Genomic DNA, 72,089 nt, shown 5'->3' on the forward strand with positions numbered 1-72,089 from the left:
GGGCCGGCGGGGGGAAGCAGTGTTTCTGCCCACCGGCCCAGCAGGAAACAGGGCCTTTACATTGACACCGACTCCAAACGGAGCCGGCGCCAATGTGGCAGTGCGGCGGGTGCAGCAGCACCCATCGCACATTTCACTGCCCGTAATTCAAGCAGTGAAATGCACGACGGGGCTGTGCATGGGGGCCCCTGAACTGCCCATCCCAAGTACATGGGCAGTGCAGGGGCCCCCAGGGGGGCCCGAGTCTCACATTCTGCCAGCCTTTCTCTGGTGGTGTAAATCGCCAGGAAAAGGCTGGCAGAATAGGACTCATAATCCAGAGGGCAGCACTGCTTGCAGCAGTGCCTTGTCGGATCTGAAACGCCACCACCGCCAGGCTGCCTAGTGGCAGAAGCCTGGCGGTGGTGGCGTTTCTGCCGTGGTGTTTTTGTCACGGTCATAATAGGGCGTGCAGATCGCCACTACCACGGAGGTCCGCCCGCCACCATGAGTGTAGCGGCACATGCACCACCAGATTCATGATGAGGGCCTATGTGTTTTCTGAACTTTGATGCTCAATCCTGATGCTTTGCTGACCAAACTGATGTCCTGATGATGGGGACTGTCACAGCTTGCTGACCCAAACTGAGGATAGGTATATCTACTGAAGAGATTGTTTGCTATGTCTATTTGCTTTTCTTTCTAGGTACCAACCGCGCCATTATGATAGAGCCATAGTTAGATGTTTTCCAAAGTTGTGTTGACTAAATTGTTTTGCATGAAGCCGAACATGCTGATGCTAATCTGGTGTTAGTTAAGGATCCTCACTAATGAAAGTTCACTATAGGGAGTAACAATCAATGTATTTTCTTTGCTGAATCTAAATGTATTTAATATAATTTGCACAGTTGTCCTTGTTATTAATTTGCACTGTAACTTTAGAATGTGTAGTGGCTTAAGCTTTGATTAGATTACGCTTCTTTCATCGCTTTGGACAGCCAGTGCTGTTTCTATGTTTAGCATTTGATTTGAAATCTTATGTGACATTAGCATTGTTAATATAGGGAAATAAATATTCTAACTTTTACCCAAAGGTGTGGTTATTCATGACTGAAAGGTCATGGGGTGTGATTTTTACTGACTCCTATTGATTACTAATGCCATTGATGGTCATTGATTATTAAGGTTGTTGATTATTGATCCATGTGGTGGGAACATCTTAATTGCGAGTCAAAAGGTTCATCGACCTATTCGCGTCCCCTTGTAAGTTCACTTATTAAGGTCAGACGTGCCAACAGCAGTCACATGTGCAGTTATTTTGGAAGGACTCCATGAGAAGGCCTGTCACCTCCTCAATCTTTGGCACGACTGGCTGCACATTCGGTTCAGTCTTTGGGAAGCTATGACTCAATTCATACCTCTCTCAAGTCCTTACCTAGAGATGTGTGTAACATGCGTAATTTTCTCTATCATAATTACACAGAAGTTCCACAAAATTGCGTGAAATTGTGTTTAATTATGCAAGGAGCATGATCCATCATTTAGCACCATTTTCTTGGTGAAAAATGCAGCCTTCTTGTCCAAAATGAACCCAGTGATGCAAGGCTGGCTTTATCAACCATGGTGCCCGGTGCTGCAATCTTTTGTGGTGCCTCCCCCCATCCTCCCTTGACCTTCTCCTCGGACTCCCTAAATGCCATCCAGCAAAAGTGTCCCATATCTTTCCATAGCTCCATACTCACTCACATACATTTCATGTGTTTTAAATCACTCATAAATGCTCGCTTTACTAGTCCAGGTGGCTATCCACATAAAATACGACTCTGTTCCTTGCAGCAGGTATATTAAACCTATGAGGTACTTTATGGCGAGTCAAAGCTGCCACAGGACAAAACTTGATCTCTCTCTCTTTTTTTAAAAGTTTTAAAGAGAAAGTTTATTGAAGATTCATACAATATACAAAAGATATAAACACATTTGATAGCAAGCGAGAAATAAAACACTAACAGTTCAATTTCCTAAGAAGTACAAAAATGAGGAGCCCAATAAATATATTAATACTTTAAATCACAAATATATATACATATATTAAATATATCAGTAGAAAGAGTTATAAAAAGTAGGATTTAGTACAATAGAAAAGTAAATAGAAATATACAAAAGATATAAACACATTTGATAGCAAGAGAGAAATAAAACAATAACAGTTCAATTTCCTAAGAGGTACAATAATGAGAAGCCCAATAAATATATTAAAACTTTAAATCACAAATATATATACATATATTAAATATATTATTAGAAAGAGTTTTAAAAAGAAGGATTTAGTACAATAGAAAAGTAAAGAGAAACAAATCATGGCTGTTTATAAACATCCTCATTTTGTTGGAGTGTAGTTATTATAATCAAAATTAACATGAAATGTTTGAAAATTCATGAGTAATGATGCTGCATAGAAAATGTATTAATGTATTTTAACCTATGGGTGTGAAATGTGCCGACAGGGAGTGGCCATCAATGTATACAATGATTAACTAAATTGACTAATAATTAATTATTGATGTACTAATGTGTGGTTTTGTATTAGTATTAGCAGTTATATGTTAAGATTTGCTAAAATTAATTACTAGGCCTCAGTTAGCATGAGTCGGGGCCTATCTGCCGGTCTCATATTAAATGTGTTTTTCTAACGTGCAATGTGCTGACTTGCTGAAGGACATGTAGCTGTACTTTCCCAGAAGCTAGAAGATGTGTGTAATCATAGTAAATTCTTCCCCATGAGACCCAACTTGCTCAAGGAGACATTCTTGCTGAATGCAACAGTGTAAACTTGCAACAGGTACAAGGTCGCCTGAACTGGTAAAGACAATGGGACTAGTGACTGAGCCTGCGAGAATAAAAGTTTGTACCTGACATTCTACCCGTTGGAGACGTCAATTACAGGAGCCAATGAACTATGTGAGAACTGTACTAAAGTGAAAATCCTAGTGAGGTGACAAACCAATTATTGGTTGGAGATAATGATGCACCAAAATTTGCCCAATTGGAAATTAGGAGACTGTACAACAAGATTAATATAACTCCGTGTCACAAGAAGAAATCAGCCATTACTGGACTTTTGCCACTGTCCTCACCTGTTGTTCAAGAAACATTTTGTTTTTTACTATTCAAACCATCCTTACCCTTGTCTTGCATGATTCATACTTTTCCTCCTTATGAGGGAAGTGTTCCTTATTACCTGTCTTGCTGAACTTTGCTGTGTTTCCTGGCTGATGGCGAATTAACTGATGTCCTGAGGACGAAGACTGACTCTATGTGCTGACCCATTATGGAGGGTAACTATATGATGATGAAATTGTAATTGTCTGTTTGCCTTTTCTTCCAAGGTACCAACTGCTTCCTTTTGATAGAGCCCATAGCCAGATGTTTTCTAGATTTGTGTTGCTAAATTGTTTTGCATGAAGCCCAACATGCCAATGCTAATTTGAGCTTGTTAAGGGGTTCACTAAACGGACGCAAATAGACAAATGACTGAATCGATGCTTTGTTGAATAATGCGCTAATGATACTCTGCTACAGTTAATCCATGTTGACGTCGTGCTTTGTTCTAATGTTTATGATCTTTGCTTTGATGAAATCTTATTCGAGTTGCCATATTGTGACAGTGCTAATGTGTTTTCTGGTATTGAGACTAATACATTTGCTAGTAGAGTGTTGTAGGAGGCTGGCCTGGTTTGTAGTGGGTACCAAGGGGTACTTACACTCTGCACCAGGTCCAGTTATCCCTTATTAGTGTAGAAGAGGTGTTTCTAGCAGTTTAGGCTGATAGAAGGTAGCTATAGCTGAGCAGCTTAGGCTGAACTAGGAGACATGCAAAGCTCCTACTATACCACTGGTGTCATATGCACAATATCATAAGAAAACACAATACACAGATATACTAAAAATAACGGTACTTTATTTTTATGACAATATGCCAAAATTATCTCAGTGAGTACCCTCAGTATGAGGATAGCAAATATACACAAGATATATGTACACAATACCAAAAATGTGCAGTAATAGCAAAAGGAAGTAATGCAAGCAGTGTATAGTTACAATAGATTGCAATAGGAGCACATAGGCATAGGGGCAACACAAACCATATGCTCCAAAAGTGGAATGCGAATAACGTATGGACCCCAAACCTATGTGAGCTTGTAGAGGGTCGCTGGGACTGTAAGAAAACAGTGAGGGTTAGAAAAATAGCCCACCCCAAGACCCTGAAAAGTAGGGGTAAAGTGCACCTATATTCCCCAGAGAGCACAGAAGTCGTGATAGGGGAATTCTGCAAGGAAGACCAACACCAGCAATGCAACCAAAGTGGATTTCCAGACGAGAGTGCCTGTGGAACAAGGGGACCAAGTCCAAGAGTCGCGACAAAGTCGAGATTGGGCAGATGCCCAAGAAATGCCAGCTGAGGGTTCAAAGAAGCTGCCACTGGATGGTAGAAGCTGTGGATTCTGCAAGAACAAAGAGGGCTAGAAACTTCCTCTTTGGAGGATGGATGTCACACGTCGTGAAGAAGCTTGCATAGGTGTTCCCACGCAGAAAGACTGCAAACAAGCCTTGCTAGCTGCCAGGGTTGCGGTTAGGGTTTTTGGATGCTGCTGTGGCCCAGGAGGGACCAGGATGTTGCCAATTGCGTGAGGAGACAGAGGGGGCACCCAGCAAGATAGGGAGCCCTCACAGAAGCAGGCAGCACCCACAGAAGTGCAGGAACAGGCACTATGAAGAGGAGTGAACCGGAGCTCACCTGAAGTCACAAAAGGAGATCCCACGATGCCGGAGGACAACTCAGGAGGTTGTGCACTGCAGGTTAGAGTGTCGGGGACCCAGGCTTGGCTGTGCATGAAGGAAATCCTGGAAGAGTGCACAGGAGCCGGAGCAGCTGCAAATCATGCTGTACCCAGCAATGCAGTCTAGCGTGGGTAGGCAAGGACTTACCTCCACCAAACTTGGACTGAAGAGTCACTGGACTGTGGGAGTCACTTGGACAGAGTTGCTGAGTTCCAGGGACCACGCTTGTTGTGCTGAGAGGGGACCCAGAGGACCAGTGATGCAGTTCTTTTGGTGCCTGCGGTTGCAGGGGGAGGATTCCGTCGTCCCACTGGAGATTTCTTCGGAGCTTCTAGTGCAGAGAGGAGGCAGGCTACCCCCACAGCATGCACCATCAGGAAAACAGTTGAGAAGGCGGCAGGATCAGCGATACAAGGTTGCAGCAGTCATCTTTGCTACTTTGTTGCGGTTTTGCAGGCGTCCTGAGCAGTCAGCGGTCGATTCCTTGGCAGAAGGTGAAGAGAGAGATGCAGAGGAACTCTGATGAGCTCTTGCATTCGGTATCTAAAGAATTCCCCAAGGCAGAGACCCTAAATAGCCAGAAAAGGAGGTTTGGCTACCTAGGAAGGAGTATAGGCTAGCAACACAGGTAAGAGCCTATCAGAAGGAGTCTCTGACGTCAACTGCTGGCACTGGCCACTCAGAGCAGTCCAGTGTGCCAGCAGCACCTCTGTTTCCAAGATGACAGAGGTCTGGAGCACACTGGAGGAGCTCTGGGCACCTCCCCTGGGAGGTGCAGGTCAGGGGAGTGGTCACTCCCCTTTCCTTTGTCCAGTTTCGCGCCAGAGCAGGGCTGGGGATCCCTGAACCGGTGTAGACTGGCTTATGCAGAGATGGGCACCATCTGTGCCCATCAAAGCATTTCCAGAAGCTGGGGGAGGCTACTCTTCCCCAGCCCTGACACCTTTTTCCAAAGGGAGAGGGTGTAACACCCTCTCTCTGAGGAAGTCCTTTGTTCTGCCTTCCTGGGCCAAGCCTGGCTGGACCCCAGGAGGGCAGAAACCTGTCTGAGGGGTTGGCAGCAGCAGCAGCTGCAGTGAAACCCCGGGAAAGGCAGTTTGGCAGTACCCGGGTCTGTGCTAGAGACTCGGGGATCATGGAATTGTCTCCCCAATGCCAGAATGGCATTGGGGTGACAATTCCATGATCTTAGACATGTTACATGGCCATGTTCTGAGTTACCATTGTGACGCTATACATAGGTAGTGACCTATGTATAGTGCACGTGTGTAATGGTGTCCCCGCACTCACAAAGTCTGGGGAATTTGCCCTGAACAATGTGGGGGCACCTTTGCTAGTGCCAGGGTGCCCACACACTAAGTAACTTAGCACCCAACCTTTACCAGGTAAAGGTTAGACATATAGGTGATTTATAAGTTACTTAAGTGCAGTGGTAAATGGCTGTGAAATAACGTGGACGTTATTTCACTCAGGCTGCAGTGGCAGGCCTGTGTAAGAATTGTCAGAGCTCCCTATGGGTGGCAAAAGAAATGCTGCAGCCCATAGGGATCTCCTGGAACCCCAATACCCTGGGTACCTCAGTACCATATACTAGGGAATTATAAGGGTGTTCCAGTATGCCAATGTGAATTGGTGAAATTGGTCACTAGCCTGTTAGTGACAATTTGAAAAGCAGAGAGAGCATAACCACTGAGGTTCTGGTTAGCAGAGCCTCAGTGAGACAGTTAGTCATCACACAGGGAACACATACAGGGCACACTTATGAGCACTGGGGCCCTGGCTGGCAGGGTCCCAGTGACACATACACTAAAACAACATATATACAGTGAAATATGGGGGTAACATGCCAGGCAAGATGGTACTTTCCTACAAGTGTAATAAATAGGGAATAAAATCTCATAAATCTTACAAAATTTGGCGTGGTTACTTATGACTGAAATGTCATGGGCTGTCTTGTTTTTCTTAATGTCATTAACAAATTTGATTGATTTGCTGTTGTGAATATTGATGAGGTTATCGATCTATTGATTGACATGTTTATTAGTTATCTCGTCTTAAGGAGTCTCCAATCAGGGTCAAAAGATTAATTGGCCTAAAACGAGTGCCAGATTAAGTAAATTACCTAAAACGTGACGCGTTAACAGTTCTGGTAGCAGAGGACGGTTTAGGCCCTTTGGGGCCCTAGGACGAGGGACCATTGTTTTAGAAGTGTTTTCGAAATAATGCAAATTGGAGAGATGATGTGCCCCTAAGTCCCAAATGACTTACCCGTAATCTCGGAGCTTGCCGAAGTGAGTTGGGTATGTTCTCGGCGTTCGAGTGATAGGTATGCGTGATGTAGAATTTGCGCTTGCTCAGCTTGTGCATATCACAGGTGAATTGTTAAGGTTTGTGAGAATTTAGACCAGGTAATGTTTTAGTAGGAGTGGGCGTACTCCACAGTATGAGAGTAGGGAAGTCGGCGTGAGTGTGGCACTTTGTGCTCAAAAATTGTCCATGTGGTTGTTGGTGATGTACGGACCCGGCGTGGTCTAAGACTCGGGAGTATATTGATAAGTGTATGAGACACTTGGGCCCATATTTATACTTTTTGACGCTAAACTGCGCTAACGCAGTTTAGCGTCAAAAAGTTTTGCGCCGTCTAACGCCATTCTGAAGCGCCATGCGGGCGCCGTATTTATGGAATGGCGTTAGACGGCGCAATCAGACCGGCGCTGCCTGGTTTGCGTGGGAAAAAACCACGTACACCAGACAGCGCCGGCGTAGGGGGAAAATGGCGCATGGGCGTCTTAAAATGGGGCAAGTCAGGTTACGTCGAAAAAATCGTCTTAACCCGACTTGCGCCATTTTTTAACGACGCCCATCCCCCATCAACATGACTCCTATCATTGTAAAGATAGGAGTCATGCCCCCTTGCCCAATGGCCATGCCCAGGGGACTTCTGTCCCCTGGGCATGGTCATTGGGCATAGTGGCATGTAGGGGGGCACAAATCAGGCCCCCCTATGCCACAAAATATTATTAAAAAAAAAAAAAAAAATACTTACCTGAACTTACCTGAATGTCCCTGGGGTGGGTCCCTCCAGCCTTGGGTGTCCTCCTGGGGTGGGCAAGGGTGGCAGGGGGGGTCCCTGGGGGCAGGGGAGGGCACTCTGGGCTCATTTTGAGCCCACTTGTCCCTTAACGCCATGCCTGACCCAGGCGTTAAAAAGCGGCGCAAATGCGCCGTTTTTAGCCACGCCAACTCCCGGGCGTCTCTTTTGCCCGGGAGTATAAATACCACGTAAAGGCCTGGGAGTCATTTTTTAGACGGGAACGCCTCCCTTGCATATCATTAACGCAAGGAAGGGGTTCACGCTAAAAAATGACGCACATTCCGGGAACTTTGGCGCTATTCGCCTCTAACGCCATAGTATAAATATGGCGTTAGTTGGCGTTAGTTTTGCGTCGAAATTGCGTCAAAAAAAACGACGCAATTTCGGCGCAAACGGAGTATAAATATGGCCCTTGGTTTGTGTTGTAATTTGCGTGGTTTAATAGGTCAATCGGGCGTGGTTGACGAGTCAAGTTTGAGTCAAAGTGTGTGAGTGAAACCTTCGATGGAGATTTGGTAAGTTCTAAAGTGCACTAGGACGAACCATTGACAAGTCGAGAGTGAAATGTGCAGGTCATATTTTGCTTGCGAGTGCGGGATCTGAAAAGGAGAGAGTAGCGGCAGAGGCTTCAAGTGAAATCATTGTAAAGTTCTGAAGCGATTGTGTTACCCTTCCTGTAGTAAACCGGCAAATTTGAGTTTTTTTTGTTGAAGTGCTCGCAATATATTGCATTCGTTTTGTGTGGATCTAGAGTGAGGAAGACAAGCCGCAAGACTTTGTCAGCCGCAGTGTGTGTGAGTGTGACGTCATTAGAGCCGCGCTGGGATAGATCAGTTAGTAAGAAGGGTCGCGCACGGATTGGCAGCCGTCCGTGAGAGGCAATTGGTTGAGAAGTAGGCGAAGAGTGTTCTGGGAACTAAAGTCACTTCCTGATTAGATTCTAAATAAAAGACGCACAAAAAAATGACGTTTTTCAAGGCTTTAAAGAGCGCTTTGAGGGGAGATGTGTACATTACAGCGAGTGTGGGGGAGCCTACACCGCCAGAGGATACTCCGGCCTATGCCTTAATGGAGGAGAAGGGACTCGCGCCATGTCTTTGGCTAAAGCAATGGTACAAATTGACAGAGAAAGATGGGTGTTTGGTGTTTCCAGAGAATGGAACCTTTAACATAGGGGTTCTAGAGAATTTGCGGAAAGCGTTAAATGCCTCTGAGACCAGCTCAGTTTGAGGCGTTAGCGATTTGGGAATTAATGGCCATACGACAGAGGCAACAGAAATTCGAGAGGAGAATGAGGAAAGTGGAAAAAACTCTAGCGGAATCTAGATGGGATAGCGAGACCAGGATGTGGAGTAGGGAAATAATAGATGGAGTTAGGATGTTTCTGGCAATAACTCAGGAGGCTGAAACACAGGGAAGAAAGGCCACTTGTAAAGCAGACAAGGGCTCTAGTAAGCAACAGGAGACTCAGAAGTCTTGGGTAGATGCAGATGATTCCGATGATGATGAGTTTCTCAATCAGTTGTTACATGATCGACCACCACCATATGCCATAAATGACAATAGACCGAGTACTAGTGCAGGTCCTGTAAGTTCGACACAGAATCAGGGGACCGCGAATGCAGCACAGGCAAAACATTTTACCACATCAGCTCCGATACAGAATGGTGCTGGTATATCCACTGCACCCGAGACACAGATACAGTTGCAGCTACCACCAGTTCAGAGGCTCTACCCTGATGTCCCAGTATTAGAGACGACTACGAATTTGATGGTGCCGCCTTATCCAGCATACACGAGCTCACAGTTAGTGCAGATTAAGCCAACTCCACATTTGCTGCCCCAGCCGCAGCAATAGGTGGTTCCGAATTATACTTCGGTCACAGGACCGTAATCAGTTACAGCACCTATAATGAATCAAGCTGTGGGAGTCAATGCCCCACAGGGATTGGGAAATGGACAGACACCAGCTGCTATATCTTTGCCAATCACTGTTGGTCCGCCGGTACCACTGTACACGCAGGCGAAGCCTAGTGTGTGTGGTGATAAGAGGAGGGTTCACAGAAAGGTCCCAAGGGATGACACCGGGAGAACAGACAGCGGAGAGGTCTAGATCCTTATTGGACTTCAGTCCGATTGGGGTCCGTTAGAAACCATGAGACAAGCAGGCTTGGGCCTACTGACTCCACAGGTACTGAGTGCAAATACGTCACAAACTCCGATGGTGCCAGCTGGAAATATCTCATTGCAAGGTTTGACAGCGCAACAATTGAACGAATGGCTAGAAAAGCTTAACACTCCACAGACTATTCCTGCAACAGCAGAGCGGTCACAAAGAGAGGAATACCTGAATTTTGTGAGGTTGGGGGTGGAAGCAGCTGAGCTAGTTGAAGGGAGCATGGGAGTGAACAGATTAGAGTCATACACTGAAGCAGAATTGAGATATTTGTGCCCTAAGATAACCAAAGAAGTGAGTAAGGTACACCAGAGGTTTGCAAACCTAGCAGACAAATATGGCATAGACTTAGACAATACTAAGCATCTGAAGAGGAGTTATAGGTTAGACTTCGAACCTAAAGATTTTGATCATATGAGTTTTACTGGGATGAAGACACACCTTAAAGAGATACTACAGAGTGCGCAAGTTTGGGGAGCTTTAGAGAAGTCAGAAGGCAGATGGGCGAAGAAGAGAGATAAGAGGAAAAGTGACTGCCTGGAACAGCAGCAGGTGAAAGCTGTGCCAGACACAGGAACCATAAATATGTAACCGATGAGAGAAACAGCTGGAGGGGTTCTAGTTCATGTACCGTGGTCTAGAGGTGACATTTTCTCATTCACAAATGACTACCCCAGGTTGAGGGAAAAGCCGATAGAATGGCATCAGCAAATGGATAGGTTTGTGAAGCTTGCGAAATGTCTTTGGGAAGACTTGAATACCCTGTTTGAGATTATAGTTCCAGCTGATTTGTGGCTTGAGTGCAAGAGAAGTGTGGATTGGCTGACAATGGAACCGGCAAGGGACAGGGTTACAGGAGCACCGTCTCCTGAGGTGATGAAATACTACTATAAGGTGATTGAGTTCTTGAAGCAGAAGGTTCGCCGCAGAATATTGATTGGCAGAAAATTGATCGAACAGCACAAGAAGGCAAAGAGTCGATACATGCTTACTATGAGAGGTTGTTAAAGGTGTTCAAACACTACAGTGGCATAGAGGTCATAGAACCGAAAGACATGAATCACCTTGTGTTCAGATTCGTTAAAGGACTGAGGCCAGAGATTAGTCAGATGATTAAGAATCATTTGATCTGTTGGCAAGAGAAGCCGATTGATGAGGTGTTGCATATGCAAAATACTGTAGGGATGAGATTGAGTTGAAGCAGAGAAAGCTGAAAGAGAAGGTGATGCAAATACAAGCGGCTCAAGCAGGGATGCAGGGGAACGGAGTACAGTAGAAGATGCAGCAACCGCAAGGAAACTGAATGTTTCAGCCGCAAACGAGAGGCAGAGGTCAGGGAGGTTTTGTGAACCGTGGTCCAGATTTGAATACTGTTGTGGTTCAAAATGACGTGCAAGGGATGAAAAAGATGTCCCCATGCCACGCGTGCGGGGGCGTGGGACACTGGAAGCGGGAGTGACCGATGATGGTGCACGTTGGCGTTGTTCAACAAAGCAATGATGTAGGTGCGTTCCAAAATGTGAGGGGTCCAAGAATGTTCACAGTGGCCGATTTGCCAACCGAATTGCAGGGGACAGTCACTGAGAAAGTGTGGGATTTCACAGGAAAAGAAGTGGGACTGATAAAAGGAGTAGAACCAGTCAAAGTAGATGGGAAGCCAAATGCTGTGTTTCCCCAGGTACCACAGTACCACATGGCAAAAGATGTCCTTATACAGGTGATGCAGATAATTGCGGATTTTTTAAAGCAAGGGGTCCTAAAAGAAGTGATGAGCAGCCCGTGTAATTCACCAATAATGGGACTGAGAAAGCCTTGTGGGAAAGTTCGAATTGTCCAAGTTCTGAGAAAAATTCATGATATAGTGGTAAAATGTTGCCCAATAGTGCCAAATCCAGCCGTGATCATGTTCCAGGTTCCATGCGATGCAGAGTGGTTCACAGTCGTGGACTTGTCTCAAGCGTTCTTTTCTGTGCATCTTCATGAGGATAGCCAATTTCTCTTCAGTTTCAAATTCTTGGACAAGGTTTACAGTTGGTGTCGAATTCCTCAAGGGTTTTTTAGAATCGCCCACCATCTTCAATCAGATATTGAAGAAGGATTTGGAATCATTGGAACTGCCTTTTAATTCGACTCTAGTACAGTACATTGATGATTTGTTGATTGCATCCAAAACGAAAGATGACTGCAGGTATGATACTATTGCCTTACTGAATCATTTGGGAAAGAACGGACATAAAGTTCCCCAAAGAAGCTGCATTACTGCCAGAAAGAAGTGAAGTACTTAGGCTATCTGATTGAGAAGGGGTCAAGGAGAATATCCAAAGAAAGAGTGACAGCGATATTGCAAATGAGTCCCCCGACATCCAAGAGAGACGTTAGGATGTTTTTGGGAATGGTGGGCTACTGCCGCCAGTGCATTCCAAACTTCTCAATTATCTCTAAGCCTTTGGTGAGGTTGACAGTCAAGGAGGTTAAGGATGGCCCGGATACCCTAACTATGTCTGAGAAAGAGATGAGGGCATTCATTGAGCTGAGGGAATGTATGTGCAGGGCTCCAGCTTTAGGTATGCCTGACTACACAAAGCCTTTTGTCCTGTTTTGTCATGAACGTGATGCTTGTTCTTTGTCTGTCCTGACACAGGTCCATGGAGGTGCAAACCGCCCAGTAGCATATTTTTCAGCCACTTTGGACCCAGTCACAGCAGCCTTACCGGGTTGTCTGCATGCAGTTGCAGCAGTTGGTCAAAGCCTTACTTAATGTGAAGGTATAGTGATGGGACATCCCTTAATAGTAATGGTCCCACACTCAGTCGAAATACTACTCACCCGAAACAAGACGCAACATTTGACAAATGCCCGCCTGACAAAATATGAAACGATTATATTGGGGTCACCTAATGTGTCATTAAAACGTTGTACTGTGTTAAACCCAGCCACTTTGCTTCCTAATGGAAATACAGATGTTGATGATGCCAAAGAGGTAGAACATGATTGTCTTGAGGTAACAGAACTGTGCACCAAACCGAGCCCCGACATTAAAGATACCCAATTAGAAGATAATGATTACATTATCTTTGTTGATTGTTCATGCCTGAGAGACTCAGTAGGAGTACTGAGAGCCGGATACGCTGTGTGTACAATCCCTGGGATCCTGGAAGCATCTTGGCTCGAAAGAGTGTACTCTGCTCAAGTGGCTGAATTAGTTGCTCTTACTAGGGCATGCCATGCCGCCGACAAATTGAAAGTCACTATCTATACTGATAGCAGATACAGATTTGGAATTGTCCATGATTTTGGCCAGTTGTGGTCACAGAGGGTTTCATGACCTCTTCTGGTTCTCCAGTGAAAAATGGTGAAACAATTAAGGAGTTGTTGCACGCGATTCAGTTACCTCTTGAAATTGCCATGGTGAAATGCAGCGCTCATGTGAAATCACAAGACTTTGGGCAGTATTTATACTTTTTGGCGCACAACTGCGCCAACGCAGTTGTGCGTCAAAAAATTTAACGCCGGCTAACGCCATTTCAAAGCGCCATGCGGGCGCCTTATTTATGGAATGACGTTAGCCGGCGGAGCTGCCTGGTGTGCGTAAAAAAAATGACTTACACCAGGCAGTGCCGGCGTAGGGGAAAATGGAGCTTGGGCGCCAAAAAATGGGGCAAGTCAGGCTGAGGCAAAATTTTCGCCTCAACCCGATTTGCGCCATTTTTTTGACTCCCAACCCCCATTGAAATGACTCCTGTCTTAGCAAAGACAGGAGTCATGCCCCCTTACCCAATGGCCATGCCCAGGGGACTTATGTCCCCTGGGCATGGTCATTGGGCATAGTGGCATGTAGGGGGGCACAAATCAGGCCCCCCTATGCCACAACAACAACAACAAAAAATACTTACCTGAACTTACCTTAAGTTCCCTGGGATGGGTCCCTCCATCCTTGGGCGTCCTCCTGGGGTGGGCAAGGGTGGCAGGGGGTGTCCCTGGGGGCATGGGAGGGCACCTCTGGGCTCCTTCCGAGCCCACAGGTCCCTTAACGCCTGCCCTGACCAGGCGTTAAAAAATGGCGCTAAAGCGGCTGGACGTCATTTTTTTTGACCCGCCCACTCCCGGGCGTCATTTTTGCCCGGGAGTGTAAGGGCCGTATTTATACTTTTTGGCGCACAACTGCGCCAACGCAGTTGTGCCTCAAAAAATTTAACGCCGGCTAACGCCATTCCAAAATCGCCATGAGGGCGCCGTATTTATGGAATGACATTAGCCGGCGGAGCTGCCTGGTGTGCGTAAAAAAAAATGACTTACACCAGGCAGCGCCGGCGTAGGGGAAAATGGAGCTTGGGCGCCAAAAAATGGGGCAAGTCAGGCTTAGGCAAAATTTTCGCCTCAACCCGATTAGCGCCATTTTTTTTTACTCCCAACCCCCATTGAAATGACTCCTGTCTTGGCAAAGACAGGAGTCATGCCCCCTTGCCCAATGGCCATGCCCAGGGGACTTCTGTCCCCTGGGCATGGTCATTGGGCATAGTGGCATGTAGGGGGGCACAGATCAGGCACCCCTATGCCACAAAAAAAAAAAATACTTACCTGAACTTACCTTAAGTTCCCTGGGATGGGTCCCTCCATCCTTGGGTGTCCTCCTGGGGTGGGCAAGGGTGGCAGGGGGTGTCCCTGGGGGCATGAGAGGGCACCTCTGGGCTCCTTCAGAGCCCACAGGTCCCTTAACGCCTGCCCTGACCAGGCGTTAAAAAATGACGCTAAAACGGCTGGACGTCATTTTTTTTGACCCGCCCACTCCCGGGTGTCATTTTTGCCCGGGAGTGTAAATACGGCGCACATGTCTCGGAGTCATTTTTTAGACGGGAACGCCTACCTTGCATATCATTAACGCAAGGTAGGTGTCCACGCTAAATAATGACGCAAACTCCAAGATCTTTGGCGCTAGACGGGTCTAACGCCAAAGTATAAATATGGAGTTAGTTTTGCATCGGAATTGCGTAAAAAAAAACGACGCAATTCCGGCGCAAACAGAGTATAAATATGCCCCTAAATACAGCGCACATGCCTCGGAGTAATTTTTTAGACGGGAACGCCTACCTTGCATATCATTAACGCAAGGTAGGTGTCCACGCTAAAAAATGAAGCAAACTCCAAGATCTTTGGCGCTAGACGGGTCTAACGCCAAAGTATAAATATGGAGTTAGTTTTGCGTTAAAAAAAACGACGCAATTCCGGCGCAAACAGAGTATAAATATGCCCCTTTGTGTCAATGGGGAACAGATATGCAGATCAAGTCTCAAGGTTTTGTGCATTGAATTGTATATTGTTCAAAGATCAGTGGGAATTGTTACCTGAAACTGAAAATGAGACATGCACAGGCTATGATTTGAGGGTGGTTGACACGATGGAAGAGTTAAAATTGTTGCAGGGACGTGCCAGCAGAGAAATGCAAAATGCAATGTGTACAAACACCAGATGATTTGTTGGTTTCAGATGAGGAGAAAATGGTTTCTCTTTCACAGTTTGTAAGGTTTTACCATGGTCAAGCACATATTGGGAGAGACGCCATGATCAGGTTGTTCAAAATCGATTGGTTCAATCCAAAATTCAGGCAAGCTGCAGAAGTAATCTGTCACAGGTGCATCATCTGTCAGCATATGAATGCAGGGAAAGGGACTGTGGTGAATTTGAGCCACATTGGGAGAGCAGGAGGTCCATTTAGCAGAATGCAAGCGGATTTTATTGAGATGCCTGTGTGTGGAGGTCTGAGGTATGTGTTGGTGATTGTGTGAATCTTTAGTCATTGGATTGAAGATTACCCTACACGTATGAATGACATTCTCACAGTAGCGAAGTTGCTGCTTAGGGAATTGATACCACGTTTCGGGTTTCTGATCTCTTTAGAATCAGATAGAGGAAGCCACTTCAACAATGAGGTGGTTAAGCTCTTGTGTGCAGCATTGAACACTGAACAGAAGCTGCATTGTAGCTACCGTCCTGAAGCCTCAGGACTAGTGGAGCAGATGAATGGTACCTTGAAGTCGAGAATGGCGAAAATGTGCACAGCTACAAATTTGAAATGGCCAGATGCATTGCCCTTAGTGCTAATGTCAATGAGAAATACACCCAACACGAAAACAGGACTGTCACCTCATGACATTCTCATGGGCCAAACTATGAGATTGCCCGCAGCGCCTGCAAATGCTCTTGTGAATGTCACAGATGATATGGTGTTGGACTACTGCAAGGGTCTGGCTGACGTGGTCCGCTCTTTCTCTCACCAGGTGGAAGCAACCACACTACCACCGATAAATGATCCCGGTCACAATCTGAAAGCCGGTGACTGGGTTGTTGTCAAGAAACACGTGAGGAAGTCGTGTTTGGAGCCACGTTGGAAGGGGCCGTATCAAGTGATACTGACAACTACTACTGCTGTGAAATGTGCGGGAATCCCAAACTGGATCCATGCCAGTCACACAAAGAAGGTGACATGTCCAACTGATGAGGAAATCGAGTTGTCGAAAATAACAGCTGCAGAAAAGGAAGTCTCAGGTCCGGAGAGTAATCAAAGGGGAACTGAGACTGAAGGAGAGCCCGTTGAGGATGGTTTGGTCACACAAACAGCAAACAAGATCCAGAAGGGTGACAGTGAGCCTATCTCAACTGAGGCACCAGGAGGACCAACCCAAAGAGAGGTTCTCCCAGAAGCAGACGGATACGGGTTTGAGGTTGAACCCCTGACAGACCCAGAAGACGAAGGAGTTGAGGCAGAAGACAGTGAAAGTGTTCAGACTCCTCCTGAGCCACTTGCAGGTCCAGCAAGAGAAAACACCATAGCACAAGAGGAGGGCATTGAACAGCAACCTGAAAAGCCAACCAGTAAAAGGACACTGAGAGGAGATAAGCGGCCAAAGCCACAAGCTGAAAAAGGGAAAGTGGTCATCAATGAAACAATAGAGGAAGAGGTCGATGCCACAAGGAAAGAAGATCTGAGTGAAGAAGAATTGCAGGGTGACCGCAAGTTGAAAAGAAAGAGAATGGCAAACAGAAGATATGCAGGTCCTGAATGGGCTTGTGCAATGTCAGCCGAGTTGCAACAAGAGTTCTTGGCTTTCTGTTTTGATTGTGAAGTTCCAGGTCAATATTATGGTACCTGAAGTTGGCTACAAATAAAAGAGACTGTGTTAAGTTGAAATTGAATAAAGGAAAACCTGCGAGAAGAGATTGATAAATTACCGGATGTGGCACTGTTAACCTGAATTGACTTTTGAAAAATCGATTGTGACAAGCTGCTAACTGGATTGACAAAAAGACCCTGGGAGTGAATGAGAAAGCTGTAAATACTTGCTGTTTTACTGATTTAGTGTTCTCTTATGTGCCTATCATAGAAGATTTGAATAGTGTAGCTAAGTATTATGCTATAAAGCTGATTAAGGGATTCTTTGAGCCTAGAATGACAATTAGTACTTCATATGCGCACTGCAATAATTTGACATGTTTGCTTACATCTGTAGAAAAGAGCTTTCTAGATCACACTGAAGATCGAAGGAGGGTTTTAAAGGGGAAATTAGAAAAGGGCTTGCAGCAACGATCATTTCTTAGTAATAGCAATAATGGGATTAGGGAACAAGGGAAGCTGGCTTCAGATGCGAAACATGTAGGTAGGCTTTGCATTACGCGACCAAAATCATACTACGACAATGTATTTGTAGGAACGAGTGAGTGTAAGCATGTGTTTTTGTTTCAGAATAAATGGACTTTCATGCTAAATGGAATGGATCAAGCGATCCCAGGGGTTTATTACATTTGTGGACTTAGTGCTTATTACCGTCTTCCAAAGGGATGGTATGGGACATGTTATTTGGGAATAGTTTTCCCAAAGATCTATCAACTAGATGATTTAAAGAAATTTCCGAAAGTGACAGAATTACTTTGTGCTAGACAAAAGAGAGAAACTGCTGCTGGTGTAGTAGGAGACATATTTGGAGCAATAATTCCTTCAGTGGGAGTTGTTTTGAACTCCATGAAGATTCTAAAGTTGTCTACTATTGTGGATAACATGCTGACAAACTTCACAGGAGCTATACTCCTGATGGATACTGAACTTGCAGCAGAGAGGGCTATGACTCTTCAAAACAGGCTTGCTTTAGACATTCTTTTAGCGAAAAGCGGCGGAGTCTGTAAGGTGCTTAATGAGCATCACTGTTAATGTGCCTATATACCTGACAATAGTAATGAGATTAGACGTATGCTTACTAACCTAACAAGAGATAGTGCAGATTTGAAGGAACTGAAAGAACCAGGAGTCTGGGAAAAGGTTGGAGAGGGATTTGCGCGTGTGGGAAGTTGGTTTAGTAGTCTTTGGCATGGGTTCTTGGAAAAATTAATACAGGGAATAGTAATTGTTTTGGCTTGTTATGGTTATTGAGCAAAATTTGCGAAAGGGGTAAAGAAAAATTGGCAAAACATTAAGCGAGGAGGGAAGAAAAGAAAAGGGAGAAAATGTTCAGGGCAAAATATGAAAAGGCAAAACAAAAGGAAGAAATTGAGATGAAAGACATGAAAAGGTGAAGGGGTTGTTAAAGAATGGGTTTGTGTGATGACAAATGTCATCAAAGGAGGAATTGTTGGAGTGTAGTTATTATAATCAAAATTAAGATGAAATGTTTGAAAATTAATGAGTAATGATGCTGCATAGAAAATGTATTAATGTATTTTAACCTATGTGAAATGTGCCCACGGGGAGTGGACACCAATGTATACGATGATTAACGAAATTGACTAATAATGAATAATTGATGTACTAATGTCTGGTTTTGTATTAGTATTAGCATTAGGAGTTATATGTTAGGATTTGCTAAAATTGGTTACTGGGCCTTAGTTAGCATGAGTCGGGCCTAGTTGCTGGTCTCATATTAAATGTGTTTTTCTAACGTGCAATGTACTGACTTGCTGAAGGACATGTAGCTGTACTTTTCCAGAAGCTAGATGTGTGTAATCGTAGTAAATTTGTTCTCATGAGACCCGACTTGCTCAAGGAGACATTCTTGCTGAATGCAACAGTGTAAACTTGCAACAGGTACAAGGTCGCCTGAACTGGTAAAGACAATGGGACTACTGACTGAGCCTGCAAGAATAAAAGTTTGTACCTGTCATTCTACCCGTTGGAGACGTCAATTACAGGAGCCAATGAACTACGTGAGAACTGTACTAAAGTGAAAATCCTAGTGAGGTGACAAACCAATTATTGGTTGGAGATAATGATGCACCAAAATTTGCCCAATTGAAAATTAGGAGACTGTACAACAAGATTAATTTAACACCGTGTCACAAGGAGAAATCAGCCATTACCAGACTTTTGCCCCTGCCCTTACCTGTTGTCAGAGAAACGTTTTGTCTTTTACTATTCAAACCATCCTTACCCTTGTCTTGCCTGATTAATACTTTTCCTCCTTATGAGGGAAGTGTTCCTTATTACCTGTCTTGCTGAACTTTGCTGTGTTTCCTGGCTGATGGTGAATCAACTGATGTCCTGAGGATGAAGACTGACTCTGTATGCTGACTCATTATGGAGGGTAACTACATGATGATGAAATTGTAATTGTCTGTTTGCCTTTTCTTTCTATGTACCAACTGCTTCCTTTTGATAGAGCCCGTAGCCAGATGTTTTCTAAATTTGTGTTGCTAAATTGTTTTGCATGAAGCCCAACATGCCAATGCTAATTCGAGCTAGTTAAGGGGTTCACTAAACGGACGTAAATAGACAAATGGCTGAATTGATGCTTTGTTGAATAATGCGCTAATGATACTCTGCTACAGTTAATCCATGTTGACGTTGTGCTTTGTTCTAATGTTTATGATCTTTGCTTTGATGAAATCTTATTCGAGTTGCCACATTGTGACAGTGCTAATGTGTTTTCTGGTATTGAGACTAATAAATTTGCTAGTAGAGTGTAATAAATAGGGAATAAAATATCATAAATCTTACAAAATTTGGCGTGGTTACTTATGACTGAAAGGTCATGGGCTGTCTTGTTTTTCTTAATGTCATTAACTAATTTGATTGATTTGCTGTTGTGAAAATTGATGAGGTTATCGATCTATTGATTGCCATTTTGATTAGTTATCTCTTCTTAAGGAGTCTCCAATCAGGGTCAAAAGATTCATTGGCCTAAAACAAGTCCCAGATTAAGTAAATTACCTAAAACGAGACGCGTTATCACTAGGGAAATTATTACACGAAGAATAAGCCAAAGAGTTTAGGTAATTCGGTAAACATAACATGTTTCTTTTAATACCCAGGGATACAGGGTAAACATAAGCACTATCCAACCGATGGTTTTAACATACACCATACCACCAAGCCTGAAAGGATAATTGAGAGGAGTCCTTCCAAGTTTTCAAAATTTGTTGAAAAGCAACAGCCAACAATAAATCTAAAATTACAATAGACCTTTTTGGGAAATGTAACCAGTCAGTGGCTAGGTTGCCTAAAAATATATTTGCAAAAGTTAAGGAAATTTGAGTCTTAAAAATAGTATTAATTTGATTCCACACTTGAACCCAAAATTGAAAAGTATGTGGACACTCAAAGAGCATGTGTTTAAGATCTGAAACTGGCTTATTACAAGACCAACAAGAGGGTGAGGGGTTAAAATCACTTTATGTAAAGATGAAGGTGTAATTAATAACCTATTATATATAAAGAATAAAGTTTGAATTGCATAAGGTGCTCTTGAGGTCTTTCGTATTTTAATCCACACTTTATTCAATAAAGAAGGTGACAGTGAAATAGACAAATCTTTCTCCCATTGTATTTCTATTGCTAATTTAGGTCTATCTTCAGGAAGAGCTGTAATTGATAAATACTAGACGTTGAAGCAGATTGTAATAACAGGTTCTTAATTGGAGAAGGACGGACCAATGGTGTTTGCTGAACTGGAAAAGATTGATAAGAAGTATTTACAATATTTATTAGAGCATCATATTTCTTATTAAAAGAGGATGGAAACGAAAAAAGAAATTGTGCTTGTTCAAAAGAAAGAGAGGAATCATTGTCAAAGAGTTGATGAACCCATCTTAACCCCTTCAAATGCCACAATTTCCAGTAGATGGTTTTATTATTCAACTTGATGAGTTTGTTTTACCAGATTGACTAATTCAGAAATTGCCCCTTGTCTCCATTGTATGAAGCAAATATAGGTTGCAGAATTCTGCATACATTTTGTTTAAATCAGGAGGGAGATATATGATGTTTTTTTTGACAAAGTTAATACTTCTGGAAACGTGAAAGGAACAACGGAAGACTTTTCAACTTCAACCCATAAAGGTAAAAAAGCAGAGACATCTTCAGTCAATAAACAGGAAGCCTGCTTAAGAGAAAAAGTCATATGATAAGAACAAAGATTCAGAAAATAACACCTCCATGAATTTTAGGTCGCATCAATTTTTGGAGAGACATTCTGGATCTCTTATTATTCTATAAGAATTTAGTTAAAATAGAGTTCAACCTTTTAAACTAATTATTTGGAATATTAATTGGAATATTTTATAAATAAAAGAGAATGATAGGAAGTAACATCATCTTTAGAGAATCTAATCTACCCCACCAGGATAAAAATAAAGGTTTCCACTTAGATATAAGAGAATCAAGGCTAGAAAATAATTGGAAACAATCACAAGAAATTGTATCTTGAAATGAAGGTTTAAACCAAAAACCAAGATATTTAGTTTTATCATTGTTCCAGTAAAAATTGGAAGATTTAAAGTCACCCAGAAGGCACAATTTATTTAAAGGAAGAATTTCGTACTTGTCCTTATTTAATTTATACCCTGAAATGGAAGCAAAATGTTCTACATCAGAAAGAAAAGAAAGAAGTGAAGATTTCGGATTTGACATAAAAGTAAGTTACCATAAGCCAAAAATTGTATCTGTCCTACCCCAAACTGGAAACCATGTAAATTTGGATTAGCCTTAAATTTCAATTCAATAACCATTTAGATAAATAGCAGCCTTAGGAGAGGAATATAGTAATAGGGATAAGATTTATAAATGTAGTTCTAAAGTCAAACCATGAAAGCGTGGACAAAAATAAAGGACCAGTTAACACGATCAAAAGCTTTTTCAGCATCAAGAGCAATTGCAGAAAGTGAATCCTTATACATCACAGATTTACTTAAAATGTTAAAAAATAAGCTTGTGTTATCTGATAATAAATGTCCTTTAATAAAGCCAGACTGTTCTTTAACAATTAACTTAGGGAGAATCAATTCTAAGCGCATAGCGATAATTTTAGCAAAAATTTCATAATCTAAGTTCACTAGAGATATGTGTCTATAATTCTTACAAAACTTTGGCTCTTTGTTATCTTTCGGTATAAGAACAATTAAAGCCTCCTGAAAAGACCCTCCAGAAGACTTGGCATTAAAAAAATAAGTAAAAAAGATAAAATAATCTTGGAACTAATAAATTAGAAAAATGCAAATAGAATTCAATAGTAAAGCCATCTGGGCCAGGAGCTTTACACTTTTTAATAAGATTTAGTGCATTTAGGATGTCTTTAAGAGAAATATCATTATCGAGAGTAGTAAACTCAAAAGAGGGAAGTACAGGTGGATTAATGGTAGACAAGTATTCCCCAATAAGCTCCTGCGTGGGAAGAGAATCAGGGGTGTATAACTATGTGAAGAAATGAACAAATTTATCCAAGATATCTTCATTCTTGTGTAATAAAAGGCGAGAAGAGTTATAAATAGATTCTATCTTTGTTCTATCTTTTTTAATGTTAAGATAATTTGCTAAAGGTTTTCCTGATTTATCTTGGCCCCCATAATACTTAGCACTGGACTTAAGAAGATAAGAATTAGCAATATCAGTTGAGTTTTTATTAAAAGTGAATTTAGCTTAAAGTAATTCCTTAAAACAACTTTCAGATTTGGAAGAGTAATACAGGTTTTCTAGCTGTTTAAAACGATCCATTAAGTTGAATAACTTTTTATTAGCCGTTTTCCTTTTATTGGCAACATAAGAAATAATAAAATCCCTAGAGGCTGCTTTGAATGTATCCCATATAATCTGAACAGATAGCTGGGGGGTATCGTTTTCTACAAAGAATTGAGTAGCAAACTTCTCAAAAAGCTGAGTAAAATTAGCATCAATAAGCAATTGGTTATTAAATCTCCATCTATTACTTGGCCCTTTATATGGGATAATATCAAGATCCAAACTCACTGGAGCATGATCTGATATTAATATGGAACCAATTTCCGAACTCAAAACATGTTGTACGAGATGCTGTGAGACAAATTAATAATCAATCCTCGATTGGGAAGAATGCACTGGAGAAAAAAAGAGAATTCCTGTAATGTGGGGTTACACAATCTCCAAACATCTGCAAATGCTCTTTGTTTAATCTTGGAGGTAAACTGTGAAAATATGGTGGATGGTACAAATCTAGAGTTAGATTTATGATCAAGAAAAGGATCCATCACCATATTGCAATCTCCTTCAAAAATGTAATATTTATCTGAAAGAGTCGTCAACTTAGCTAATATTTAATTCCAAAAGGATTTATCAGGTTGGGTAGGAGCATAAACATTAAATATAGTTAAAGGTACTTTATTAATATTCATTGAGACTATAACCCATCTAACCTGCTCATCAGAATCCTGAGAAAAATCAGAAATATTCAAAGTTTTATGACAGAGTATAGTAACCCCATTTCTTTTCCCTATACCTGGAGAGGCAAAAACATGACCCACCCATTGTCTTTTACGTTTGGCCACCTCAACACTTGTTATATGAGTCTCTTGCAACAGGGCAATATCAGCTTTCAATTTTAAAATATGAGTTAAATCTCTTTGACGTTTTATTGGGGATCCCAAACCTTTAACATTCCATGAAAGAAATGTAATTGCGATTTAATATAAAGAATAAGTAATATGATCATGAGATTAATGCATATAAACCACACATTAATGTGAAGAAATTGAACCAAAATAAAATACTTAATGTACAGAAAGTGAAAAATAGAATTATAAACATGAGAAAAAAGAAAAGAAAAGAAAAGAAAAGAAAGAAAAGTAATAGGAGATGAAGTTAAAGAAACAAAGAAAATATAATATAGAAGAAAACATGAAAACTACAGAAAGAACACTGAACGAATAATAAAAACATACCTATGAGACAAAAACAACGTGAGAGTAGTGAAACCAGAAAGGGAGGATGACGCAATCTTCACTCCATAACCGCGGACACAGAAGGGAAGGGAGATCTGACCACACAGGTTGCAACCACAAAAAATGGGCACATTGAATGCATAAAGATCTAAAAGGAGAAAAACAAAGGAAACATTCAAATTCCTTAAATAATCAAACACGTTTAAGATTACAATGGACCAACAAAGGGCACATCCAATAAACAAGAGCAGGATAAGAAAAAATAAACTAATATAATAGTCAAGTCTCTGATATCTTGTGTCCATTATTTCACCTTTACAAGAAACAAGAAACCGTTGAAGTAACATTGGGTCCTCATATGTTTTCGTTTTATTATTGTGAGCCACGTTGAACAAGCACAGATGGAAAAGACCATACCGAGCACTAAGCGACTTCAATGCCGGACACATATCTAGAAATTTCTTCCGTTTGTCTGCCGTCGACGTAGCATAGTCCTGAGCAAAAAAGAGATTGGAACCTGACCACGTGATCCGACCTTTAGTTCTTGCTGCTCTGAGAACCATTAGCAAGTCTGTATATTCCAAAAAATAAAGTATTATTCCTCTCGGTTTCTTAGACGTCAAAGCCAATGTGAAGGATGACCAAGTCTATGCGCTCTTTGTATATTCAAAACAGGAGAAGTAGGGAGGTCCAGAATCTTGGGCAGAAATGCCTGAAAAAAAGATCAAGAGTCTGAACCTTCAATTCCTTCAAGTAGACCATAAATACATAGATTATTCCTGTGGCTCCGATTTTCTTTATCCACTGCATGCTTTTTCAACATAGTAACTTCAGATTGTAAAGATTGAATCGATGTAACTGAATCCTCAAGCGCTTCCACTCTTCGTTCCACACAAGAGACTCTGTTCTCAACAAGGGACCATTTTTTGTCCAATATTTGTAGTTGTTTATTTGTATCTTCAATCGAAGGTTTAAGCACCCTTATTTCCACAAGAAGTAACTCCATAGATAGGGTATCTACAACTTTAATAGGAGATGGAGGATCCTTTTTAGCTCTCTTATTTGTGGACATCGAGACCGTCACTGGAAGCTTGGACGAAACTTTATTAATAAGAGCAGGAGGAGAAACAGGTGTTGAAGGTGTAACATCAAGAGAAGTAGCTCCTTTACTTTCCAAATTTGATAAAAGAGCAAAAGAGTTTGACAAAGGAATAATATCAGAACTTTTATTGCTCTGCACTTTGTTAGTAGTCAATTGAAGGTTCCTAGATCTGCCCATAAGCAAAAATATATAATTCTGCCCAAATAGTCATAAAATATATACTCTATAAAATAAGAGCTCACCTCAGAGAAGAGAATAGAACCAAAAACAAAATAAAGCTGGACAAAATCCTCCAAAAGGCAAGGCACGGTGAGCAGAGAGTGTAAAACCATATACTTGTAGGTCAAAAAATGTAAAAGGAATCTTTCAAGCAGCGAAGCATACTTGAAAAAGGAAATTGTGAGGTAAAAATAAGAAACAAAATGGCAGCCGCAATGAAATTCCACACACGACCACGATAAAAATCAACAAAGAGGGCTTAAAAGTACCTCTGAAATCCTGTTAAGAGGTACACTGCATTCCAGGCATGTTCCCCCACCTCTTCTCTAGTGCAGGGACATAAAAAGTGGCCACGGGCATCTGCCGGCTCTCCCAACTCCCACTGCTATCACAGAGCTTCACAGAAGGCGGCCATCTTCAAATGGCACCAAGCCATGCCCCCTTGATCTCTCTCTCTAACAGGAACATTGATCACTAGAGGTGGCTTGACATTTTTATTGCTACCTGAAAGATGGACACACAAGGAACTTCTAAATCATAAGTTAATGCTAAACACAGCGCCCCCTCTGAGGTCAGTGTGGCCACACAAGTCGCATCCTCCCTGAAGCCAACCCTAAGATGATGCATTTAGGTTAAGAAAATATCGCTAAAATGAACAGTAAATGAACAGCAGCAGCCAGCATCTGCTCGTGCACTCATTTAGTCATAGTTCCTGTACTCCCAGAGTAAGATTTTTGGTGCAAATTATTCTTAATTGCTCAACTGGGTATAATCACATATTTAAGACACTTCGCATCAGAGGAGTTATACGGAATGACCGCAACTACTCTGATTAGCCCGGCATTATTAACAGGTTGCCCAGGCCCATCCTTAACCACTAGCTTGTCCTATACCCATGGGAGACAGTCCATGGTAAGGAGACCTTTTTGGTGGTAGCCACCCAACCACACTCCTTCATTACCTTTATCATAAAGCGTGTGTGGTGTTTGGCTATTTGCTGCTACATAGTAACGCCTGTTGTTTGCAGGACCACGGTGAAGTGTTGAATAAACTAGGCTCTATAGATATTATCATTGCAATGCTGGCAGTGAGGTTAACTGGGCTCTATTATATGAAAGAACAGCAGAGATACACTTACTGAAGAGCCAACCCATATTGCAGGCAGCAGCCCACTAGAACAAAACTCTGTGGAAGGAAATGCATTGGAATGTTCTTAATCTCTTGGCCCTGACTACAGCTAAAGCCTAATTCCATTCCATGTAACCACCTTCTTTTACCGCAAACAGGATATCAAATCATGGGTAACTGCATGTGATCTGTTACTCATGTGCAAATGTCATATGACACACTATTTGCCCATAGGCTCATGGTAGGTGAAACCGGATGAGGTTAAGGTTGGGAAATTGCATGAAACTCCAATTTGTGCATGGAACCCATAGTACGAAATTCAGCTGTACGCACTCATGGAAGCATTCCAAGGGGATACAAATCATAACTTTGTGCTCTTTTCCTAAACGATTTGTCAAAAAGTTATATTTAAAGTGCCTGCTCTTTATCACATCATTGTAGTAGTCATGTTTAGGAATTTTAAATGATGTATGCAGTGGCGGCTGCTGCAACCTCGGGGTGTGGGGAGGACAGGATGGGCACAGGGAAAATGAAACAATAAATAAAAGTACCTGTCCCAAAGCTGCCGGCCACCTCATTCCTCTTGTTCCTGCTGCACATGGTGTCCCAGTAGACTCTGGGACAACAACACAGGCTCCCCGCACAATCCTGGTGCTGCTCTCATGCTATGCCGAGTATGAGAGCAGAGTCAGGGTTGGTCTGAGTGGCATGGTATTCCTCTCAGACACTGCATGGGAGTCTGTGCTGTTTCTCCATCCCGGCTATGTAATGTAGCTGGGTTGGAGAAACCTAAGTGCTCATGTCTGTTTTGGTGGCCTAAGATGGCCTACCAAACTAACATGGCGCTTTTTTTTTCAAACATAATTTTTATTGCATTTAATCATCCTTGAAAACACAGAACAAGTACCATTCGTTGAGTTAACTGACATTCAGGCAAGTTTCTATACAAGTCAAACAAACAGTGTCTTTGCTTACAACATGGATTCCCCAACCATATCCATCCCCAGCCCTCTCTTTCCCTGCCTCCCAACCATTCCCAGTGTCCTTAATTGACCAGCCAACTTCTAAAGGTGGTAACACATTGTGTCACATAGTTCTATCAGGTTTACTAGTCACATCCCCCGCCTAACTCAAGACACAGCTCTCAAACTTCCCCATCACCTACACGAAATGAAATGGAACTGTCAGGGGAGTGAGCAGCCGGGGCCTTCAGGCTAGCCAACAGGGCTTCCTAAGCCCTTGCATTATGAATCATGCATTGCCCTCTCCTCACTTCTTGAAACATTACTCTGCCTTCACATTCAGCCCATTGAACCAATGCAGTTCTTCAGTTACGTAGTTGAGGAGCAGAGGCTGCCTTCCAGCACATAGTAATTTCACTCTTGGTTAACACCAGGGCTAAATCAACAAATCAAGTGCAAAATGTATGCTTATGTGGGCGGGGAAAGCCTCCCAGCAAACACACCACAGGGGTAAAGAATATTGATCTCTCAGTGACTTCGTTCACACAGTCGAGAACATCTCTCCAATAATCTCACAGCTCAGGAAGGTCCCACACCATGTGGAACATATCAACCCCTCTCTCCCCACATCGGGGGAAATGTCCGTCTCCTGCAATAAATATTCTCCTGTTTTTGCCTGGTGTAAGAAATGCACTATGCAAAAAATAATAGTTGATAAGCTTAAATCGTACATTGCAGGAGATTGTATACGTATTGGTTAGGATGGAAGACCGAACCTGCGATCTCGGGTCCGCATAAAGAAACTTGGTCCATTGGATAAAGCCCCTCCCTAGCCCCATCCTGTCAAATACCTGATAGAGATAGTCCCATTGAAGACCGTCAAACGTTTTGTCAATATCTACAGCGATCACAGCAGCCTGGTCATCTGGAGTGCTCACAGTATCCATTAAGGAGAGTAGTCTATGTACATTAAGATCCATATTCCTAGTGGGGATAAACCCGTTCTGGTCTGAGTGAATAAGTGTGGTCACATGGGGGTGGAGACACAAGGTAAGAACCCCTGCTCAGGAGTTTGTAATCCATGTTTAGCATCAGACTGGCCGGTAGGCCTGCACATCAAGAGGAGGAGATCGACCCTGTTTAATCAGAGGCATCACCAGAGCCTCCCTTGCAGTGGCAGGAAGATGCCCCACCTCCCTCTCTGTTGTGTATAATTCCTCTAATCTAGAGACCAAGTCCTCAATATAATCTGCATAAAATCCCCAGCACTTTCCCTCGGGCCATGGTCCTGATGGCTGCCCTGATCTCACGCATCGTTATAGGTCCCCCCAGAGTCAGCATCCTCTGCTTCCAACCCGGTCAATATCACCGAGCCCATGAAAGCATCTAAGGTTTCCCATTGAAGCTCAGGTGGGAGAGCATACAGGGTGGTATAATAGTCCTCAAATCTTTTGTTATTTGCTGTTTGCCTAGAATGATGCCACCCTTGGATGTTTCAATCTCTAGTATTGGGGTAGTCCCAGTATTCCGATTAGCCAACCATGCCAAGAGCGCACCCGCCTTATCTCTCTTGGCATGAGCCCTCGTAAGATATTCAGCATAATCAAAACAACAAAGCTTCTCCAGGTCGGCCGTCAGGCGCTCTTTTGTTTCCAGCAATTGAGAATGTAATTTCTTATTGCTGGGGCGGGCTTTCTCAATCCCTCTTAAGAGTTTTTTGTGGTCCTCTAGGTCATGCAGGAGGGAACAACGCACCTTCACAACTTTAGAAATGCATTTACCCTGGATCACAGCCTTGAAGGCCTCCCATTCATTAAGAAAAGAAGAGGAGGAACCAGTATTATTCACAAAGCAATCACAAATAGCTTCCCCAATAGCATGCTTAAACCCTGGGTCCTCCAGTGCCTCAATCCACAACTGCCAGTCCGGGATTCGGGGACATTCTCTATGCCAATTTAGCATGAGTTAGACTGGATTGTGGTCAGACGCCATACGGCACAAATATTCCACATGATACATTGATCTGTGCACCTCCAGTGAACAGAGAAACGCATCTAGCCGCACATGAAGGTTGAATGCCAGAGAGAAGAATGAGTTGTCCATGGTAGTAGGGTTAGGGCGTCTCCAAGAGTCAAATAACTCCCACTGAGTTTGCCATTTCTGAAATGTCTGTACCATTTGCCGCACCAGAGAGTCCCTGAGGGGTGAGTGGGATCTATCAAGAGTGGGGTCGGTGATACTATTATAATCCCCTCCTAAAAGTATAGGTTGTGTTAAGTATGGGGTCATAACCCGGGACAGGTTCTCGTAAAAAACATCCTGATCCGATTTGGGGGCATATCTCCCCACCATCATTAAGTCACGGCCCCAAGTCAGCCAGAAATCAGTACATACCTCCCATTAGGGTCTATCAGTTCCTCTGTTTTCTGAAATGGGACCCCAAGTCTGACCGAGATCAGAACCCATCTGGAGAATGTGGAGTAGGTAGTGGCATATATTTAGCCCCACCATCTCTACTGCAGGGCATCCCTCTCATGCACCGCAAGGTGGGTCTCTTGTAAGAGAGCTATATGAGCACCTCTCCGCCTTAAATATGTGTGTATCTTGTACCTTTTTGCCATGCTGTTTTAGCCCGTAACATCTCAGCTGATACTGTAGAGTTATAAGTCATGGGGGCTGTCATAAGAGCTCTCAGAATGTTAGCTCTGGAAGTTTCGTCTGGAGAGCAGGAATTCGTGCAGGGTGACTCGGAGGGCGGTCCTGCACGTATGCAGCAGTAATAGAGGCAGGAAAAGGTCGCAACAAAAACTCATGCAACAAATAACCACATTTCCACAACAATACCCCAACCCCAGGACCAAAGTGGCAACACCCCCATCCAAACAATCAAACCAAAAAGTCACAGTTACGCTCACATAGCACATACTTCGAAACCCACAAAAGTTAGGGGGGTGGGACCGTCCATCCTCAGGAGCTCCTTGGCTCATCCCACACAATCCAGGATATACAGTAGGAAACAATAAAACCCCAGAAGGTTTGCTATACCCCAACTGTTATCAGACCAGAATATTAAGACTGCCACTTTTCTGTCCAGTGTTTCCATGCTCCTGAACCGCCTCTCTCCCGTGATGCACGCAGAACTCTTACATCAGATCATCCGCTGTGTGCGGTGTAACCTGTGGAAGGAAAACATCTGAGCTGCACGAGGACAAAGATACATGATCCGGGTCAGAGTTCACCTGCTCCTCACCCCCTAAGTCCAAGGTCAGCACAGAGCCAGCGCTCTGTGTGCTGGTGTCTGCTCACTCACCTCACCCCATGTCAGTACGTGTCCCACAGCTCCTCACAGCACATTTTTTGGCAGACCCTCTGTTTCTCAGGGCAGGCAGAAACCAGAACAGCGTTGTTCGATGTATAGGCCACAGCGGGCTGGCAATCAATCGGCAGCCACCCGCCCACCCACCTCATCACTCCAGAGTGTGCTGCTTTGCTTGCTGGGCCCATCAGTTACATGGCCCAGAGAGCTGGCATCTTGATATCAACGTGGTCTGCTCAGAGAGCCGCTGCCCCAGGGAGTCTCTTTCACACATTAGTGGTGAAGATGGCAGTGTTCCAGGCTGCCTGTTGTTTCCACTGATTACCTCCGGCAGCGGCATGAGTAAAGGGCAGTTGGGGTGATCAGGACGGCCTGGACAGGGGAGCGCCGACGGGGAGCTCCACCAGTACACGTCCTACACCATCGGCAGTTGGTCACGCCCCCTTAACATGCCACTTAAGTGCACTCACTCCACCCTTTCTCTCTCCTCCCATGGCTCAGCCCCACCCCTCCATCCACACGCTGGCTCAGCTGAGCCAGCAGCTGAAAAATAAAACAAATATCGCAAAGTGGTCCTGACCGCCACAATACGACCCTGGCGGTTCGACTACCAGGGAACCTGGCTATCTCAAATTAAACACATTTAATGTAAAACAGTACAAAGCACTACCACACTACGACAAATTATATGATGGAAATATCAGCTTGGGAGCAATGAAACATAAAATAGTCATGTGAACACTTATTGTTATGAACCTTGAATGTCCTCATTTAAATAATTTTTTCCTGGAACCTCAAAAGATTAGATTGTGTGTGTATGTGCAAATGTGAGTCTGCTGCTGAATGTTGTAAGCCAGAGAGGGTAGCAACAAATTTTTCATTCTGCATATACTAAAGCTAGACAGCTGGTCACAGGTGGAGGAGCAAAAGACATGACAGTGAATGAGACACTACATTAGGGCTTACACCATAAAATATATTGACTTTCTTCCCTGGGTCTAAACTTATGGCCTCATGACGAGTCTGACAGTCCGAAACCCTAACTACCAGATCCGTGGGGAGGAGACTGTTGTGAGGCTGGTGGGCTCCTCTCCGGCCCCATTACAAGGCTTCCACTGGTCATTCTGGTGGAAACCTCTGAACTCAGGGGTTTCCGCTGATCAGCCCAATGGAATCCATGTGGCGGTATTGGCCTCAGCTCGACACAGAGAGTGCTCACAGCATCCTCAGAGTACACACTGTCTGCCATAGCAGACAAGGGTGCTGGGTGGGGGGAGCCTGCACTGCCCATGGCATGATCATGGGGAGTGCAGGGGCCCCTCTGGGGCCCCTAACACTGGCTTTCCTCCAGCCTTTCCATGGGGGAGTCCCTGCCAAGGCAAGGCTGGCAGAAAGAAGATTCATGATCAGCACCGCAGCGCTGAACTCAGATCTGCCATGGCTGAGCACAGCTCTGACCGCCGCCACCCCATGAGGATCCTTGATCGTGGCCGGCAATCTCCTGGTGGTCAGACCACCAGGGTCATAATGTGGTGGTCTGGACTACCTGCCGTGCAGCAGTACCACCATCTCCATGGGTCTGGTAAGCCTTGGGCTGCCAAACAGGTTACCAGGGCCAGATCTATTTACCCAAAACTGTACTAAGTCTTGGCACTTCAGCCATCCTTGTAAGTCCCTAGTAAATGGTACCCTGGTATCTAGGGCATGGGTACTGAGGAAAGCCCCCTAAAACTGCAACACCAATTGTGCCACTCTGAGAGGCCCCACACCAACCTCATGCAGACTGCCATTGCAAGTGCATGACAAGGTGTACCCCAAAGTTGCAAACTCGACATAGCATTTACCCTGAGTGCCATGCCCACTAACCCTGCATGCAGTATAAGTAAGTTGCCCCTCTGGCAGGCCTTGCAGCCCCAGGCAGAGTGCACTATAATGCATGTGAGGGGATATGTGTACATGAGAAAGTATGCCCCTACTCTGTCTTAGCAAAAATCCTTAAGATAGCAAGAGTACAGGGAAGCCGTAGCAAATGCATGTGCTGGGCACTGGTCCTTAAGAGTTCCCAAGCTACATGATGGGCTTTCTGAACCCTGGGTTATCTGGTATTAAACAACTGATGCCAGTGTGGGATTTCTCATAAAATGCACCCAGAGGGCACTTTAGAGGTTCCCCTTGAAAAACCCAACAGCCCTGGAATGGTTGCTAACTGGTTCTATCCAGCCTGCCACCACCAGACACAAATCCGGACTCCTGGGGTGAGAGCCTTTTGGTCTCAGGAGCCAGAACACAAAGCCGTTCCTGGGTGGTGGTGTTACCCCTCCTCCCCAGGAAGGCGCCCTGCCCCAGCGGTCAGCTTCAAAGGCTTCTTGCCTTTGGAACTTGACCCCCACCTCTGCTACTAGCAGCACAGGGCAGCCTTATGCTTTCTCCCCCACTTTGGGTGGGAAAACCAGCAGTAAAACGTAGCAAGGGTAGGGGGAGTGGCCATCCCCAACCTGCACAACCTCTCAGGTATGGCAGGCGCGGTGACCACTACATTTCATTTTCCTCCATTTTGGATGGTAGGAAAATAGACTATCAAGGTTAGGGATGTGACTGCTTCCCACGGGAAGTGATGACTGTATGGGTGTAGCCACCCAAGGGTAAGTGTCCCATTTGCCACTACCAGGAACTCCCCCAAACACCCAGCCTCCCTGGCCCCTGCATTGACAAACCAGCTTTGCTCTATAGGTCTGTAACCCCTTGCAACCTCTACACTCCTAGGGGACCCACCAGACTTAGCTTTAAGTCCATCTGTTCACTGTGTTTCCAAGTTCTCCCCTTTTCCGTTGTGCACCAGCTCCAAGATTTTCAGCTGCTGCTCCCACCAAAACTGTGAACTGCTTGTACTTCTCCAGCTAGCCCACAGGATATCTTGATGACCTCGACCTAGAAACAAAAGGTGACACTTGTGAGAGCATTGCCTAATTTTATTTGTAATTTTAAAGTTTTCCTCATTGATTCCTACGGTGTGTGATTACGCATAGGAACCGAACATTTTCTAAACTTTGAAAAATCCTAACTTCAAAAGTACTTACCTGATTTTGATCTTGGTCTTAAAATTTATTTAAAAAAATATATAAAATCTGAAATATTTTTTTACATTATTCTCAAGTTATTCTTCTGAGTGTGTGTCCACATTTATTGATACTGGGAGTACAACAAATGCTTAGCACATCTTCAAGATAAGCCTAACTGTTCACCCACACTACCACAAAAATGGAGCATTGGGTGGTGTATTTTTACCTCTGGCTACCAAGGTGGGGTTGCTCGGACTCTCTGCACAGTGCACATTATTTTGTACACTATATAGAGAGCCAGCCTCCTACAGGGGGCCAAACTTTATTGCACTCAGCAATTACCAGGGGTCATAAACATTGCGTATCTTATATTTGCAGTCCCCATACAAACACATGGTTGTCATTTTTAGGACCACTTGTAATGAAGACCTTAGTGGTATGTACATGTGACATGGTCTACATTCTTCAGGTATGAAGGGCTGAAAAAACAGTACTCCGATCATAAATAGCAGTGTGTTGACTTGAACACAAAGGTTTCTGAGATAGGTGGTGGATGGGATCTGAGAGAGGGAGAAAAGAAAGCTGTGGCTCCTAGCTCCGAATTCACAACTTCTCTTGAAGCATATGTGAAGCTATAAAATTGTCTTAAGCAAGTAAATTCTATGTCTGAGCTCTTATCCTGCTAATCTACAAGTATTTGAAGGTGAAGCATAACAGTCTTTTGGGTCTAGAAGAAAATTATAAGTCTGCAGACACACAGAAAGCTGACAAGTACCAAAGCCATTATTTGTGACAACTGCGTGCCTAGTTCTTGAAGAGTTCTTGTGAAAAAAAGAAGCAGAGAAAGGTAACAAAGGCGAAGGAAGAAAGGGCAATACGGGGCTCAAATACCTTCTCAGGCGCTGTTGTCGTGGAAAGAAACTGGACGGATTGAAACGGTTGTACAGGGAATAATTTGGTATTTGGTATTTGTATATTTGTATATCTTTGAGTCTTCATCAGTATGTGTATGCCAGCATTTGTTGTTTAGTATGTAAAGGTCTAGAGAAACGGGTTTGGTATTTTGTTTTGTTGATTATAGTACTCCTGGAACAAGAAATGTAACTAATTCACCTCTGTCATTCTGCCTCATTTCACTGGAAGAAACCTTGGGGCATGTTTACTTGGAACTGGTGCAGCGCTGCACCAAAATCGGCAGCATTGCGCTGCGTCAGTTCTGAAACGCAGGGATGTGCTGTATTTACAAAAATACGGCGCACCCATGTTTTTCCCCTAGTGCTGGCACCAAATTTAGCTACCAAAGCAAGTATCCTTGCACCATAGTGCAAGGGTGTCTGCGCTGAAGGGAATGATTGTTTATGTGAAGGAAGGTGTCCCTTCCTGCAGATAAACAATCTACAATTGCGATTTTGCACTTCTATGTGTGCTGCAGATCGCAGCACACATAGAAGTAGCAAATTGTCATTATTGAATGATTGTTTAAGTTAAAAAAGGGACACCTTCCTGCACATAAACAATTATTAATGGCCTTTTGCTCTTTCGATGTGTGCTGCAGAATGCAGCATACATAGAAAAAGCAAAAACGAGGAGAAAGAAAAGTATTTCTCCACATTGCGCCATGCTAACACCACCCCTGGCGTGGCGTTAGTTTTTGGCGCTGCCTCAGATTTACAATTCCTTGTAAATCTGGGGAGCATCAAAAGCAATGGGTGTTGCGGTGGAAAACAAATAACCATATTCCTGCTTTTCCTGAAAGACTATTTCATGGTTTGCACCTTCTACTTGAAGTACTTGATTGTCAAATGTGCTCTCATTTACCCCTGGGGCCCTCAATTTACATCACTCATTATGTGTTATGGCTCTGTCTGGATTACAGTCTCCGATTCTTGATTTCCATTGATGTGGACTCTCTTTCAATACCCGTTTAGATATAGACTGATGTCAGGGCCCCCAACTGTATCCTGTACCCATTCGGCATGGGTCAGATATACTGCTGGTAGCAGATATAAGCAATTTACCTGCCAGCATGACTTGGTGTACATTATAGTTAGGCTCAAGGGCAATATCTGCTTCGCTGGCGTAATCTCAGTAATATTGTGTTATGCTTATTAACATGAAGTTCCCACAATTACGCTAGTGGGCCACATTGCGTAAATACTCATCATTTGTGGCAAAAATTTAGCATGAGCATGCAAAAATAAGACAGACAACCGGAACGTGACCAGATGCTGTTTGCTTCGCATGTGTTTTTTGCATTTTTTAAATGTGAAGCATGTGCACTTGACACTAAGATGTAGCGCAAGTGCACAGTATTGCACAATATCTCTGACATTTCATGGAATTAAGAGTACACAAATTATGGGGATTTTGCACACCCTTTATTAAATTCTAAATTATAACGTTTTTAATATTCTTGGCGGTTTTCTCAAATACATAATGCTAAAACATTCTATGGGTGACCTAGTAATAGCCCTTGCAAAAATTGCCTCAGTGTTGTTGAAAGGCTGCAATGTATCAATGTGTGCATACAATATCCAAATGCACGAAAAGGTTCCAATGCTTCTCAAATGATACCATGTCCTCTAGGACAATATCAATAAACATTTCAGTGATTAGGAAACGTGCACTAAGATGTTCCTTACCTTTATGGCTTTATAATTTTCCTCTGTTTGGTGTCATCTCCATCACTCCCAAGTAGCCAAATCTCAGCTTACCTAGCAATTAAGGCCATCCATTGCTGAAGTCTCTCCTTAATGTCAATAACCAGTGTGACATTTTCTAAAACATTCACAGTCAAGGGAAATGCCAATGAGTTATTATCCATATCTTACACCACACTTCTGCTTCTTGCGAGCAGGTTTCTCATAGTTGTGGAAAAGCATCAGCAACATCAGCCTAGTTGGAGGTGACGTAGCCCCAGTACTGTTGACCTTAGTTTGTAGTTGGGCTAGGAATGATCTAAACAACTGATAGGAAGCTTTTGATACACCAACTAAACTTCTGTTCATCAATATGTCATGGCCTAAAATTTCAAATCAGTAAGTAGGTCAAGCAGCGTTAACACAGATTTCTGCCACTGACCCATCATCCTCAAAAGCCTCACTCATATTTCAAGCAGGGCAGCTTCCACCCCCCTCCCATTGCAAAGCCTAAAAGACCTGAAAAAAGACCACATTTCAGATGGTTTCTTAGTTGTGTGGTGATCACTTACTGACAGACATTATTCAAGAAAGAGTAGCGTCTACAGGCTGGTAACTTGCAGGTTCCAATAGATGTGAGGAGTGTTTCCTCAGTAAAGGCTTTATCAGAGCTTGTTGTCAGCACATTGGAACACAATCTTCAACCATAGAGGTATTTAGGATTCTTGCTATAATGATAGACAGAGGTTGTGTCCAATCTCATTCCATCTCAGTTGGACATAGATTACTTGGACACTGGGTCCAGTTAAGGCCACTAATAATTTTATCCACTTCCAGTGGAGAGACTGGAGTTCGTGGGAACTCTTGATCTATCTACATTACCGTCTTCCCTCACCTATTTCTGTATCTGTAACTGGGACCATCTCCCTGTTCTCATACCTCTGGTTGTCCTAATGGGTAATGGTCTTTTCAAAGTTTCCAGTTTAGTTTGTAAAACAGTAGTCAGGATTTAGGCAAGGCATCAGTCACATAAGGGCTGGAAAGCAAGACTGCTAAGTTGAGAGGCTAATTTAGATTAGAGTACTCTGTCTGCAAAACCCTTGGTCCACCAACCTCATTTAGAGATGGGTGGACCTTAACGGTTCTGTCAGCTGAACCACGGTCAGCTTCATTGACAGAAAATATCCAAGAGTAGGGGCTTTTGGAGGAAGGACACTGCACCATCTGCCCTATTTAAGGAGGCCAGTATATTGGATATTTTTCCTGTTCAGCACTGCCAGGAAACCTGTTAGTAAGAGATAGAAAAGAAATAATGATACCACACCCTGAGAGAAAACTCCCAAGATGTAGAGGTCATTAGTTATTGTTATTTCAAAAACAACCACCCCCCCTCTGGGGGCATGTTTCTCAAAAACCCAAAAATTAAACATTGGTGGAGGTTTGTCAAAACAGACTGTGGCTATCAACCAAACCTTTTGTACATTGAAAGGAAGGTCTGAGATGGTGGTTTCTTTCAATGAACAGAGATGTCTGCTAGGCCTGCAATCATCTCTAAATTTGATGGGCGACAATCCATCAGGGTGGCAGGAGTATGATGGACAGAGTACCTTCTGTAAAACTATAAATCAGGCTCTTATTCAGATTCACACTCACATTCTGGCATTATGGCCATATCTGAGGGAAGACTATCCCTATTTAAGACTCTATCTGAGAGCTAGTCTTTGCCTGGCAATGAGTTGCTTGGTTGCATTGGCATTCATATCTCAATTTGAACCTATTTTGCATCTGTCAGATGTTTGTAATTCTCCCCTCCTGGTTCCCTCAGTTCCCTATTTAGTCATTCCCACCATTATCTCTGTGATGCTCCCCCATTCCTCTGCAGAGTCTGCCTGGTGTGTTTGCAGCAGCATCCTGGGGATTTCTACTGGATTCATGGTTGGATCATGCCTCGCAACAACTCCATACACTGGTGAAACAAGTCAGCTGGATGTCATTACTTATTTAATAATGGTTAAATGGGTGATGCCACTTGTTTACTATCTTTGCTCTGTCTTCCCTCTGGCATAGCCTATCATTCCGTAACATCCAGATAGAGCAGTGCTATCTTTTGAAACAGACGTGATATGAAAGAGAGTGGGCTCTATTCCAGTATTTCTCCAGCTCATTCTCTTCCCTTGTTTGTCCCCAGATTCAAACGCCTGGTGACATGTTACATTCTGTCCTTCACTGCATGTATTCAAGGATATCAGGGACTTTCAGTGGGTTTACAACTCCGGATCTTTATAATAGTCCTGCATGCAGTTAGCATCAATAGGTAAAAGATTTAGGGGCAATTTTATGTGTTGGCGGAGAGGGAGTGCCGTCGCAATGCCAATTGAGTTCCCTCCTCACCAACACAGTGGGCTCCCCACCTGATTTATAGGCAGGGCGACCATAGCTGTGGCTTTGGTGGTGACTACTCTATCACCACTGTAGCCTAACTTTCCAACAGCCCGTAGGCTATTTATCCATCCGCTCAGTTACAATGCAAAGACATAAATTCGTTTTTAATGTCCATCACTGTCGGGCAAACCCTGGCGGTAAGGGACAGTAAGAAGCAAACAAAATGGCCCTTCGCTATGGGAGATGACTCCTATGTCCAGGGGGCATTTACATTTTTACATTCATAAGGGAAATGCCCATTCGGGATTTTCTTTTTGATGATAGCCATTCCTGCCAATACTTTAGAATTGACTGCCAGCTTGGCAATCATTTTTAAATTCTGTGGCGGCATCTCCACCAGAGAAACATAGTCATTTGCTCTGTCACACTAGCAGAGAAACGCCCACGCACCAAGATGGAAATCAAGCCCTTAGTTTTATTTCTCAGCTGCATAGATTGTCAGATGTTGTTAAAGATTTTAAATAATCCCCAGGTTCCACAGTTCCTCATGGTCATTCTATCAGAGTAAAAATATTTCTTATCTTCCTTAACTGACTCCCCCCTAATTTAATTCACCATTATTTTATTTTATTGGCACTTAGGCTTAAGGCATTTAACAGTCACTGCTTTTAGTTTTGCTTTCAGCTTCTTCTTATCTATATTAAAAGAGTTTGGTGAGCTCTTTTTTTGTTCTCACTTTCTGATCTGTAATTGCTCTAAATGAGAAGCGGTAAAAATCATTAATTCCTTCTACTTATTCTCCAGGGCAAGGATATGTAGGTCTTCTATTTTTCTTTCCAAAGCCGCAATCTTCACCACCTCAGTATCATTTTATGCCCACTCCTTTAAACAAAATAAACTCATTTGAGTTATCAGTGATTTCACTCCTTCATTATCGCTTTTTGTCTGTTTGTATGATAAAATCCAATAGTAATAGAACATACCCTCCAAAATCAGCTACAGAGGTATACCTATCCGTAAATTCTCAAAACTCATGCTGGATTCAAGGGATTTATAAAGGGCCCCTATAATGTACTTTATTTGGTCCATTATAAGTTTTCTGTCTCAAAATATTCCCATTTAGGATTTATTTTGTTCCTAACACTGCACACTTCTTGCTCACCTACCAGTTGATTCCCCTACCTGTTCCTTGATTCCAGTTAATTTGACACATTCTGTAATTTTCTTAGAACATCCTGCTTATGTCAGTGTTTGAGCTGTTTTTCAGCTGTATTTCTCTTGGGCGAGGATTTCGATCTAATCGCCCTTCAAGAGGCATAGATATCCGTGGAATGTTTCGCTCATGATATGGTGTTTATGTGCAAGATATGTACTCTGTTGAGCTGGTGCTTCCATCCGACATACTCAAATCATCTCCAGTGGGAGATTGTGTTGCACATACATAGGCTGGTCGTCTAAAGGCTGTACCCTTCTGCGTCTTCTCTCCATTTAAATAACATGAGCCAATTGAATGTCGAAACACAAAATTAGGCATAAACTATACCCTAGGGCACTGTTTCTCTGCTTTTACCTTTGTCTTTCGATTGTTTCACCTTCATTAAGAATCTTTCTTTACTTTGGAAGGCTTTTTGGGATCCTACATTTCCTCATCTAACTAACCTGCTTTGATATCATCAATATCAGTTTCCTAAGTTCAGACAGACCCTAATCCACTGACTTTCCTTTTGCAAAGATGAATACGTCTGGAGGACTTCTTTCACTCTGCTGATTGCATGTCATACCTTATTTTCGTTGAGTGTAACAGTGCAGTTATTCACAGCCCCACCAGCAGCATGGTGCACTATTGTGCCCGTATAGTACCTGAACAGGCCCAGACAGGAAGACATGTAGGGGCAGCACACCTATATATCTTCTGTATCAGTCCTTCTACCAGAAAATGAGTGCCCCTCAGTAGGTGCCTCACTGCAGACTTACAGTGTTTGGAGTTCCAGACTCCAAGCAACATGGCAAGACTCAGTGCAGAGTTCCAGAGGAAGACTGAAACAGCTCAACATAAAACATTTCCTATATCACTCTTCTAGTACCATGCAGCTAGGTTCGGTTAAACTAAACGCAGTGAGTGAACACATGTGAGTTAAACGCTTTAACAAAAGCAGTAGGTACCATTGCAATCACGAAAGTAAATCAACTGTAACCCCAAAACAAATTCCCCCAACAAATCCCGCCCAAATAGTGGGTCCAACAGACATCAGGTCTCTAACCAGTGAATCTTCAAGACAACGAGAGTAACTGAGTTCTAGGCAACAGAGTCGCTGGGGCTTTATACCTTGAAAAAAAGCAAGGCTGGTCATGTAGGATCGGATCCAATATCAGAAATATCAAATGGTTAGGAATTACTTTTGTTAAAGTAGTATTATTTGGGTATATTAGGGAAACAGTATGCTAAGAGAAAAATCATAAGTGGATTATTGGATTTCAGAAATATGGTGATAAGAGTTTCTATTGTTGTCAGGGACTGTATAAAACTTAATGGTGCTCTGTAGGCTATCCTCAACCTGAATTTCCAGATACCTTAACGCGTTTGCCATTATCTCACCAAGAAGCAGTTATTGAGAAAGTAATTCCTTGATAATTTCTGCCAATTTTTTATGAAGACAAATATCATATAGAACTAGATAATACTTTGAAATGTATTGTTGATTTTTGGTTGTTCCTGTTACCAGTAACATTGGCATCTTGCAATATAGCTCACAAGGGGGCATATTTAGGAGCCGGTAGTACCACCTTAGCGCCACCGTAGCGTTATTTTTTGTAAACCCTTGCACCACATTATAACTGCGCCAGGCATAATGTATGCAAGGGGACATTCCGGTGCTAGGAGGCCTGCAAAAAAGGTGCAGTGTAATTTAATAGATTTCACTGCACTATTTTGGGCATCATTTTTAACGCCCGCTAATAGCAGCCGTTAAAATTATGCTCCCATAGTAACCTATGGGCCTCCTTGCACAAGGCTGAACTAGCTCCAACATTTTTAACGCTAGTGTAGCAAAGCGCTACAATAGCATCAAAAATTTTGATGCTATTGTGCTAATGGCCGCCATGGTACACCATATCATAAATACGGCACAACCATTGTGTTGTTAGGTGCCTGCGGGGGGCGCAAGAAAAGTGGCACATCATAGCTGATGCGCCACTTTTTCTTAAATATGGGCCTGGGTTTCTTAACCTTTGCATCTAGGAATTGTGGGCCAGACGTATGACCTTTTGTTTTGCAACTTGCAATTTGCAAAACAAAATGTACAATAATGTTAACCACACTGTTTGCGATTCCCAAATGCGTTGCAAGGAACCTGTCTCATTAGTCTTCATGAGGCAGGTCGAAATTTGCCACCCATTTGGGAATGCCCGCACTCACAGGGATGGTGACCAGCTAGGGTCAGCAGACCACCATGTCTATGTCTGCTTTTTAAACAAAACAGTTTCCTTAAAGGTAAACGGGATGCATTTCAAAAATGAAAATGAAAAGTTTTCTTTTCATTTTTTCAGAGTAGTCAGTGGTCCGTGAGACAACTGCCTGCACTGAAAAAACATTTGCGAATTGGTTAACACCAATTTGAAAACCACATTCACGGTCATAAAACAATCATACATTACCCTGCGAGTCACAATTAGGGAGGGGCGCCCTCAAGATGCCCCTTCCAAATTGCAAGTCGCAATCCCTAGTTTGTGAGTAAGTAACTGCATACTGACTCACAAAAAAAGGAGGGTACATTGTACAAGGTGATTTTGCATTAGCAAGCGGCACTTTCACCTTTTGCAACCACAAGATCGTGTTGTTCATCTGGCCCTAAATTTCTGCAGGTACATGCGCTTGATTTACTCAAAAACAGCTTTGATGACACTCACCACATAAGGAGCATAAAAAATTATGCTATGTCATAGACAACTTGGGTGTGTCTAAATCTCAACTCCACATGCCCAAATTTCTAGTTCTAGCTTAACATGTATATCATGAAGTTACCCACATTGCGCCTGGAAGGTCAATCGACTCAAATAATGTTTCAATGCTAAATTGGGCTCAGTGATGCATGGAAATTTTGAATTGGAGGTCTTTTCACCAGATGTGAATGCCACTGAAGTCGTGACTTGGCCTAGTGATATCAGAGGTCAGCAGCTTATTTCCTATGTGGCCAAGTCCGATATGTATAATGCTTTTGAGCTGGTTGCTCTCACTTTGCAGGAATTCCACATTTTGTTGGTGGTGCTGGATCCTCTGTTATTGACTATATTTGTCAGCAGGGGATTCCTTAACCGTCTGAGTGATGGTGGCATTATTTCTTGCCCATTCAGTGATCACAAGCCACTTGTTGTCATCCTGTCTTGCCCAAAACTTGCTGTGCGTGATTTTGCTGTGAGGGGGTGGGGATGGGGGGGGGTGCATTTGCAGCCAAGTTGTCACAAGCTGAGATTAGCTTTCGAAGTCGGCTGATATGGGTAAGGCATCTGCAAGCTTTGTGTAGAACATCAGGGTAGGATTTTTGATTGTTTACTATCCCATCTTCCTTGCAGCTGCACCCATGTTTTTGACTTCCTAGGGTCCATAATTAAAGGGACATTGATGAACCCTATTGCTCCCACTAAGCACCAAGATCACTCTTGGGGGAAGATTTATAAGCCCCTTGTGCAAGTTTAGCGCTGCCTTAGTGTACGTTTTTTGACACTAAGGTGGTGCTAAGTTGGCCTTTTCCCCGCGCCATATTCACAAAGTGGCGCAATGCATGCATTGCGTCCACTTTGTAACCCAGGCATAATGTATGCAAGGGAGGCATTCCCCCATTAGGAGGCCTGAAAAAATGGTGTAGTGAAATTTTTAAGATTTCACTGTGCCATTTTTTCTGTCATTTTGATTAAATCAATGGGCCTTCTTGCACTTTGCTACACTAGCGTCAACATTTTTGACGCTAGTGTAGCAAGGTGCCACAATAGCATCAACATTTTTGACACTATTGTTCTAACTACCGTCATGGTGTGCCGTATCTTAAATACAGCGCACAGATGGTGGTATTAGGGGTATGCGGAGGCGCAAGAAAAGTGGAGCTGCATTGGATGCAGCGCCACTTTTCTTTAATTCAGCCCTTGGCTTGATAAGAACTGCAGATAGATGTTTAACACGGTCCTTGAAAACTATCTCACGGCCCGGGTTGATGTGAGTTAGTCATCAGGAGAAGGAAGGCAGAACTTAAGGAAGAGGCCTTGGGCAGTTTGTCATTGGCCTGCTGATCTGGTAGCTCAAGCTTAATTTGGCAGATGTTTAATCGTGTCCAGCCATCCAACATCCATTATAATTGTCTGTGTGATAATATCAGTACAAACTCCTGGGTCACGCACTTTCAGCAGGATTATCACTCGGATGATTGCTCCAAACTTGCAGCTCCTCGACCTTCCTTTCCACTTGACATATAGTTTACGGTCAAGGAAATTGCTCAAGCGATTCACAATAGCCCCTAGCACTAAGCCCAAGGCCCTATGGAATTTCCGTGGATTTATAGAAGGTGGAAGTTGATGTCTGGGCCCTATCCTAACTTAATATGCCAACACAGCCTGCAAGGTGGGGTTGCCTAGGTCATGGTGTTCTGCCATTTTTGCCCCTATCTATAAGAAGAGGGACAGGGCTTCTCCTTGTTGTTACAGGCCCATCTCCCTTCTTGACTCCACTGTTAAGATAATTTAAAGTTTTTTTTAGATGGGATCTTGTTCTAGGCAACCGGAAACAATATCATTGCTGATGTTCAGTATGGCTTTAGACATAGGCTGGGGACTCAGGAACAGTGCCTAAATATCTATCTCCTTGTCAACAAGTACAATGTAGCCAAATATGGACCTCTGAATCTTGCTTTTATATACCTGGCATATGCTTTCCATAGCGTTATCAGGTCCAAACTTTGGGAGATTGTCTTCCACGGGGGGCTTCACTCAGGTTTGGTGGCTTTTTTATGTGCTTTTCACAACGATCTGACTGCACATGTCAGATTTGGACAGGGGGTGAATGCACAAAGAGTTTTGGATTGGGGCATGGGGTAAGGCAGGGGTGCGTCCTTGCCCCCATGCTGTTCCTTTTGTATATTATTGGACTGGAGGCTGCAATGACGGACTAGGGACCAACCAACCGTAAAGGGCAGACATGTCCCCATCCTTTTATATGCAGATGACGCTATTCTAATGTCCCAAACACCAAACGGCCTCCAGGCCTTGCTGAATACTTCCCTGGTTTTATTAGCAGTTTGGGGTAGTAGACAAATCAGTCCAAGCTGTTTGTGATGCCATGTGGGTGGAAGCGAATGAAGGCTTGTTGTTTTGAACCCCAAGGCATCCCCCTGGCTTTAACCTACAAATTACCTTACTTGGGCGTAACTTTTGACTCAGATGGTTCCTGGGTTCTCAGTCTGAAACAAAGGCATCTGAAGTACTGCAATTCTGCAGGCTACCTTTATAGGCATCGAAAATAGGTAGCAAGTTAGTGTCAGCTCTAGTTGTGATATACCTTTATAGGCATCTAAAATAGGTAGCAAGTTAGTGTCAGCTCTAGTTGTGATATATAGCGACCTCCACGACAGCTTCGGACACCAGACCCAACCATACACCACCGAACCGGCATCCACGGCCATCACCCTCAACAACTGGTCCCACATCAACACGGAAGAAACCAAATCCATCATGAACTCTATCCACTCCGGCGCCCCTTCGGACCCCTGCCCGCACTTCATCTTTAACAAAGCCGACGACATCATCGCCCGCACCTCCAGACCGTCATCGACTCTTCTTTTTCTTCTGCTACCTTCCCCGAATGCTGGAAACACGCCGAAGTCAACGCCCTACTAAAGAAACCTACGGCTGACCCGAGCGACCTAAAAAACTTCCGCCCCATCTCTCTTCTGCCTTTCCCAGCCAAAGTAATAGAGAAGACTGTCAACAAACAGCTGACCACCTTCCTGGAAGACAACAACCTGCTCGACCCCTCACAAACCGGATTCCGAGCCAACCACAGCACTGAAACCGCCCTCATCTCAGTCACTGACGACATCAGAACCCTGATGGACAACGGTGAAACAGTCGCCCTCATTCTGCTCGACCTCTCGGCTGCCTTTGACACCGTCTGTCACCGCACCCTAATCACCCGCCTCCGCTCCACCGGGATCCAAGTCCAGGCCCTGGACTGGATCGCCTCCTTCCTCTCAAACCGTTCCCAAAGAGTTTACCTCCCTCCGTTTCGCTCAGAACCCACCGAGATCATCTGCGGCGTACCCCAAGGCTCATCACTCAGCCCGACACTCGTCAATGTCTACATGAGCCCCCTCGCCAACATCGTACGCAAGCACGACATCATCATCACCTCCTACGCCGACGACACCCAACTTATACTCTCCCTCACCAAGGACCCCGCCAGCGCCAAGACCAACCTACAAGAGGGTATGAAGGACGTCGCAGATTGGATGAGGCTCAGCCGCCTAAAGCTGAACTCTGAAAAAACGGAAGTCCTCATCCTCGGCAACACCCCGTCCGCCTGGGACGACTCCTGGTGGCCCATGGCCCTCGGCACCGCACCGACCCCCACAGACCACACCCGCAACCTCGGCTTCATCTTGGACCCTCTTCTCACCATGACCAAGCAAGTCAACGCCGTGTCCTCTGCCTGCTTCCTCAGCCTCCGCATGCTCCGCAAGATCTTCCGCTGGATCCCTGCCGACACCAGAAAAACCGTGACCCACGCCCTCGTCACGAGCCGCCTGGACTACGGCAAAACTCTCTACGCCGGGACCACAGCCAAACTCCAAAATCGCCTGCAACGCATTCAAAACGCCTCGGCCCGCCTCATCCTCGACATACCCCGCAGCAGCCACATCTCCGCACACCTGAGACACCTGCATTGGCTCCCTGTCAGCAAAAGGATCACCTTCCGACTTCTCACCCACGCACACAAAGCCCTCTACGACAAGGGACCGGAATACCTCAACAGACGCCTCAGCTTCTACGTCCCCACCCGCCTCCTCCGCTCCTCTGGCCTCACACTCGCTGCTGTCCCTCGCATCCGCCGCTCCACGGCAGGTGGGAGATCTTTCTCCTTCCTGGCTGCCAAGACCTGGAACTCCCTCCCCACCAGCCTCAGGACCACCCAGGACCACTCCGCTTTCCGGAGACTCCTAAAGACCTGGCTGTTCGAACAGCGATAACCCCCCCTTTTTCCCCTAGCGCCTTGAGACCCGCACGGGTGAGTAGCGCGCTTTATAAATGTTAATGATTTGATTTGATTTGATGCCAAGAAATGTGTCCCAACCATCAGTAATGGTGCTGGTTTGTGGGGTATAAAGTCACCAAAGGCCTCCAAGCTGAGGAGAATAGGATCTGTAGGTGCCTACTTGGCATGTTCCCAGGTTCACCTAGCTACACCATTCACGAAGAACTGGGGCGGCTGTTGTGAAGGACGCCATTATGCTGGCTCCCCTGATTTTATGATGCTCTATTTGGCGAAAGCAGGAGGCCTCGTTGAATAGAGACATCATCCAGGACTGCCTGGGCTGTGACCTGGGCCTTTGTATCCTGTGGCTAAGTTATGTGAGGGGCATGTGCCATAGGTTGGGTAGAAAAGACCTATTCATCTCGCCTGGTTAACTTACAGCAAAGAACAAATATGGCTCAAAGATGCCTTTAGGGAACTCCTGATTAAGGGAGGCAAATAAAGTGTATGCATCAGTTCAATCAACTTTGGGCATGGAACCATATCTGGTCATGGTACCGAGCACTGGGACAGGGCCCTCCTCATCAGGTTTAGGCTAGGCTCGATCAGGTGTCAAGTTTCTTTCCCCTGGGTCAGTTTAACGCAAAGGAAACCCTAAATTTACCCTTGTAATGAGCGATCCTTGCAAACTATCGCCCACTTTACTTGTTTTAGTGGGTTTTAGAATTGCTGTGCTAGGATGATTTTGTTTCCTTTGTTGAGAGGTACTCTTATCGCCTGACACATCCTGGCCCTTCTGTATTTACAGTCCCTTCTGAATCTTAAAGCTTGTCTTGACATTGCTACATTCCTTAAATTTGCATTACAGCACAGGCGATCTTTGATGTTTTAATTTTAATGTTGGCTTGCATTGTGTACCCACAGCCCACAGCTTTGATCCATCTCATTCATGGTAATAGGTTTTTAATACTTTGTATGCACTTTATATGTATGACCCCTTAATTCTTATTTGTGATGATGTGATATTGAGGCACTTTAATGCCAGTTTTGGCCATATATGATGTTTCTTTATTTAACGTGCTGGTATTTTATTTTATATGTACGATCGTATACTATTTTAAACCAAAATAAAGTTGAAAGTTGAGAGACTCAAATTATGTTATCAATGATGGTATCTTGTGTCCCAGTTCTGCAGTCCTCACATCCAAATCTGTTCTGAATTATGATTTCACACTCTGATATATTCCAGGCGAGCACAGCACGGCATGTGCATTTGTCTTTTAATAAGTTGTTTGTGTGGTTGGCATCTCTGTATTTCTTAGTCTTTGCTAAGTAATCTTCAATCAAAGAAACAATATTCAAAAATGTACTTGTTGCCTAGTTGTCCTGCATTTCAAATTCTGGTTACAAGAATTGCACCTTAAAGCATCAATGTACAAAATGCACATTAGTTTGCCAATGTAATGTGCCCAGATGACATTTGGCATAGTATTCATACTTCACCTGAGCTTCCAATCAACCCTTGAATTGTTGAAATTGGGAGAGGTAAAGTGGTACCCACGATTGTCTTACAATATAAATTACACTATTTAGTAGTTGTTCTGCTTTCCTGCTCTTATCTCATAACCAAGCTTACAGAACCTCTCTGGAATGCACTTCTGAGTTTAAAGAAGACATTTATTGTTATTATTACTTCACCGCAAGGTTCTTGAGAGACGAAATTAGTAGACTGGAAGTACACGTTCAAAAGTAGTTGCAGCAATGAAAGCAAAATATATCAAAGTACTTCTCAGTTGCAATGTACACAGATTATATTATAGCAGAACTTCAAAGCAAAGCATAAAAGTCCAAATTAATCACCGTATGGGCAAGGCTGTAGGGCCTATATTCAGCTTCATCTTTCTGGGGTCTGCAAGTTGATGACTCCGGTCAACTGCGAGAAAGAGATTTTCTACCCAAACAGGAGACAGGCAACTGACATCTCTGTTCATGTCTGAAGTCAAGCAGATTCAACCCCTGCTGTATTCCAGAGTCATCCTTAAAAGCAAACTCAGTGTGAGAACCGAAGAACCTTGGAGAGTGGCCAATTCTCCCGAGCTCACTCGCTCTCAGACTGGATTGAGAGGTAAACACAAAATCTACGTGCTCTTATCAGCTAAGGTCTGGTGTGAAGAAAACAGCTTGGTCTACCATGTGGAAAAACACAGCTTGGAAAAACACAGCTCATCTGCAATGTCTCAACTGCAATGTCTAACCCCACGTTAAAGCCAATAGGCAACTAACCTAAATATCAAATGTAATGTCTAATGTCATGTCAAAGCCAATAGGCAGCTAAACTGAATACAGAATGTAATGGCTAACTCCATGTTAAAGCCAATAGGCAGCTAAACTGAATACAACATGTAATGTGCTACTGGTGAACATTGAGCAACTAATATGCGCAGTGGTGAAACACAAAGTCATTGGTCAAACACAATTAATAGGATCACATTCCACCCTATGACCAATGAATTTTTGTTTCATACCTCTTATTTCAAACAAAAACAACTAATATCAACACAAAAAACATTATAAGCAAATCAGATTTGAATGATAAAAGCAATCACCGTAAAGCAATGGAAGTGGATTAAAATATTGATCTCATAACCTTTCACATCAGATACATCTACACAGAAAAGACTGAAACTTATATACTCTGAATGAGATAATAGTGTCTCTAAAATAGCAATTTGATGTAGCATGAGTTCTACTCATGTAAAGGTGCACGGTCCACCTGAAAGGTTTGCTGGAATGTAAGTTCCATACGAAAAAACACAGACAGTTAACTGATAAGGTTGCTTAGTTCCAGTAGAAGAATGTAATCAAACAAGTTGAACTTGAACCGAAGGCGGCAGTTGCGCAAAATGGATCCATGGTGCTTGTACTTTACTCAATCAGGTTCAGGTTGGGGGTTCGGTCCCTCCCCCGACCCCACACGCACACACCTGAAGGGAGACCACACAGTACACTCATGGTCAGTGGCGAAACGTGGTAGGATCTGCAAAAGAAAAAAGTATGACTTTTCTTGCAAATAACATTTGTCATCTGAAATGTACCCTTCCTCTTTTCCCTGTTTTATAATCAGCAGGACGTTTTTGGGGCCCTTTGTTATGATTTCTGCAGGTTCTGGAGGGTCATCTGGGGCTTCAACCCACACCTCAGCACTGAGGTTTTTATCTGCTGCACCACAGCTTCCCTTTCCTTGCACTGTCAGAAGGGCTGGAGCAGACTCCTTCTTTACCCAACCTCCATTCACTGCACTTTTGACAAGTTGGGCCATTTTTTCTCCAATTTGTATGAATGAATCAGATTCTTTTATAGGTATCAGCATAATTTTAATTTCTCCTTGGTAATCTGCAGCAATCACTCCCCCTAAAACCTGATCAATTTGCCATATCTGTCCTGGTAACTTTCCTCTCCCCAACTGATCTTTGACTGTTTGTGGGACAGATTGCTCTTGTGCGTGCTGCACAGTTTTTTATCAAATCTAGGGGAATGTGCATCTCTCTAATCTCTGCCCACCTGTAAGTGGCTTTTTCTCCCAGCTGTCCACATTTCTGGTGCACCCACGTAGCCATCCCCACTAATTCAGAATTCTGGATGGACACTTCTGTACTTTTCTCTTTAACATCTGCAAAGGAAGTGAACCAGTTATGTACAAGCCATGTGGAAAACCAAACGGCTAAACCATTGGCAGTGAACCAAGAATCAGTGTAAAAATGATACATCTCAAGCAGCTCTTGCTTTAAAGTCTGACACACATTGTACAACGCTGTTCCTTCTCCTGTGCTAGAAAACCACTTTTCAGTCAATGAATCATTAGTTAAACAAACATGCTTTTTATCCTCAGGGGACACAAATTCAAATGGTGCACTCAATTTCACTGGTGACTCTTTTACCTTTGGTACTCCCTGCACCCTCTTCACATCCTGAAGAGGGGCTTGTGAAACCTGTTCATGTAGGGCCGCAGTGACTCTAGCCCTGTCTTGCATGTACCAGATCCAGTGTATGATACTAGCTTCCTGTGCCTGTCCTAAACTGTGAGAATTAGGTGAACTCATCACCCACTGCATGCTTGATATTTCAGGTTTCATACCCCAAAGTTCCAGGGGCACTCTTGTCCTCCCCTGTTCCTGATTTACATGTAAATCAGTGTTTCCCTCTTGCACTGCGCAGAAACCTAAAGTCTGAATTATTTCATTTGCCAAATTAAAAGCGCACAGCTGCCCATGTTTCTTTCTAGTTACTTTATACCAAAGTGTTAGGATTTCACTCAGATGAGGCCTATACTGTTTCCAAAAATCAAACAAGCTCATGAAACTCTGTGTCTTTTGCTGAGTGCAAACAGTAAGAAACTCTAAAATCTTTTCTTTTACTTGTGCCAGTAACGGCACATTTTGCGACGGTACTTCTGCCATGTCCGAATTAATTTTTCTTTGCAGAAGCGGTCTGTAAATAACATTCTGAGCTCTGTTCTCAGTATTATCTGTTAAGGAATGCTTTTCCACTGCCAAAAACTGGGGGGTGTTTTGCTCACACTGAGGCTCAGACTGGCTCTCAGCTGTCTTAACCCCCTCATTACTTTAATGGGAAAAGCCAGATTCTTCTAAAACAGCAGTTTTATATATTTCAGCATTATCTTGCATTAATGTGTTCTGGCTAATTTGCTCACGTAAATTCTTATTTTCATGTTCTAACTGCCTACATCTCTCCTGCATTTTTCCGTAAGCAGATAAAAGTATCCAAACCCTTCTGTCAAGAACAAAAGGAACATCATTTCTTTCAAAAGGCACATTTTCTAAATATGCTTTATCACAGCACTCATCCAGTCCCGATAAACAAGAAAACATATTTCTCACAGCACCATACGGCAGTTTAACTTCACATGCATTTTCAAACATGGTCTGCCCTGCTTCTTTAATTCTCTAAACAACAAAAAACAATTACACTTTTAAATCGTGCACTTCGAAACTCCAATTTCCGACTCTGAAAACTGACGACTAAGCCAAAATGTTCTGCTTTCCTGCTCTTATCTCATAACTGAGCTTACAGAACCTCTCTGGAATGCACTTCTGAGTTTAAAGAAGAGATTTATTGTTATTATTACTTCACCGCAAGGTTCTTGAGAGGCGAAATTAGTAGATTGGAAGCACACGTTCAAAAGTATTCGCAGCAATGAAAGCAAAATATATCAAAGTACTTCTCAGTTGCAATGTACACAGATTATATTATAGCATAACTTCAAATCAAAGCATAAAAGTCAAAATTCATCACCGTATGGGCAAGGCTGTAGGGCCTATATTCAGCTTCATCTTTCTGGGGTCTGCAAGTTGATGACTCCGGTCAACTGCGAGAAAGAGATTTTCTACCCAAACGGGAGACAGGCATCTGACGTCTCCGTTCCTGTCTGAAGTCAAGCAGATTCAATCTACCCCTGCTGTAGCCCAGAGTCATCCTTAAAAGCAAACTCAGTGTGAGAACCGAAGAACCTTGGAGAGTGGCCAATTCTCCCGAGCTCATTCGCTCTCAGACTGGATTTCGAGGTAAACACAAAGGCCCATATTTATACTTTTTGACGCTAAACTGCGCTAACGCAGTTTAGCGTCAAAAAATTTAGCGCCGTCTAACGCCATTCTGAAGCGCCATGCGGGCGCCGTATTCATGGAATGGCGTTAGCCGGCGCAAGCGGACCGGCGCTGCCTGCTTTGCGTGGAAAAAAACCACGTAGACCAGGCAGCGCCGGCGTTGGGAAAAAATGACGTTAGGGCGTCTTAAAATGGGGCAAGTCAGGTTGAGGCAAAAAAATCGCCTCAACCCGATTTGCGCCATTTTTTTACGACGCCCAGACGCCATTTCATGACTCCTGTCTTAGTAAAGACAGGAGTCATGCCCCCTTGCCCAATGGCCATGCCCAGGGGACTTATGTCCCCTGGGCATGGTCATTGGGCATAGTGGCATGTAGGGGGGCACAAAAAAGGCCCCCCTATGCCACCAAAAAAAATTAAAAAATATAAAAAATTATACTTACGTGAACTTACCTGAATGTCCCTGGGGTGGGTCCCTCCATCCTTGGGTGTCCTCCTGGGGTGGGCAGGGGTGGCAGGGGGGGTCCCTGGGGGCAGGGGAGGGCACCTGTGGGCTCATTTTGAGCCCACAGGCCCCTTAACGCCTACCCTGACCCAGGCGTTAAAAAGTGGCGCAAATGCGGGGTTTTTTGACCCGCCACCTCCCGGGCGTGATTTTTGCCCGGGAGTATAAATACGACGCATTTGCGTCGCCGTCATTTTTTTAGACGGGAACGCCTTCCTTGCATCTCATTAACGCAAGGAAGGCGTTCACGCTAAAAAATGACGCTCTTTGCCCATACTTTGGCGCTAGACGCGTCTAATGCCAAAGTATAAATATGGCGTTAGTTTTGCGCCGAATTTGCGTCGAAAAAAACGACGCAAATTCGGCGCAAACGGAGTATAAATACGGGCCAAAATCTACGTGCTCTTATCAGCTAAGGTCTGGTGTGAAGAAAACAGCTTGGTCTACCATGTGGAAAAACACAGCTTGGAAAAACACAGCTCATCTGCAATGTCTCAACTGCAATGTCTAACCCCACGTTAAAGCCAATACGCAGCTAACATAAATATCAAATGTAATGTCTAATGTCATGTCAAAGCCAAAAGGCAGCTAAACTGAATACAGAATGTAATGGCTAATGCCATGTCAAAGACTATAGGCAGCTAAACTGAATACAACATGTAATGTGCTACTGGTGAACATTGAGCAGCTAATATGCACAGTGGTGAAACACAAAGTTATTGGTCAATCACAATTAATAGCATCACAGTAGTCAAACACAAATAACTTATTTGTAAGACAAAACCTTGGTATTTTTTTAGAATTTTGTTGGTGTTTCCACTGTGGCTAGCCTACCTAATGTGTAGAAATGGAAGTTCTCAAACAAAAGATGCAAAACACTAATGTGTGTCTGAATTAGATATGCAAGTCTGAGAATGTGTGTGGTTGAGTGTATGTGAGATGGATTTGAAAGGAAGACCAGAGAATTATTAGCAGACGGTGAAATGGCAATTCTGATCATGTAGCTGATATGGAGGAAGTTGGCATGATGAATGTCTGCATAGTCTGAGCCCTTTCAGAAGGTAATTGAAGAATTAAAGAATGTTCCCATTACCAAATGTGTTCGATGTATAAGGGTGGAGACTTGGCCAAAGATCTTGAAAAAGGTAAAGAACAAACAGGAGGAGGAAGTATGGATCCAGGACACAGTGAAATAAAATCAGGCATTGGCAAAGCCAAAAGATCTTGCTGTAAAATGTTGAGCTGTTGGCTTTGGCAATGCTTTTTTCCAATCTTTCTGTTAAAGAAAACCCATTCCAAGATGAGCACTGATGTGCATGTATGAGTTGTGATGCTTGATCAAACATGCATTGTTGCACTTGTGTGCACATGTGTCATGATACAAGGTGGCTATATTTAATGTACTGTCCTAACATTGTGGACGGCCATGTTAGAACAGTAATTTAAAATGTCCCAATTAAAAAAAATATATAGTGTGGAAAGGTTTGCAGCTTCCAGGCCCTTGTAAAACAGAGGATGAGGAGGGTGACAGGGAGTGATGTGGAAAGCAACGGGGAGATGTGAGGAGTGAAATGTATGGGTTATTGAAAGGGAAATGAAAAGGGGAGACGGCAAGCAAACATATTCGCTCACAAGGGGTGCTCAGTATCTAAGACTAAGGAAAAAAGAGCCCCTTAAGTATACAGTGAAAGAAAAATGAAAGAACATTCTAAGAATAAAATGCTACTAGATGTGGCAAACACAAGAATGGCGAGGAAAACCATGTGATCAACAGGAGATCCCTGAGAGATAATAAAGGCATCCCTTCACAGTTAAGGGATATACCCAAAGTATAAGTTATGAATTGAAAACAATAGTTCTGCCTAAAAAGAGCTTAGGTCTGTAGACAAAGCCGAACACAAATGCCTGGATATCTTTGGGATGTTGCATGCATTAGATTTTGATTCTGATCCATTCCATTTGGATGCACATGAATAGAGTAATGCGAGGAACTATGGATGGGTGTAGGTATGTTTGTGTCTTAACTGTGTTAAGTGTGATGCGCAAGCCTAAGCTTTATGCCAGACAGCTTAGAAGACATGCCCTTGTTAGTCTGGTCAGTCGAATTTCACCTTTATTATGTCAGTCATAGAATGTATAGCGCACCTTTTCCATTTTCCAGAGCTTGTTAGTTGGTCATTGGTGGAGGGGAGGATTCGAATATGAACATGGTATTATGTATGAACTCATTTGATAGAGATATGTTAATGTAGTTGACTGCGTAGTACGATAATCGAGCATTATTGGAAGGCAAGCAGTGGAACTGCAAGAATAACAGCACATCAACATCCTGCTAATTATTTAACACTTAAGGCTATATGTGTTTCCTATCTAGTGCCCAAATTGCAAGCCTCACTTCTTAAGGTCTTCAGAAACACCACTTACCACAGATAGGGTTCCTGTGTTGTTCTTACAAGGATTCTAGGCCTTACTGAAAAGTGAGGAAAGATAAATATGAAACTCAGAGGATACAGATCTCCCCCCACCCTCACCAGTCCTAAGGAAAGTCTATTGCCCAGGGACCTCATAACCTATGTGTTGCTCATGCAATGGCACTAAGAACACTAGGACCAAAACAATACCTGTCTAGTACAGTGTTTCCCAAACTGTGGGCCATGATCTATTGGTGAATCTCAAGCTGATTTTTAGTGTGTCGTGGAAAGTCCAAGCAATAATTAAAGATGCCTTTAAATTTTGAAATTATCTTGTCACATTTGTTGTGCTTCAAAGACAGGTCAAATGTCTTCTGCTGCTTACTTTTTTAACATGGGGACTAGTGTATTATATGACAATCTTGCCGAGGTACATGAAGTGTAAAAGGAAGGGCTTAGGGTGTAATTTTTTCATAGCACAAAGGAATATGTAAATATCTGTAAATAAACTGTACACATTCAGCAATAGGGAAAACAAAAATTAAGCGCATTTTTTGTAATTCTGAAGTTTGATGGAAATAAAGATTTGAAAAGGATCAGAACAAATCCCAACACTTAAAAAAGTAATGCTTACTGAAACCTGATTTCCACACATTAGTATTTCTTTGCAATATAGTTTTATCAGTAATCTGTATTTTTGTGCAAATGTCAATAGAAAATGTGCTGTCTGTAAATAACAATGTGCTACCACATGATCCTTTAGTTACATTAAAAGATTGCCCGCCTCTTGTCCATTAAAGCTAAGTGGGTCGCAGAAGTTTGTCATACTAAAACGTGGGTTGTGGTTCGAAAAGGTTTGAAAAGCAATGTTCTAGAAGAATAACTGGGAGATAGACAGGCACCTTCTTCGATTTCAATATGTTAGATTCTGCAGTTGACTGCACTGTCGGAATTAAGGCCTCAATTAGCAATCATCTTCGTTGCCATAGAGAGCATTGCTTCGCGGTTCTCCTGAAGTATTTGTGTAGCACCACAACAACAGTCTTTTCTGCTTTGTTATCAGTCATACAATGCCCCACAGCTTATTGCACAAAGTATTTTGAACATAGAATGCCTTGCTGCTTGTTTCACAAAATACACACACCGGTAAGGTTTTCTTAATAACAATATCTCATTTGCAGGAATGCCCTGCTGCTTGTTTCACCAAATACACACAACAGAAAGGTTTTCTTAATAACAATATCTCTTTTGCAAGAATGCCCTGCTGCTTCTTTCACCAAATACACAGAACAGTAAGGTTTTCCCATTAACAATATTTCTTTTGCAACATTTATCTATGCAAGTCTGTCTGATAGTATGCTTGCTTGAAAACAATATTGCATAAACTCTAGCATTACAACTTAACTAAGAGTGTTTTCATTCAAACAGAATGTAATTGTTAGAAATGGGGTCTTTGGTTGGCAGTCAGGTTAACCCCTGCTAAAGCAAGGACCCTCACTCTAGTCAGGGTAAAGGAGAATCACCCTCAGTTAACCCCCACTCACCCCCTTGGTAGCTTGGCACAAGCAGGCCGGCTTATCTTCAGAAGCAAGGTGTAAAGTATTTGCACACACACACACAGTAACTCAGTCAAAACACTACAAAATGACACAACATAGGCTTAGAAAAATAGAAAATATTTATCTAAACAAAACAAGACCAAAACGACAAAAATCCAAGTCAAGTTATAAATTTAAAAAGCAAAAGAGTCTTAAATCCTTTAGAAAACAGTGAGAACGTTGTTAGCATACAAATGTACCTGGGTAGCATCAAAATGAAGTCGCACGGGCGAGCGTGCGTCAAAAGAGGCCAGCGATGCATCAATTTCTCACTCGCAAGCAAGAGTGTGTGTCGTGCCTCCTCCAGTTGGGTCGGCGTGCGTCTTTTCTTCTCTCCCGCAAGAGAGCGATGCGTTGATTTTCCACGCCCAGCGATGTTGCGTCGAAATCTAGTTGCACGGTGTCAAGAAACCCTGCTGCGTGGGGGCTTGCGTCGTTAAAAGCAGCCGCTGCGAGTGTTGCGTGTCGTTTCTTCAGCCACATTGCATTAATCTCCCTGCTGTGATGCAGGGGAGCGTTGATTTTAGCCACGAGGCCGGCAGCATGTCATTTTTCAGCCGCGAAGCGGGTCGTGCGTCGAAAGTTTCCCTGCACGGCGGTCTTTGCATGGATTTCTGTCCTTTTCCACCAACTGCACCTTTCAAGGGCCCAGAGACACATTAGGGCACCACTTGGCAGGCAGGACTCTCAGCAGAAAGCCCAAGTGCTGGCAGAGAGAAGTCATTACTGTCCCTGAGACTTCAACAACAGGAGGCAAACTCAATTCAAGCTCTTGGAGATTCTTCACCAGTGAGAAGTCACACAAAAGTCAGTCTTTGTCCCCTCTCAGGTAGAAGCAAAGGGGCAGTACTCCTCCTCCAGCTTCTCCAGCTCTTCTCCTTAGCAGAGGTTCCTCTTGGTTTCAGAAGTAATCTGATTTTCAGGGGTTTTGGGTGCTCTTCTTATACCCCTTTCTGCCTTTGAAGTAGGCCTACTTCAAAAGAAAGTCTCTGTTGTTTTCAAGATCCTGCCTTGCCCAGGCTAGGCCCCAGACATATACCAGGGGGTTGGAGACTGCATTGTGTGAGGCCAGGCACAGCCCTTTCAGGTGTGAGTGACCACTACCCCCTCCCCTCAGCCCAGATTGCCCATCAGGATATGCAGGCTACACCCCAGCTCCCTTTGTGTCACTGTCTAGAGCAGAGGTGCAAACAGCCTAACTGTCAAACTGACCCAGACAGGGCATCCACAAACAAGCAGAGTCACAGAATGGCTTAAGCAAGAAAATGCCTACTTTCTAAAAGTGGCATTTTCAAACACACAATCTAAAAACCAACTTCACTAAAATAAGTATTGTTAGATTGTGAGTTCAGAGACCCTAAACTCCACATGTCTATCTGCTCCCAAAGAGAATCTGTGTTTTAATAATATTTAAAGGCAGCCCCCATGTTAACCTATGAGAGAGATAGGTCTTGCAACAGTGAAAAACAAATTTGGTAGTATTTCACTGTCAAGACATGTAAAACAAATAAGTACATGTCCCACCTTTAACATATACTGCACCCTGCCCATGGGGCTACCTAGGGCCTACCGTAGGGGTGTCTTACATGTATAAAAAGGGAAGATTTAGGCCTGGCAAGTGGGTACACTTGCCAAGTCGAATTGGCAGTTTAAAACTGCACTCACAGACACTGCAGTGGCAGGTCTGAGCCATGTTTACATGGCTACTAATGTGGGTGACACAACCAGTGCTACAGGCCCACTAGTAGCATTTGATTTACAAGCCCTGGGCACCTCTAGTGCACTTTACTGGGGACTTACCAGTAAATCAAATATGCCAATCATGGATAAGCCAATGTATACATATAATTTATACAGGGAACACTTACACTTTAGCACTGGTTAGCATTGGTAAAGAGTCCAGAGCAAACAAAACAGCAAAAGCAGATTCCAGCACACAGAAACAACCTGGGAAGTAGAGGCAAAAAGTTAGGGGAGACCATGCTAATGATGCCAAGTCTAACAGTAATCATGGTCATCAACCAAATAAATCAGCCACATTATAAGAATAGATGCTCAATTCCCTAGAAAAAGTGAAAAGCACTCAGCTCAAGACTCTGGTCTGGGACAATGTCTCCTCAATGCTGCTCCCTTGACATCTGCAGCACTTGGGTCTGAAACAGGAAAGATGGACTTTCAGGTTAAACCTGTGTCCTTAACCAGTATCTTCCTTAATGTGAAGCAACTAGACAGCATACGGTGTAGATGCACGAGACCTCAAGATGGTGGCTGGGAATCTTGCATCTCATGGGAGCCACCATAAACCTGCATGTGAACAAGGAAACTCCTTGACGATCCCCAGAGGCCAGCTACATCTCTTATGGACTTCCATAAAGAAACAATTCTAAGCGTTTTTTTTACAAGGCTACACATGATATAGACCTAGAGGCAAAGATTAGACAACACTAATGTATGTTTTGGAAGATACGTGTGGTATATTTAAAGTTATTCATGATTATTCTTGATCTACTATATACTAAAGTCTTATAAGAAAATTAAATATTCCAATCAGGTGTACGCCAATTTTACTATGTTTAGAAGGAAGAGTGCAAACACTTCAACATTGTTTAGCAGGAGTTAAGTGAGCAGACTCCTGGAGCTAACAAAAACATGTTCAGTAAAGCTTGGGTAATGAAGCCAAACATCTGGCGAATACCATACACCCATGCTCCATTAGTTCCTTTAACACACACCTTTCTATCTGTGCACAGGTCTTCATGGAGAGGCTGGTCCCTCCAAACAATGAAAACTCATTAGATGGCAAGTCCTTACTACACATTGGCACTCAATACAACTGCCGCCCGCCAAGTTGTATCCGCTGTGCGGCCGCCAATGCAGCCGAACTCCCACGGTGACCATTAAGACATCCCCGCTGGGCCGGCGGGCAGAAACCAAGTTTCCGCCCGCCGGCCCAGCGGGGATGTCGTCTGCAACAAGGGAGCCGGCTCCAAATGGAGCCGGCGGTGTTGCGGCGGTGTGACGGGTGCAGTTGCACCCGTCGCGCTTTTCACTGTCTGCTGTGCAGACAGTGAAAAGCTCCATGGGGCCATAGCAGGGGGCCCCACGACTCCCCTTTCCGCCAGCCTTTTCATGGTGGTTCCTACCGCCATGAAAAGGCTGGCGGGAGGGGGACTCATATTCCCCTGGACGGGGATTACAACCACCGGGACCAATGTGGCGGGAAACCACCAGTCCCGGCGGTGCGACCGCCGCCAGCGTGTTGGCGGCACAAACTCCAGAACAGCCCTGGCGGTCTTTGACCGCCAGGGTTGTAATGAGGCCTCTTGTGTTCACCCTGTGACAGCTGTTTTTTGGAGAGGTCAGTCTCTGCAGATATTGAAGCCCAATTGGGTGGCCATTTCCCTGTTATACAAACTGTATACCTTGTATAGTAGTTGTCGCAGAGAGTCCACTCCTTCCAGATGTCCAGGTCCTACCCAAGCCCTATGAAGAGTTCACTTTGCACGTCTTTTGTCTTTTATAGAACACTTGACAGTGAGACGATACCCAAACCCCTTTAGTTGGCTATAGCCCTACTATATACACATTACACATTATTAAAGAACTGTTTATGAAGAGTACATTCTCTCCATAAACATAAGTGGATGTATTATTTCTAAGTATGTCTTTCACCTTAAAATGTGCTGGTACAAAGATAGGTCCTGATTGCGACCTTGGCGGAGGGGATTACTCCGTCCCAAACGTGACAGATATCCCACCCGCTGTGTTACAAGTTCCATAGCATATATTGGAACTTGTAATACGGTGGGCGGGATATCCATCACATTTGCTATAGAGTAATCCCCTCCTCCAAAGTCGTAATCAGGCCCTTAATGTTATAAAAACAGCTGAGAATGTTCTTAATTTCTGTGAAGATGATTATTGTAAAGCTTGGCATGCTATATAGATTTATTATAACTATTGCTTTTTAATTGTCATATCCTTACTCTGAAATTCCGTTTCACAAAAATGTCAACAGGACCAGAGAAGAGAAAGTTAAGCATGGGTACTGTGAAGAAGTTAGGGAGGGTGAAAGGCAGAAACCCACTGAAAATGCTGAAAGGAAACTACAGAATGTTGGTAAGAATACTTGTGCTTTTATTAAAACGTTGGTTGAGAAAACTAGAAAAAAGTACATCCTGTTTGTGACAGAGTAACCTGCCTGCCAAACTCTAAAAAAGGCCTTTCTTCCACATTAGGATAGTAAATAATATTATGAGGTATCTGAAGGAAATAAAGAGAAGATGAGCTAGGCAAAGGCAGAAAGAGGACATAGAAACTCTCTGTAGACAAGACATTTGCTCTATTGAGGAAGTTGTTCATTCTTATTCTGAATAGAATTACGAAGTTATGTTATTGACTTCACCTAAGAAGAAATGCACATTGTAGCAATGTGCTCTACTGTATAACAATATCAAAAAGCAGTTCAACTACTCTCATGTCTTTGCAATCCAGTATACGATTCCATGCTTAGAATCAAGGTAGTTATGTATATATGTTATAATCAAAAGTTGATTTAAATATGTTTTATACATGTAGCTTACATAAAAAAACTTTGAAAAACGTTGAGTCTTTGTTTAAAAAAATGATGAAATAAATCAATATATTAGAACATTGTTTTTCTTACGAGCAATTGTTCACCAAGTGGAATGAAATCGAAGCATGATTTAATGAGTTAATGTTGTTTTGCCTGATTATTAGTGGTCAGGTTTTCCACACACTTTTTCTTCTGGATGTGGAAGAACCTGATTAGATTTTTTGGCTGGTAGATCCAGCTGTAAAAATTGCATGAGACATTGACCAGAGAAACAGCAGCCGCCGAGTATCATTCTTGGTTTTTTGTACAGAGGGAAGAATGCAATCATTCCCCTGCTACAAACCACCTCCCTTCCTTCTTGTGCTCCAAATCCTCCTCCTCCTACCCAATGCCATGACCCCCACATACATATACCACCTGCTCAACACAGGTGGTACATGTATGTGGGAAAACCCCAAGGAATGGAGAGCACCATGTGGTTTTAAAGCCCAAAGCCCGACTCCCACATGGAAATTTCCCATTCCATAGGCATTTACTCGTTATTGCACAGTACTTGTTGGATTTACCACACTATGGGGGTCATTCTGACCTTGGCGGACGGCGGAGGCCGTCCGCCAAGGTACCGCCGTCAGAACACCGCACCGCGGTCGAAAGACCGCGGCGGTGATTCTGACATTTGCCCTGTGCTGGCGGGCGGCCGCCAAAAGACCGCCCGCCAGCCCAGGGCAAATCAACCTTCCCACTAGGATGCCGGCTCAGAATTGAGCCGGCGGAGTGGGAAGGTGCGACGGGTGCAGTTGCACCCGTCGCGTATTTCAGTGTCTGCTGGGCAGACACTGAAATACTTTTTGGGGCCCTCTTACGGGGGCCCCTGCCATGCCCATGCCATTGGCATTGGGACGGCAGGGGCCCCCAGGGGCCCCGTGGCACCCCCTACCGCCATCCTGTTCATGGCGGGAGAGCCGCCATGAACAGGATGGCGGTAGGGGGTGTCAGAATCCCCATGGCGGCGGAGCACGCTCCGCCGCCATGGAGGATTCAGACGGGCAGCGGAAAGTCGGCGGTACACCGCCGACTTTCCGTTTCTGGCCGCGGCTGAACCGCCGCGGTCAGAATGCCCAGCGGTGCACCGCCAGCCTGTTGGCGGTGCTACCGCCGACCTCCGCCATGGCGGTAATTACCGCCATGGTCAGAATGACCCCCTATAACATTAAATTCCCATGGACAATTTTCTATGCTGTAAATCCGTCCCAGTAGAGTGCAGCTCTTTTTCAAAATAAATAAATAAATAGTGATTTCTGCGCCATTAACTATTTTTTAAAAATTAACTACTGTTATGCAATGATCACTTCGAGCCCCATCAGAAGGGAGCTCCTTCTGTTTTCTGTAGGTTTCACTTTTATTTTGTTAGAACAGATTTGTTGATTCCCAAATTCTATCTTGACCAATCACTTCAAATGTCATATAAACATATTAGATCGTATTGTTCCTCATGCCTCTTTCAAACTATTTCTGCGCTAAAACTTGAATTACAAGGAAATTTTATGAACTTCCTCTCTAGCTGGGAAGGGAGGTCTGCATTTCCAGATTAGTGTACTTACAAAAATAAAGCAAAAAATGTTGTTCTTAAAATACAATACAAATGCAGCCAAATACGGTCAATCTGGTTCAATATTTACATTAGTGTATCAGTATATCAGTTCACACTATCAGGTGTTATAGAGAATAGAAATGCCTTAGTTTTGTTTTCCTCAACAAATGTTAAATGTTATATCAAGAGGAGATCGACCAAGGGAAATTACCTTCACTTTACAATCCCTAAGGGGAAGAAATATCTGCAGTAGATTTTCCTCTAGCTTTCAAATTCCCTTAAGAAATCAGGGATCTTCCCATTATCTAATCTACTGTGTAGGAATACACCTGCTACCTCTCACTATATAGTGGTTATGTTTTTACTATGACTTAATAGCCTAGTAAACTATGGCCCTCATTCTGATTCTGGCGGGCGGCGGAGGCCGCCCGCCAGAATTCCGCCATCCAAAATACCGCGCCGCGGTCAAAAGACCGCGGCGCGGTATTTCAAGTTTTCCCCTGGGCTGGCGGGCGGCCGCCAAAAGGCCGCCCGCCAGCCCAGGGGAAAACGACCTTCCCACGAGGATGCCGGCTCGTAATCGAGCCGGCGGAGTGGGAAGGTGCGACGGGTGCATTTGCACCCGTCGCGTATTTCACTGTCTGCCAAGCAGACAGTGAAATACTTGTAGGGGCCCTCTTACGGGGGCCCCTGCAGTGCCCATGCCATTGGCATGGGCACTGCAGGGGCCCCCAGGGGCCCCGAGACTCCCCCTCCCGCCATCCGGTTCCCGGCGGGAGAACCGCCAGGAACTGGATGGCGGGAGGGGGAGTCGGAATCCCCAAGCCGGCGCAGCAAGCTGCGCCGGCTTGGAGGATTCCTGGGGGCAGCGGGAAACCGGCGGGAGACCGCCGGTTTCCCTTTACTGACCGCGGCTAAGCCGCCGCGGTCAGAATGCCCCGCGGGGCACCGCCGGCCTGTCGGCGGTGCCACCGCGTCCCGCGGCCCTGGCGGTTCTATACCGCCAGGGTCGTAATGAGGGCCTATATCTGTAAACTCTTTGGGTCCGAATGAGAAAGGCATTTTCATTTGTACACATGGTTGTATACAGACAAAGAGGCTCCATTCCGCCTGTCAATTATCCACAACAGGAGAAGTAGCAGGCATAAATGCATTCACTGTATTTTAATTGTGTGCTATTGCTCCGTACAATTACATATTAGGAAACACCACGGAGAGGGCAGTTACTGGATCAAGGCGTGGTTTGCTCAAACGTGTGTTTGAGGTCAGTCACAAAATCTACTGCAAAGCCTCCCTACACTTCAAATGGTCAGATTTGCTTCAGAACGGAAAAGGATGTCTCTTCGAACAAACAATTAATAAATGTGCCAGATGCACAGTGGGGCGGCATTTCCACCACGACAGTCGTACCTTGTGTAGAATTGTCCATTGGGAAATACAACTTGTAAAATTGTTACATCAAATTTTAGGTACTATGACTGGTGCAACTTTCCAGGTCTATTGAGGCTGACGTTTGTGGATTCCAAAAAGTAGTAAATCTGGAGCGTTCATTGAAATACTTTTACGGGTATAGATTTACTACTCGTTTAGTGAATTCGGCCCTTTAAAAATACCATAAGCCAGTGGGATAGTGGCAATTTCATGACAGGATTTGACTGTTACAAAATACTTTTGTGAGTTGAAGAGAAACTGTAGATATTTTCTAAAGCCAAGGGAAGGGTGAGAAATAAACATTGCTTAGTGTGAGCCAGTGGTTGCACTTGTGGCCCACCAGCACTCTTTTTTTGGGACTGGCACTTATTTTTATCTCATCAGAAGTAGATCCAGAGAAGAGAGAATAAAACACACAAGGGAGAAAGAAGGAGGAAGAGGACAAGCAACTGTGATAAAGGGTGAAATGAGGAACCTGCCCTTCAGGAATGAGAGGAAGGAGCAGGAATTGTCTGCTGGTGGTTCAATGAGTCATGAAGTGGAATCAAGTTTACACACATTTGAGATTCAGCTCCTCGACATTCAATAGCGCCAGATGTGGGCTTCCAAGCTACTTATTCCTTTTATAAGTTAAGTACTGGCAATTAAGGTCAGTGAGACTGCATAGGGCGAATGCATGCATAACAATTACACTTGCAGCATTGACTGCATCCCAAGCGATCCAAAAGGATTTCACTTCCTGACAGATCAATTTCAGATGAGGCAAGGGGAGTGGGACGATCATTACCATTGGATTCTATGTCAAACCTGATAACATATCAATCATAATGTAATTAACATGCTTCACAGTTACAATTCAAAGTATTTCATCAAAAGTTTAGAATTGACTGGTCTGGTTTCCGCAGTGGATTGCACCACATTCAAGGCGTTAAAAAGGGAAGTAAATGTTATGTATCCAATGTGCAATGCGGTAAACAATATAATTGAATTTCTCCTTGACACAAAGATAAATTTGAGGTCTATCATCTATCTTTAATTCAGTTGTGTGATCAGAGATATAATTATTTAAATGAACTGGGTTGAAAAGAGTGACTCTGAGGGTGGGTGTTTCCTGTCACATGTACTGGCCCACCAAGAGGTTCCAGGTGGTCCCCAGTACAGGCCCTGGAACCTTGCACTGTAAATGACATTGTTTTCTGCTCCTCGGGAGCATACAGGACAGAGACACAGCATCTCATTCCGTCATTATTATATATTTCTTTTGCAGAGTCCATCCCGTTGTTAAACTACTAAAATAAAAGTCTGTTGAGCAATATTTTCACCTCTCTGTATTGGTTTTCGTTGTTTGCTTTTCTGAAAAATCTGAGTTATGTTACACCGCTTACAAAACCGTTGCCTCTAATTTCATAATAATGATATTTGATTTATAAAGTAGAACAGGAGTCAGAAAGGGTGAAAAAGTATATTTTTTCATCGAGTGAGCGTGTCTGTGCAATATAAATAGAGAAGACGTCGCTTAATGTGGCTCTTATTTTATACAAGTGGCAAAATGATGAAAATCTAAGCACATCATTTCATGTACCAAATCATTTTCTCTGTTTTCGTTTTTTCCCGCAATAGCATTTTCATTGCATGCACGTAAAAATCTACAAAGCATTTTTTAAAGATATATTAATTTTTTACTTTCTGTCTTAGAAAAGAACAAGACAGGCATTCACAACAGTGTGTAGTTTATTTAAATATTTGTCCGACTGATATTTACCATCATCTATAAAATTACATATTTTGAAAGTTATTAGAGGCCACTCTTTTTTAAAATCTGACCTTATAGGCTGATTTCGCTGCTTCACCAAACTATTGTTTTTCAAAAAGATTCATGCATAAAATACATACATAGTGGGTCTTTAGGTCAACATGCTTTATCTATTGATCTTTTAAACTGTCATTCAGATTTTACTTCCACTCTCCTCAGTATACAGGTGGAACAAAGGGTGGGCCCGTTTCCCAGGACTTCCTTCTCTTTCAGTGACTGAACAAAGGAACAATTGTTCACTCATAAAATAGTGTCTTTCTCTTCTCAGACAAAGCATGTTTTTTTATTTATTATATTTAAATAACCCTATTTATTTTCCCTGCACTTCAGGTTCATGCTCTTCCTATAATCCATTTTTTCCCTTATTTAAAGTTGCTATTATAATGTGTTCAAATTATATTGTTTCATTGTAGCAATCTGCAATTAGAGTGCTTCGGAAGGTCTTTATTTATTCTTGTCTCCTTCACAATTAACAGTAACAAATTGCATGCAACAACTGAAAGTCTTCTTTTGCCCAAACAAAAGAAAATCACTATTAAATTGTCCTCATAGGTTACTGTTTTTCAAATTTCCAAATTTCTATTGCAGGTATATGGTGGCTGTAGCATAGCATCAGATTCTCAACAATAGACCTTTTGGCTTTGCCAATGCCTATATAGAAAGAAAATAATAATATGAAAAAAGCCATGTAACACTGCAAATCTCAACTTTAAGGGTCCTGTTGAACTTCTCAGTAAAGCTTCACAGAGGATTATTTAATCAGTTTTACAACCATTTTGAAAAATTAGATCACTGCACAGCTCATGCTGACTAACATAATTATCTATAGCATCCGCTTGCTATTGAGGGAGATTTCTCGTAATGAGTAGCAGAAATAATGTTTCCATCTAGTGTTGCAAAAGATCAAAGGACAAATTTAAAATTTGACAATATGGCTGGCAGTCTTTTGGTTGTATGACACAACTTTGCATGCCGGAATCACGCATGCTTTAGCAACACGGTCGGAACCACGCCACGTCTTTTCCACGCATGCCTTTACCGCACGTGCCTTTACAACAAATTGCGTTGTAAAAGCATACTTAGTAAAGGCATATGTGGAAACAGCATGCGTGGTTGTGTCATTCCACCCCCCCTCCTAACCTAAAAAGTTCCCCAACGCCCCCGCTCTGAGGCCCAAAGGTACCCCACCCCTAATAAGTAAACTACCTAGACACCCCTACCTACCCTAAGCCATAAAACCTTCCCCACCCTAATAAGAAAACTAGCCCAACCCCCACCCACACTAAGCCCTAAATAAAACTACCCCAACACCCCCACCCATTCCTAATAAGTAAACTACCTAGACACCCCACACCCGCCCTGAGCCCTAAAAACTTCCCCCACCCCTAATAAGTAAACTACTTTGACCCCGTCACCCACCCTAAGCCCTAAAAACTAAAAACTACCCGCCCCTCCACACCCACCCCAAAAAAATAAACTTCCTTGTCCCTAAGCCCTAAATCCACTACTGCTAAAAACTATCCCCAACCCTGCCCTAACCCTACTTACCTTACTGTGTCCTCTCCCGATCCTTCCTCCTCCCTCTCCTCCCTCCTCCCGTCCTTCCTTAAACCTGTCCCCACTCCTAAAAACTAAACTACCCCACCAGCACCTAAAACTAAAGTACCCCCACCCTCTCTAAGCCGTAAATAATAAACTTCTCCAACTCACCCAGCCAGCCCCAAAAAATAAATTAACCCTGAGCACAAAATTAACCCCATCCCAAAAAACGATCTACCCAACCCTGCTCCAGCCCCTCTTATCTCACTGTGTCCTCTCCTGATCCTTCCTCCTCTCCTTCCGCCCTTCCTTAAACCTTCCCCACCCCTTCAAAATAAACTACCCCTCACCCCGCCCCTAAAAATAAACTACCGACCCCCACCCTACCTAAGCCCAAAAAATAAACTTCCCAAACCCCCACCTCTGCCCCCCAAAATTACCCACCCGACCCTCCTACCCACCACAAGCCCTTAATCCATCCCACCCCACCTCTAAAAACTCTCCTGATCCACTACACTGCTTTCCGTCTTTTTCTCTGCCTTAACCATGCATATGCGTAGTTTGGCACATGTGTGGGTATGGCAGAGAAAAAGGCAGTCGTTCAGGAAAGTGTTGTTACGCTTGCGCGGGAAACGTCTGCGTTGTTGAGGAGGCATTATTTAGGACATTTCCCCTGTCAGTCATTTTAAATCATGACCAGCCATCCAAACCCCATTTTACTCAGTGATCCACATCAGGCCTTTATATGTAAGGGCAAGAGCAATAATTATGACATTTATAATGAGCTCGCCCAAAATTCAGAAATGATTAGGCATTTACATACCTGACACATTTGTAGGAGTCAATAAGCCCCTGAAATGAGCTTGGACACTTGTCACAATCCTCCCCCCATCCACTTGATAAAGCACCATTTTGGGAAGTTGCTCTCGTTTGGAAACAAACATGCACCACACATATTGGGCCCCTCTTGCCCTAACTCTCAGTCCACCCCCTTGGAAACAGACGTCTGTCAGATTTTTGTTACCAAAAGTATTGTTTAACAGAATCATCAAGTTCGAAGATATTGTTTACAAAAATAATGCTCACTTGGTTGTAGACTTTCTACTAATAAATCTAATAGGGCATTCTTTTCATGATGGAATACAATATTTCTGTCATACAGTATCTTGTAACTATATTCTGGTACCTTAGTCAAGACACTCTCAATTGATAATGCACCAGCATGATCAGTGGTGTATAGAATACCCACAGCCAGAGTAGATGTTTTGGGGGCATGGCCCCAAGGAACAACTACAGCATAAAAGGTCCTCAGGTTGGACAGGAGTGTGGTCCCCACCAGCATTTCTTAATAAATGGCACAATACAGTGGAATTTTACAGACTGCAACATATTTTGCAGTATATTTTGAGAGAGCGAGCATTATTGTATCATTAAAACAATTTGTGGTAATTAGTAGGACATGATGTCTTTTAATGCACAGGAAGACAAAAACGTTGTGAAGGTTTCAGGAAATGTGTGTCATATAGAATTCTGAAAGCACTTCCGACCTGAGAAATAAATGGAACATAAATGTATTTAAGCATGGGAATGTGTGTTCTCCCTCAAAGTAGCTTGTGGAAAGTATGTGGTTAATGATACGGTTTAAAATACAAACATGGTCCGTCAGTACTGCCCTGGCTGTACCTAGCTCCTGTGTAAGAGACAGTGATGGAACAGTCAGCAAAAAGGAAGACAAGGTAGGTCAAGGGTGCTGAGGGACCATGGACAAAGCTCAGGGACTGATTGTGTAGATGGGTCCACTCCCATTAGTCAAAGGAGTAAGAACTAACCAGGCCGCCATCCACCCATCATTCCAGATCATGGTGCCCAATTCTTCCTTTGGACAAGTCTTAGGCACAGTCAATCTGTTTTGGAGATCCATACTTTTTTTTCTTCACTATACATTAAAGTTTGAACAGACCAACAGAAAGAAAATCAGAAAAGGGAAAAAGAAGGAAGAAAAAGATGGGAAAACAGTGAAAAAGGTCTACTGTTGGGTCCTCATTCAAATAGGAAATGAGCCTCCATTTCTATGATTATCTTATTGAAACCAAACTAATGATAAAAAGTTCCAAAACGGAACATTTGCCAATGTGCAATGACAAAAAATATTATTTAACTGATTCTTGTCCAGCTTCACTCTGTGGAACTGACCTTCCAAGATCATACTATGATGATAGATGAAATGGAAATTTTACTTTTCTATTACCTCCTCGGACATATTTATGTGGCCATTGTCATCCTTAGTTCTCACCTCTCATACGCATTTTGTAAGAATGCATTTGGAAGCTAAACAAGCTAGCAATGTTTCTGTATCTCTGAATCTACAGTATTGCCCTTCTATTGCCTTCAAGTAAGTAAATAGTATCCATTGGTTACATGTCCTACCCAGACCTTTAATGAAAGGTTAAACACTGTGGAATGTAATACTCCACAGTACTTAAGTTTTTATTATTTCATTAAGCGCAAACAGCTCACTCCCAAGGACACGTAAAAATGAAAAGACATCAGTGGACTTGTACAGGTAAGGTTATATTGGGTCCAAAATGGAAATAGCTGTAAAACTCAAGTATATTGATAAAGCACATTGATTAGCTTTCCTGGTCATTAAGGCACACCTCGTTTCTCTGTTCGACAAAACTGCCCTGATGGTGTTTTCAGTAAGTACTTCTAGAAAAGACATGTACATTGTGTTTCTCTCTCACAATGTGTGGCATAATGGTAAACAATCCACATATGTTCACCGTTCATGGTATAGTAAAGAAGGTCAGTCCTACCACAAGTTCTCCCAATAACGCTTACGAAGCAGATAAAACTGCAGGTTCTGAATCCTCTTGTCCGATATGATAGTAGATAGAAACATGAATAAAAGCTTATATAAATATTACCTTATTGAGGGAAATGGCCATGGCAAGCACCACCAAAAGGGCTGCTAACCCACTACTGCATGCTCCCTCTTCGGACAAGAACTATTCATTGAACATCAGGCTCAAAAATATTGAAGCAGCGGGCTCACATTAACTCTCTCCTGGGGTGGGACTATGTCCCCCACCATCACAACCTGTTCCAAGGAGGCAGAGCCAGCTAAGACTGAGCCATCCCTGACATTGCCTGCAGCTCTTAAAATAGCTTTTTTACTCCCACAACGCGGAGGCAAGAGGGCTGAATTTGAATCTCTGTTGGGTGGGACTACATCCCCCAGCATCACCATCTGATCCACGGGGTGGGGCCAGCTAACACCAGGCCACCCCTGACACTGCCTGCAGGGATTAAAAGTGCTTCTTCACTCCTGCAGTGTCAGGAGCAGCGGGGCCTACAGTGACTCTCTGCCGGAGTGGGACTACATCCTCCAGTATCACCATCTGTTCCACAGAGGAGGGGCCAGCTGGCACCGTGCCATTCCTGATACTTCCTGCAGTGCTTAAAATCGCTTCTTCACTCCCTCAGTGCAGGAAGCAGCGTGCTGACATTGACTCTCTGCTGGGGTGGGACTACAACTCGCAGCTAACACCAGTCACCTCTGACACTGCCTGCAGTGCCTAAAAGTGCTTCTTCACTCTGCAGCACGGGAAGCAGTGGGCTGACATTGACTCGCTGCTGGGATGATACTACACCCCCCAGCATCACCATCTGTTCCAAGGAGGTGGGGCTAGCTAACACCTCAC

Source organism: Pleurodeles waltl, chromosome 4_2 (genome assembly GCF_031143425.1).
Source record: "Pleurodeles waltl isolate 20211129_DDA chromosome 4_2, aPleWal1.hap1.20221129, whole genome shotgun sequence".
Taxonomy (NCBI): domain Eukaryota; kingdom Metazoa; phylum Chordata; class Amphibia; order Caudata; family Salamandridae; genus Pleurodeles; species Pleurodeles waltl.